Source organism: Mastomys coucha, unplaced genomic scaffold, assembly GCF_008632895.1.
Source record: "Mastomys coucha isolate ucsf_1 unplaced genomic scaffold, UCSF_Mcou_1 pScaffold8, whole genome shotgun sequence".
NCBI lineage: Eukaryota > Metazoa > Chordata > Mammalia > Rodentia > Muridae > Mastomys > Mastomys coucha.
Window position 1 is genome coordinate 41,995,477 of NW_022196914.1, and position 72,089 is coordinate 42,067,565.

Genomic DNA, 72,089 nt, shown 5'->3' on the forward strand with positions numbered 1-72,089 from the left:
AGCCTTGGTAGAATCACAGCTGTGTGCCACTGCAGCTGACTTTTTTGGTTTGTTTGCTTCTCTTTTCAACTCAGGTTTCATGGATCAAACTCACGTTGTCAGGCATGTGGAATTAGAGCTTTCGCCTGCAGAGCCATCTTTCCAGGCCATGTTGTTACTCTTGAGACGGATTCTTACTTACTGTGTAGCCCAGGCTTGGCTTGAGCTTGACCATCCTGCCTCAGCCTCAAGTGCTAACATTACAGGAATATACCACCATGCCCAGTCTTTTGAAGGTTTCATATTGTGGGGAGACAGGGTTACATGGAGCTTTCACGTTTCTGCATATTTTGTGAGTGCAAGGAACAGCAGTTTTGCTTGGACTATCAGTAATTACCATTCATACAGCAAGGAGACTTGGGAGGTAGAAATAGTGTCTCACTCCAAGTCAGTACAATACCTATAATGTGTCTCTCTGGGACAAAGGCCAGTTAGACTTGCTTACTTGGGACTCTCACTTATGATACAAACTGACTTTTGGGTTACCCCATGCCATCCCATTGGTCTTTGATGGCACAAGGGGTATTGACATGAATATGAAGTTCATGTTTCTTAATGCTGTGTCTTCTCAGATCATTGGCAGTTCTACACACACACACACACACACACACACACACACACACACGCACATACACACACACGTACACACATGCACATACGCACACAGAAAGAGAGAGAGAAGAGAGAGAGAGAAGAGAGAGGAAGAGAGAGAGACAGAGACAGAGATGGAGACGGAGATGGAGACAGAGACAGACGGAGAATTACAAGGCACAATAACAGTATGCAAGCATATAAACTCTGTTTAATAGAATTTATTAAAAGAATGTAAGTGAACTCCTGAAAATTAAGCACTGTTTATGTCATTTGCAGAGTAAAGGAGAAATATTTACGACCATGTCAAATGATGTATATACCTTTTAGCAATTTTAATATCCATTCATGATTTAAATGCATTTTTCCCAAATTAAAACATATAGGTGTTCTGAGTACATCAAGAAATACTCAGATATCTTGATTTTTCCTCAGTTCTGTTGTCATCATCATCACAGAAGATGCCAGGTGTGGGATGAGTCCTCACACACACCAAGGGAGTCCATTCTAGAGCAGTGGATCTGGACCAGATGGCTCCAACACAGGTTAGCTCAGGCCCTTTCTGGCTAGATGTCAGTCACACAGGTTGAGAACTCTTTCCCTGATAGTGCCCACATCAATTAGCAGCCCCAGGTTAATTTACCTGCATTCTGAACTGCCAGCTCTATGTCGTGGATTACCTAATTTACCACTTGGCCTTGATAGTGACTGACAGAACTTGGATGTTTATATTTACAGTTTATTATAAAGGGTAGTACAGAGGATACAGGTGACAAAATCCCCATATATTGAATGAGATATGGGAGAGGAACTGCTTTACCCCCATGACCTCTGTGTTTCCAACTGTCCAGAGGCTCTCAAAATCCTATCTTTTATTTTTGTTTGTTTGTTGATGATTGTTTTTGAGATAACATCTTAATGTGTAGTACTGGCTAGCTTGGAACTTTCTATGTAGACAATGTTACCCTCAAGCTCCCAGACACACGCCCACCTCTGCCTTCTGCATGCTGAGATTAAACACATGAACCACCATGCTTAAGTCCTTTGGGTTTTTATAGAGACTCCATTCCTTGTCCATGAATGAACCATGGACAACTGTGGAAACCAACTAGCCAAATGATGTAAGGCTAACATACGGGAGGGGGACATAGGGTAAGTGGAGTCTACAGCAGTATTAATCTGCACATGTCCTGCAAATGTCTGTGTAAGATACGGAGCAAATGATCTGGAATGAGGAAAGCCTTAAGGCCTACATCTAGACAAGGGCTCCAAGAAACCGCAGCAGAGGGGCTGGGTATTAGCATTTCTATGTCCTTGGGAAAATAACTTCTAGTTTTTAAAGTCTATACTGGGGAAGGGATTGTGGTTGAAAATCAGTACATATACATGTGCATGCACAAGTGAACGTATGCACACACACACACACACATACACACACACCTTCTCTAATATGATGAACACAAGCAACATGGGAACAGGTGAGAGGGCTCCCCAGGTGCAGACAGCTTGTATCCCAAGTTTGATCCTCAGCATTCACATGTGGAAGGAGAGAACAGACTCCTGCAAGTTATTTTCTGACCTCTGAGAAAATGCGATGGCATGCATAACTCCGTCCAAACACAAACATAAAGATGTAATTCAATTCTAAAAACCAAGTTTTGTACAACGATACATAGAAGACATGGTTGTACATCCTAGCACCTGAGAGGTTGAGGCAAGAGGATCACAAGTTTGAGGTTGATTGAATTACATAACAAATACTGTTCTTCTCTCTACCAAGTAAATTCCAGATCTGAATATCTCATATGTAATTTTCTCAGCTGTAAATTGCCAAAGTTCCTTTTAGAGTGTTTTGATCAGCTTGTGCAACTCCAGTGAAATTTCCAGCACATGCTACTGGGGAAGCAAAGCCAGCAGGTGGTTCTGGAAGTTTAAGTCCCAGTTGGGTTAGACTGTGGTGTGGTCCTAAGGTGGGTGTGACCAGTCATGTTGAGTGTGTCAGAGTGAATACTCACACCTGTCAGAAAGCAGAGGTGAGTGGGGAGCAGGTGGAGAATGCCAGGGTCCTACAATCCCTTTCCAAGCATCTCCTAAGATGAAGGACCCCACGCCCAATAAACCCCATCTCACAGAGGCCCAGAACACCCCTGATCTCACCACTCCACAGCCTCTAGTGTGAACCTTCAGACGATCCATCCAAGGCATGAAAAATAGCTACATTTTTCTCAGGTCAAATTAAGCCTTGCTGTGGGCTGCAGAGGTGTCACATATCAGTGGTATCTGATGAAGACTGATTTGTGAGAAATAATTACGCCCATCTGGCACCCTCACGTTGATAGCTTGTATTTGTTTTTCACTACAGATATGCCTCAGTGCTTTGTGCAAGCTAGGCAAGTACTGTATCATGGAGTATATTGAGTCATACCCAGCTCGATATTGATAATTTAAGATTAGTCATAGCAAGAGTAGTTATACCGCAGAAATGGGAAATTACTATATAACATATCTTTTTACCCTGAAGTAACAGACATGTGTTAAACATTTACCAAAAAATACTATTGTATCAGTGGTCGAGAAAAGAAAAGGAAGTTGAAACATGGTTTTATTCAGGGGAATGTTATGGAATTTGAAATGAAATTTAAGTCTAACTTACAACTGGAAAATGTTGTCCAAATTTTTATGTATTTATTTAAAGAGTTATTTTTATATTTTAGTGTGTTTGTGTGTGTGTGCATGTCTGTATTTGTATGTGTGTGCATATTTGTTTGAGTATGTGTGAACGCATGTGTATGTGTGTATAAGTGTGAGTGTGTATGTATGCATGAGTGTGTGTGTGTGTGTGTGTGTGTGTGTGTGTGTGTGTGTGTGTAATAACTTGTAAGTGTAGCCGGGCGGTGGTGGCGCATGCCTTTAATCCCAGCACTTGGGAGGCAGAGACAGGCGGATTTCTGAGTTCGAGGCCAACCTGGTCTACAGAGTGAGTTCCAGGACAGCCAGGGCTACACAGAGAAACCCTGTCTCGAAAAAAACCAAAAAAAAAAACCAAAAAAAAAAAAAAAAAACTTGTAAGTGTAGTTGCCTGTGGATTTCAGAATAAGGTGTCAGATCCCCTGGAGCTGGAGTTGTAGGTGGTTGTGAGTCACCCAGTGTAGGTGCCAAGAATTGAATTCAGGTTCTCTGTCTTACAGCAGTAGACACTCTGCTGAGCCATCTCTTCTGTTCCATTTTTTAAAAAATGCATTTAAAGGATAACTTACACTTTGCTGAGGGTACTTCATTTTGAAAGTGTGGATCCAGTTTATAAGAAACATTGAAGAATCTGTATCAATTGGACATTGGACTAGCTATCTAGGTTATTATCTGATTTAGATTTTTCTAATGGAAAAAAAACCGGTTTCTCTAGGTAATAAGAGAAGACAATGGGAAGGGCCAAAAGACGCCCCCAGCTGTAGGATGCAGGCTGATAAACACACAGGCAGAGACTACGTTGTTTGGTAGAGCCAGCTAAAAGTACATTTCTATGAGATACTTTGGCTTGATTTTAGAGTCCCACAATTTAACTTTACAAAGAAAAAACTCACTGTTGCCATTGCTTATCACCAATATGTAACCTAATTGATTACACACCAAGTATAGAACCACCTGCTTTGAAAATAGTACAAACTCATTGGGCCTGCTGTCTATTATAAATATCTACAAATACTAGATATATACTCAGGCTTTGAAACCACCATGGTATTCAGATAATAAACAGCCTGGTCCTATAATTGTTATATTGTTATTAGTCAAGATCCTATATCCTCCCTGAATTATTTTATCCTCTGTGTACATCTCACCATATGTCATACCTGGCTTATTGCAGATGTCTCCATCCGCTATGCTGTGCAGGCCTGGGTACGCAGGGCCATTTCTCATTGTTCCCTGTGGTTTCCCCACTGCTACATACTTAATGTACCCCAACTGACATGACATATGTGTTCAGTGAATATTTATGGAATAAATGAGTAATTAATTAGAATGGATAGACGGGAGCAGGTCAGTACTGAACATTTCAGGAACCTACGCTGCTTGAGATGTCATAATAGTCATATGAAAAAAAAAAGTCAAGATGTACAAACACTGTTCTAAGAAGTTCTTCAGGCCTGGAGAGACTTCAGAGGTTAAGAGAACTTGCTGTTCTTGCAGAGGACTGGGTTTGATTCTCAGAAACCACAAGTTGGCTCACAACTATCTGTGATTCAGGTTCCAGGGGGATCTAACAATCTCTTCTGACTTCTTTGGAATGTGGGGTCATGCATACAAGGCAAAATATTCACATATATATATGTAATTCATATATTCGTGTATATATATATATAAAACAAAATAAAAAGGTACAAGAAAAATTTCTCATTATTGCCACCTACTAATAGCATTACTTTTAAAACATCAAAGGGATGTTTCAAAAGTTGTTTCAATTTTGATTTTAGACTTAAGAAAATGTTTAGCCAATGTTGTTTACTAATTTTTGAAAAAGCAATTTCCACACAGATTGTGGTGGTTTTAATAGAAAATGCCCTTCCCCATATATTTAAGTGCTTGGTCCCAGGTTGGTGAAATGTTTGGGAAGGACAAGAGCACATGGCCTTGGTGAGGAGGTGGCCTTGGTAAGGAGGTGGCCTTGGTGAGGAGATGGCCTTGGTGAGGAGGTGGCCTTGGTGAGGAGGTGGCCTTGGTGAGGAGGTGGCCGTGTCGACGAGGCTGGGTTTGGCAGTTTCAAAAGCCCACCTTATTCCAGTTAGCTCTCTCTGCAAAACATCAACTCTGTTGCAGTTATCAGTAATAACTTTGATTCATACCTACAATGAAAGAGAGCAAGCATGGCAAAAAATAAATACAAGCTGAACAGTTTGAGGAAAAAGAGAGCACCAGAGAATTCAACGTCGGAGCCAAGGCTTGTGCTGAAAGAGGTAAGGCAGGGCCTCATGTGGAGACACTCATCACCTTCATTTTGATTTACCATAGGCCTTTTAAAAAAGCCTGCTTGAAAGATAGTGCATCGTTTCACATGGCTTTCATTATATAAAACTAGTAACACATAACATTTTATTTATATCTCTTTTGTATGATTACTTTAAGAGCTGAACGTTCTAATTCTGTGTGCACATGTGTGGGGGGGGGCACTCAGATTGCTAAATTATTAACAGAATCCTCCATCTAATGGTTTGATAAGTGGACTCCTTGGATGGCAATGGTTTTGTCGTCCATAAGGTCTAGCATGAAAACTAAGAGCAGTGTTAGGCCCCACTAAGAGCAGCATTAGGTCCCAATAAATATTTATGGGATGAACACTACATAACTGGTTTTAAACATAAGTGTCCCAGCAACTAGGCCTACAGCTTAGTTGAAAGCTATCGTTCTCAGCTGTTCTTCAAAGCTACTTTTTTTAGTAGTGAGTGATTTGATGCACAGTGAAGTTGATTAAAGTACTACTAACAATGAGTATTAATTTTAGCTTATATATTCCCTAACATCTTATAATCTTTCAAAACTACACACACACACACATGCTACACACACTACACATACATACGCACACTACACACAAACACTCCCATATACATATACACACATATATACATACACACACTACATACACACATACATATACTCCCATACACACACACACACACACACACACACACACACACACACACACACACACATTTCAGCCAGTAGATTGATCTACCCCATATTTGCTCGGTTACTTCAACTTTACCAAGCTCCCCTCTTCCTGGGAAGTAAGGAAATCAACACTTGGTTCATGGCTACACTAAGACATTAACAATCACTTAACCACTGGCCAAGCTACTACATTTCTAAAGGAACAAGTCAACTGTCTATAATTAAAATTATTTGTTAGGTCTAAATTTTTAAACTTTTGGTTTTGAACTATTTTCTATTTTAGTGTGGGTATATTAGCAGTGTAGATAAAACCCTTGGATATTTACTGTTTGAATTTCTACTTCCTTATACTCTGAGATACACTGATTGCATGGAAATGTTCTGTACATGGTTACTTATTTGTATCTTCTTGTATCTCATATAGATGTGTTTCTGCACCACAAACAAGCATTTTTAGTTTTTCTCACCCATGTGCAATTGATTCTGTGTTCCATGGGTTTGTCATCTGTAAATTCAGCCAACATCTGATCAAAAACACTTTTTAGACATATGTATACAGAAAATGAACAGACTTTTGATTCAAACAATTTCATAACAAAAGTGTTAAAATATATATTTGGATGATATTATGAGAATCTAATCTAGAGAGAATTTAAAGTACATGGGAAAGTGTGCATATGCAAATATGCACAAATAGGCTCATTTGTGCAGGGCACTTGAGCACCTATGAGTTTTGATGTCTGTGAAGAATTGGAAGGGGATGTCCTGGGACCAATAATTTCTGACATAAGGATGACAATTTCTCCACCACAAGGCTCATCCAGTACGGTTTCTAGTTTTCTGCTTCATTGATCTTCACTTCTCTTTGCTCTATGAGAAAAATGTAGTTTGGAGCCAATAAAGGAAATAGAAATGTACAAGAAGTGTTTCCAATACAAGGGCATGTGACCTTTAGGAAGAGTCCAACTTCAATTGGCTGAAAGGTTTTCTGTAGGCAAACCATCTCAAGGTCAAGAAAGTTCAAAGAACATAGCAAACTTTGTTGAGCATGCCAATGAATTTTGTAAAAGTTATTTGTGTGTGTGTGCATGAAAACATAGTGCTTGGCTGGTCATTCTGGCTTCCAGATGGTCACAGGATGCAGCCAGTAATGACTGTGGAACACCCTGAAACAGATTATTAATTTAATAAACCAAAGTTGTATGATTTCTTCCCTTGTAAGAAGAAATGTGTCAAAATGTTTTACTCTGTTGTCCCTCATGTATTCTTTCACCCTATGCCAAGTAACTATTTTTTTTGTTTTATTTTCTTTTTATCTACAAGAGCTCATTTTAAAGCCTAAGTAAGATTTTGTCACTAAACAAATATCTCTAGCTTGATAGTATAGTTAAGCACGTTGACACACATGCACGCATGCAAACACACACACACACACACACACACACACACACACACACACATTTCTTGCAAAGTCTTAATAAGTACCAGCAACAATTATTTAAACCTGGCCAATGATGCCTCATGAGATCTGTGATTGTCAGGCTGGATGATGTAAAGTTAACAGGAGACATATGACAAAAGTTTAATTTCAGCAGAGGGAACAGCACAGATACGAGTCATGTGGAAGGGTTGGGCATAGTAGTTCACATCTCTATTCCAGCATGCAATGGTGTGAGGCATGAAGAATCTTTTGAGATTAAGGCCAGGGTGGGCTACATAACAAGACCTCTCTCAAAAAACAAGCAAACAAAACCAAAGATGGAGATATAAAAATAAGAAAACATCTGATGATTTGATAAAAAAAAATGTTATTTGCTAGAAACAAGGAAAATAGACTGAGGAGAATCTTCTGAGTGAAAGATGAGCACCTTGTAGACAGGTTGGATTTGGTTTAACTCAGACTTCTATTTTTTTTTCTTCAATAATTTATTTAATTTTATTCATTTTACATCTTGATTGCAGCCACCCTCTGTCCTTTACTCCCAGTCTTGCCCTTATAAATCCTTCCCCTAACTACCACTTCCCCTTCTCCTCAGAGAATGGGAGCCTCCCTTGGGTACCCTCCTGCGCTAGGCCCTGGGCCATCCAGTCCAAGTAGGGCTAAGCATATCTTCTCCCACTCAGGCTCAACCAGGCAGTCCAGTTAGGGGAAGGGGATCCAATGACAGGCAACCGAGTCAGAGACAGCCTCTGCTCTAATTGTTAGGGGACCCACATGAAGAACAAACTACATGTTTGTTCCCACATGAAGAACAAACCCACATGAAGAACAAACTGTCTGTTACATGTGTGTAGAGAGGCTAGGTCTAACCGGTGTGCTCTTTGGTTGATGGTTCAGTGTATAGGAGCTCCCATGGGCCCAGGTTAGTTAATTCTGTGTATCTTCTTGTGGTGTCCTGACTCCTCCAACTCCCTCAAGTCTACACCCCACTCTTCCACAAGACTCCCCGAGCTCTGCCTGATGTTTGGCTGTGAGTCTCTGCATCTGCCTCTATCCACTGCTGGATGAAGCCTCTCAGGAGACAGTTATGCTAGGCTCCTCCTGTCTGCAAGCACAGCAGAGTATCATTAATAGTGTCAAGGTTGTCTCTCACATGGGATGGATCTCAAATTGGGGTAGTCATCGGTTTGCTGTTCCCTCAGTCTCTGCTCCATCTTTATCCCTGCACATCTTGTTGGCAGGATAAATTTTGGGTTGAAGGTTTTGTGGGTAGATTGATGTCCTCCTCTCTCCACTGGAAGTCCTGCCTGGCTACAGGAAGTGGCCACTTCAGTCTCTATATGCTCCGCTGGTAGAAATTTCAGCTAGGATTGTGCCCATAACTCCCTGTAGCCTCCCTGAGACTTCTTGATGGAAATTTAAAAAAAGACAAGTGAATGCAGGCTGGTTCTATAAAAGGAGACGAAGGCTACGTATATTGAAGAGTTATCAGAACAGCTTCTTAAAAGAAAAAACACCAACTCCCAAATTACATGAGGATCAATAGAGAAGCCAAGGAGTGCTCTGAGAAGCCTGTCTTTGGAATCAAGGCTGCGGATGGCTAGATTTCCAAGGAGGAAATGGCCCACATTGGAACCCCAGCAGGTGATGTAATTAAAGTGGGAAGGGAGTGGGTAGTAAGGGATTTGACAGCAGGAAAGCCACCTGTGAGTTTGCCAAGGAAACCTGAGGACTGAGAAGCAAGGAAAATAACTGGGGCTGGGGGAAAACCCCAGACACTAAGGACAGGTGCCAGAGACTGAAGACCATGCTTTGTGAAGCTTGGCTGTAATCCAGAGAGAGGTGGAGACCAAGGTGATGGGCTGTGAAGCGGAAGTGAAAGAGTAAAATGTCACGTAAGCCTGGACTTGACTATTTGCTTTTCTCCCTGGCTCCCCTCTAACACTTTGCTTTTGCCTGTGGTATCCTGCTGAGTTAACAGTATTCTGGGTCCAAAGAAAGCACTGCATAAATACCTGCTGATTGACTGACCCAAATCCCAAAGCAGGATACTCCAGTCACAAGGTCTAAGCAGGGGCATGACATTGCCAATTGAAACCTGCCTTCCTGGTTGCTTCAAGCTACCCATTCTTGGCCAGACTGTGAGCAGAAACAGTTGACCACAGCTGTGTCAACGGTGGCCATAAATCAGTGTGGGAGAGAATTCACTGGGGAAGAGACATTTCTAGCTGGGTTTTCTTTGTCTCCAGCTGCTAATCTTAGTTATACTGCAAACCCAGAGGGGCACAGGTATACTCTATTTTCCATAAAGCTAAAGTATTGTTTTATTGTCAGTAATAAAACTTGCTGGGCTGAGGGTGACGGTTAGAAGCTCCAATATCGTGAAAAAAAAAATTGTAAGTAACTGTATTTGAGCATCTCCTTTTGCCTATTTTATTTTAAAATTATTAACTCTTTCCAGCATAACAGACAACATAGTGGGTTTCATTGTGTTAGGTTAGTCTTAGATTCATGTCAATTTTCCTGCCTCAGCTTAGTGAGTTCTTTGAATACCACCACACCTGGCCTTTGTTGTTACATTTTCAAAAAGAAAGATTACATGTCATTATCAGTTGGCTTCCTTCCTTCTTTTCCTCCCCTTGCCTCCTCTACCCTGGTTGATCCACTCCCTTCCCTCACACAGCCCGGCCTCCAGATAGCATGACCATGTGTATTTTATAGGCCACTGAGCATTCTTCTGCAGGTGTTCCTGTTGCAAGAGGAGCTTAGCTGCCGGTTATTTTGTAGTTTATATGCTTAAACATCATTTGTCACCACGCTATTGATTCTTCCTAGAAAGTTTTTTTTTTATTATTCTTTTTAATATTCAATATGAAGATCTCATTTCCAATGCAGTCACAATGTGATTAAAATGTTAATGTATACATTTTTTGAGGACAACATTAATAATATGAACTGACTGAATTAGTTAAAGACCGTTGGCAAGGGTGGTGCTTGTCCTTTAACTCCAGCACTCAGGAGGCAGAGACAGTCAGACTCAGAGTGAGACCAGTCTGATCTATACGACGAGACTTTGTCTCAAAAACACCATAGCATACCCTTTTGATTACTGTATGACGAATAGGTCATTCAGGAGAAAGCATGAAAACAAGAAATTAGTTATAAGTCCAAAGTAATGGGCCAGCTAAGAGAGGGGAACAGCTCAGGGTAGAGCAAGAATTGTAGAAAAGGGATGTGGGTGGGCCTGGCTGCGGCACACTTTGAAAAGAGAACACAAACCCATCTGTAGCTAGGTAAAGGAATGTTAGCAAAAGAGAAAAGACCAGAGTTTGGGGTCTGAGCAACAAAATGCATGGTGATGTCATGACCTATGAGGAACAAAGGGGATTGGTGAGGGATCAAAAACCATGTTTCCCACGTGGTAGGAATGAAGCGCTTCTTACCCTGTCATGCAGGGATTTAGAAACGACAGATGAGGAATTCGTGGGATGCTTATTCACAACCAACTTTCATAAGGGCATCCAAGTGATGAAGATTTTCTATCACTTTGCTATTAGCTCCTAAAATTAGCTATGGCCCAGCTAAGCAGTCCAGTATCAAGTAGAGAGCTCTCAGTGTCAGAGGGAACCTGAGGAACCAGAACTCAGCCTAAACTAATTCTAAGAAGAAAGTCACTTCTTACATTTGGAGATAATATTGTCCTTCAGTAGGCTTGAATCATCTACATTTCACTTCTTATTTGGGCTCCTTCCATAATAGAACGCCCAGTTTGGGAGTACGTGATTGTTTTAGTCAAGCTGCCAGAGGTACAGAACAGAGAAGAAAATAGCTATATGTCTATGTATCATGTATGTATATATATATGTATGATCTATTTATCTATTCATGATCAATATATATCTGTTAGTTAGTCAGATAACTTGGTTATGGAGACTGAGAAGGACCCCCAAGTGAGTTGATGGGGAAGTTAGAGAACCAGGCAAGCTAGCGTCATGGTTCACTCCAAGTCTAAACATTTTATAACTAAGGAAAATAATAGTGTAATACTAACCCCAGTCAAAAAGCCCAAAGGGATTCTAGTATAGACCACAGAGTTCAAAGTTCAGAAACTCAGGGCATAAAACAAACAAACAATCTAACAAACAAACAAAAATAAAACAAAATACACAAGTTAAAGACATCTGGCTTGGGAACAACAAAGCCACATTCACACTTCACCGTGTATGGGCTTCTAGCTGGCTAGTTGGTGTCTGCCTACACCGAGGCCTGATCAGCCCTTCAGTACTTATCTATTAACACTAGAGATTATCATTAAATGCCAAACCACCTTAGTTTCTTTTTTTTTCTTTTCTTTTTTATCAGAATGAAGGGTTCAGTGAACACAGGGGCATTGGGAATAACCCTCAACATAATCAAGTCAACAACCCAAATCACTCCTCACAATAATTGGGTGATCATTAGCACTTATATTTGCTTTTCCTGTTCATTTCCTATGATGTACTATATAACATGGCACTTTGTAGCAGGACACATCATTTTATGCACGAATAAATAAGAAAATGGATTAGTAATCACATTATAGTTATTGGCTTTACCATGTATCTTATTATCCAGTTGCTATGTTCTCTATGGAATTCTGTAAATGTCACACCACATGTTGTGGTGGCAGCCAGGAGGCAGCAGTCTATAACTGTAGTGTAGCAATCTACAAGTCCATACAACATGTGCTCTGAGTGTCTTGTTTATAGCATTAATATTTCTATAATCCTTTTCCTTATGGAGTAGAACTAACTAAAGAATCACTTCGTATAGATTCTAAATGGCTCATTCACAAAGCTGCTTCATTCTACTTTAGTCTCTGCTGGTTTGAGATCAATAACTTCCTCGGTTGTGTTCCATTCCTGCTATGACAAAACCCCCAACAGAAACAACCCCAGGAGAAAAGTTTTATTTCTGCTCAGGCTCCAGAGGTTTCAGACTATTATAGCCAAGAGGGCTGGGTATCGCAGCCCAGGTTGGACCATGGCAAACCAAGGAGAAGAGAAAAACAACAGGTCCTTGGATTTATTTCCTTTTTATTCTCTCCAGGAGCCACTCTATTAAAGTTGTATTTTCCCTTCAGCCTTCCCCATTTATCAACCTCCTTTGGATTGCCCCTATGCACACTCCCAGAGCTGGCTTTTACTGTTCACAAGTATTTGTCAATTTAGTCAAGTTGGTAAGATTATCCATCACAATCACTAAGGCAAGGCTGCAAGGACTGAAGTAAACTGTCTTAACTGAGTTAAGAGCTGAGGGTGAGCAGTCAAAATGGAGGTTTATGACATAACAACAATAATCAGTTCTAGCTGTGGGGAAATTCTGTTGTTACACAGTGAGTTCTCCTCCTCCTCCTCCTCCTCCTCCTCCTCCTCCTCCTCCTCCTCCTCTTCCTCCTCTTCTTTCTTCTGAGACAGGATTTCTCTGTATAGCCCTGGGTGGTCTCGAACTTCCAGAGATCCACCTACCTCTGTCTCATGAGTGGTAGGGTTAAAGACATGTGCCACCACTGCCAGGCCCATGATGCTTCTTAATGCTGGTATATGCACCAACTAGCGGGAAAGGAAAAGTGCCACTGAACATTGAACAAGGAGGTGCTCCCCCAGGTTGAAGCTATGGGTGAATGTGGGGCTGAGGGTACAGGAACTCAATGAAAGTGCTTCTTAGGTTTGTACCTTGTCTCTTCAACCCTCTCAATAAGTCTGTACACTGTTCAACATTCGTAGAATCCTTTGAAATGGATAATAGAGATGACAAAGCATCAGTACCAATACATCACCAAGAGCCCTTGCCAAAATAAGCCTGTCCCATCCACCTGCCATATCTTCTGCGCTATGTACATTTCCACATGCAGCAGGCTCCTTGTACTCTCCTCTTTCTGTTATTTATGCAGTATACTTTAGCATGGTTTATTTAAATATTAGTCTGACCGTGGCATAATTCCAGGAGAGCTGAATTGCAGTCTAGGTGAGGATTCTGCTGTTCTCTTTATATGGAGAAAGAGAAAGACAGTCACTTTAGGTGAAGCAAGAGCTTTCCCCTCGCCACTCCCCAGAACTTAGTGTGGAGAGTTCATGAGCTGATGTTTGACTCTTAGAAGTTTGGCTTATAGGACATTATGATTCATTTTGGCTACATGGCAGTTAAGCCCCTCTCCATATTTGGAGAATTCCCCACTTATGGATCTTAGTGGGAGACAAAGAAAGGCTGAGTGTCAGACACCAACATCCCTTGAGGGCATAGCCTATGGTTCACAGTAGTGCTCTGTCCAGAATTACTGACGCCAGGAACCCAGCCCAGAAGGCTTGCTGCTTGGGACTGTGTCAGTGACAACAAAAAGCTGAGCTTTAGTTTATTTAATTTCTTAGCCCAACTGGAATAGGGCTCTCTAGCCCTTCCAGCGAGTCTGCACACTACTTAGTATCTTTTTAAGGAATTCTCATTTTGCATAATTATGAAACTGTAGTTGCTAGAAACTGTAAACCTATCAATACAGCATTTGTTGAGACAATTCCCCATATTTTACCACTATTATGAGTTCTTTTTAGCTCAAAAAAAGTCATCAATAGACTTCATGTTCTAAAGGAGTTTATTTAATACTCGTTAAAGTATATTTATTTATTTATTGTTTTATACATATTTATTAATATCACTGCTCCTAGGAGATCAACTTTGAGGGACACCAAAGTGAGAAGCAAAATATATTCTGTACTACAGAAAGTCATCAATTCAAATGAGGTGAGAGAAAGAAATGACTATGCCAATGCACAATACCAAATTTGAAAGTACTAAGGTTTCACTGTCTCCAAGTGTTGACAACAGTAACTGCACCCAAATAGCATAAAGGCAATACTAATAGTACTTGAAAATGATCAGGAGCCTGCCAAGCAAGATTTGTAAGTGACACAGCCATGTTATTAGGATTTCTTCTTGTGTCAGTTATTTTATTTATTTATTTATTTATTTATTTATTTAGTCAACTTGACACAATCTAGAGTCATCTCAGAAGAGGGAACCTCTATTGGTAAATGGCCTCCCATTATATTGGCCTCTAGGCAAGTCTGTGGGTGTTTTTTCTTGATTATTGATCGATATGGGCAGGCCCAAGCCATTGTGGGCAGCACCAAAGCCTAGGCTGGTGGTCCTGGGTGGCATATGAAAGCAAATTGAACACGTTATGGGAAGCAAACCAATAAGAAGCTTCCTCACTGGGGTCTGCTTCAGTTCCTGCCTCTAGGATCCTGCTTCGTTTGAGTTTCTGGTTTGACATCTCCTACCAACGGACTATGAAAAGAACACAGTCATTTCATTCGAAGGCCCTAAGTTCCTAGTACATTCGGTGTATTTAACCTCAGTACTGTTGCTGAAGCTTGTCTCACTTAGCTGTGTAGAAATGGTCTCCCTTCTATTTAATATCCAGCTCTGATCTCAGGTGGTCCCTACAACAGTTCAGCCACAGTGTGTGTTAGCATCCGGAGCCTGCGGTGATACATGGGTGGGTCCACAGACCTGTTGCCAGGGCAACAGCCACCATATTCCCAGAATCCGTTGGGCTCACGTCCCACCTTTACCTGCGACTACTACCTCACAACCCATATAAATGGGACAATTCCTCCCTCTTGCTCTCTCTCTCTCCCCTCTCTTTCCGCGCCACTACCCCCTTCTCCCTCTCAATTAAACCTCTTACACGTGGAACTGTTTAGGCCTAGTGTGATACTTCCAGATGCAACCAACGCCGTTCCAACACATCAGTGTGTCTCACAGGTTCCATTCCCAGTAGCTGGGTAGAAAGGTCTCTGGTAACTACCACCAGTCCACTTCTTATTGTGGGTTGCTTGACTGCCATTTGGCTTCACATCGTAGAAGAATCTTCTTTGTGATTGGTCCTCTCCAGCCTGGACCAGGAAGAAGGACAGGCCTCTCTTAAACACTCTTATTTTGTGGCCATTTTCATAAACAAGAAGCAATAAATCATTATCAAGATTAACATATAAAAATAATTCTATTAAATTACTTTCTTGCATTTTAAAAATATTGGCTACTGCTCTGCTTTCTGGAATATAGCATTTGTTTCTCTCCACTAAAATATGACATCCTTTAAAGTGTTTTAGGCCAGAATCACAAAACATGTATCATGTATCTAGCCTTACCAGTCATTTCTCAAGTAACACATTTTCCAGAACTTTTACTCTCTTATCTTGCACACTTGTCTCCAACATGTTTTCTTTTGTCTGTGTTGTTTTTTACTAGAGTTCAGTAAAATATATTTCTGTGAAAGAGTATGTTTGAGTGATAAAAAAATAAGCAAAATTACATCATGAAATAGGACTTCAATTTTGTAAATTTGTTAACTTGGACTTATTTTTCAAATATAACTAGAACAACAGTGTTTGGATTTGGAAGTAAATAAGACACAGTAGGCTGCCTTCCTCTATCCAACCACTCCTTCCCCTTTTTCTCTCCTCTCTTCCCTCCCCTTCCCTGTTGTTAAGAGAAAACAATGGAGCTACATTAGCATACACCATCATTTTGTGTCCAAAGGGACTCAGTTTTATCAGCACTTTTTCTCCAAAGCATCCAATTGATTTCTAATTCATCTAGAGTTGATGTGATCCTGACATGTTTTATGTCCATCATCTGACTGTTTGCTTTCTGTTTGAGTCATGCTCATTCTGTTACTTGTCTTTTCTTAGATTATTGGTTTTAAAGTTTTAATTCTTCCACTAGCTTGGTCAGTGTACATTTTGTTGCTTCTCTTATTCATTTCCCTAGTGATTATAACATATGTATCCTTGACTCCTCAGATGATAATGGATATTAGCACTGTCATTAGTCCCAGAAAACACAAAGAACTTAAAACTGTGGAATAGACTCAACCTGTTAAAAATTGTGATGTATTGTGAAATTCATATATATAAATAGCAAGGAGAAATTATTCTTAACATGTTACAGTCAACCAATGTTACGGATCAGTTTAGATTGATTCTCATGGCCTCTATGCCTTTCATTAAGCCTTCATCTGAGAGCAATGATCTCTAAGAGTGAGCTTTGGGGCTGAAGAGATGATGGCTCAGCTGCTAGTAGTACGTGCTGCTCTTACAGAGGACTCAAATTTTGTTTCCAACACTTACATCATGTGGCTCACAACTACCTCTAACTCCAGCTTCAGGGATCAAATGCTTCTGGCCTCTGTGGGTTCTTGCAATCATATGCACATACCCCATCCCTCCCACCCACGCATACATAAACTTAAAAATAAAGTAAAGTGTCTTTAAGAGGGTTTTAATTATCTGATGTGTCATTTTTGGAAACAAAGCCTTCTACACAATGCCTTCCCTTCATAGATTGGCTTGGCTGCTGTGTTTTGAATTTGAGTTCGCTCCTCCAAATGGAGAAATGTCCACACTGAACTGTGGTCACTTTCTGGACACAGCAATTAGCTTAAATGGAATTAAGTGTATCATATGAAATAGGGGCAGTGCTCAGCACTTCAGCAGAACTTAAGTGATTCCTAAGCATATCAATGTGCAAGTTATTTGTTTAATTGAAAACTTGGGGTGGAGCCCAGAACTTAGCACATTTCTTAGAGAAACTTTCTAGAACTCAGTTCGATATTTAAGAATTTTATCTTCATTTCTGAATACCCTTTTACTTTTTCTGCTATTAAAATTGTGCTTGGCCACTATCAGTCTCATAGTTAATTAGAATCCATAGGCATTTTTACACTGCTACTGATGTACCAGGTACAACAAAAGTATACAGTGTCCTAGGTTCTGACCTACTTGTGAAATATTTTGACTCTGAATTCCTAGAGATTTCTATACAACCCCAGGTAAATGCTGGGAATTTAAAACATAATTGTTGAAGAAGCCAGTGAATAAATCCAACAATTTTGTTTTGTGCTCAAACATCAAGTTGCATTTGTTTATAAGGATATATATAATTGTCAGATACATGCTTTAAAACTAGCAATATATTTTCACAGTTAAAAATAAGTGTATTTAAGTAACTCTAACGTTTCATAGACAATACTACTACTTATAACCAAAAAAATCAAAATGTAAGTGTAAAAAGTTATATAGCAGAATATCTTTGTGCTTAGTCAATATTTCAAAAAATAGTTGAGTCAGTGCTATCTTCTTCAATAATCTGTAAACACTATATGAATAGATTATGATCTTGAACTAGATGAATAAAATGAAAACAGATTTTGTTTTATCTGTTAAAAATGAGCTCAGTTTAAAACAAAAATTGCATATATGAAGAATAGACAAAATGTTGCTTAAATAAAGTACTTAGAATTAGTGATGATTCAGGTCACAGAATTATAACTAAAAAACAACAACTACCAGTTCAACTTCCTATTTTTGCAAAGAAGAAAGTTGGATCAGAAAATAAACTTTAAAAATAAAAGTATAAAAAAAAACCTAGGTGGTAGTGGCACATGCCTTTGATCCCAGAACTCAGGAAGCAGAGGCAGGTGGATCTCTGTGAATTTGAGGCCAGCCTGGTCTACAGAGTGAGTTCCAGGACAGCCAGTCCTAAACAGGGAAAACTTGTCTCAAAGAAAGGAAAACAAAAAAACAACATCAAAATAAACTTCTTGTTCAAGGTCATGTAGTTAGATTCCAGGCTATAAATAAAATTAGGTCTTTGCCTGTGGAGGAAGGGACTTACTTACTGTTAGCTAATGGGGTTTCCCATTCTTTGTTTTTTTGTTTGTCTGTTTTTTTCGAGACAGGGTTTCTCTATGTAGCCTTGGCTGTCGTGGAACTCACTCTGTAGACCAGGCTGGCCTCGAACTCAGAAATCCGCCTGCCTCTGCCTCCCAAGTGCTGGGATTAAAGGCGTGTGCCACCACCACCTGGCATTCTTTGTTTTTGTTTTTGAGAAATGGTTTCTCTGTGTTGGGATTAAAGGTGTATACCACCATACCCAGTTGTGTTTTCCTGTCTTAACAAGGGTGTTTAGAAGAAAATCTTTGTTATTTTGCCTTTAAAAAAGAAAGCTTGACCAGGTGGTAGTGGCGCATGCCTTTAATCCCAGCACTTGGGAGGCAGAGGCAGGTGGATTTCTGAGTTCGAGGCCAGCTTGGTCTACAGAGTAAGTTCTAGGACAGCCAGAGCCACACAGAGAAACCCTGTATCAAAAAAAAAAAAAAGAAAAGAAAAGAAAAGAAAAGAAAAGAAAGAAAGAAAGAAAAAAGAAAGAAAAAAAGAAAGAGAAAGAAAGCTTGATTCACTAGTTCATATTCCAATGGTCTTATTTTCCTAGTGTGTGTTCTGAATGGAAAAGGACCACATTTCAGTCCTGAGATTTACCTGAGCTGTCTGTAGAGGAAAAGCAGTTTGGGGAAGCTCTCTGGAGGATTTCTTACCTGAGCTGAGACATTTGGGGATTTAGATGTGGTACTAGCAATAATTATGCTGGAAAAACAGCCTTGAATTAGAAATCTCCCCAGTGAGGATGGATACCCACCCTAAATGAATGTGCACTTGTTTTGTAGTTAATTCGGCAAGAATTCTGACAGTGGGTGTTGAGACAGGGCCCTGCATTTCTATACTAAGTGTGTGTCTTAGGTAATAAGGAGGGGCTATAATTTGGACTTAGTTCAAGCAAATAAAACATTTAGAATGTGAGAAGCCAGAACTGTGCATTCACTATATCACTGAGTTCATTAAGGATTAGTCACTAGAACATGAATCAGGTCTCAGCTAGGTTGCGGAAAGTACATACTGTTTCAAGAACATCACCTCTCTAATTCCATTACTAATCTTAAAAGCCATGCGAATGTTTTTGTTTTCTTTTTAACTTAGGTCACATTCCATTGTGCGGTGATGTAAGAGCTTTAACGGAGCATGGGATACTAATGAGCAATTTGAGAGATCCAGGTCTAAAACCTCACCTTTGGTCACACTCAGTGAGAACTTGGGATCTAAGAACATGGAGGCATTTGATTTGTAAGGTTAATTGTTCACCTGTTTACTTTTGGCATATTTTCTAGGAGGTTAAACTGGGAAAGCCAAGCATAGGTTATGGTCCACTTGTTTGAGAGAAAAGAAAAATAAACCCGGAGTCCTCCAGTATTTTTCCTACCACATTTGAACATGCAAGTATGGCCAGCATTGCTCCCCTCTGCAGATAGCCAAGGTCTGCTATAGTTAGGAGTTTCCAGGTTATATAGATGTCAGGATCAGCTACGGGCAGTTTAAAACTCCAGATCTGTGGGCTATGCTTATGATCACTTACATTATAACTCCGATGGTGTTTGATAAACACCAAAGATCAGTCCAATGTGAAGGCAAGTTTGAGATTCGCCTGCACCACAGGAGCATCTCCATCTATGTCTAGCTCTGGAATTTTAACAATGATTTGAAGAGTTTGATTCCACTCCTCCAAGTTGTTTGAAGGCCTCAGCATCAAGTTACACACCTGATTTGCTTTACTCAGCTTTAGTAACTGAAATTTTAGAGTAAAACAAACCAAGATAAGGGAAGATTTTGCAATCAAGGAGGCTTAATTTTTATAATATGACCAGAAACACATTAACTAGACAGATGCAAGCGAGTTACTTATTCCCATCAAATCTCCATTCCTGTTTTGGAAAACGGACCAACGGGGCCTGCTATTGAACTGCTATTCTTGCAGGCTTTGTTAATCAAAGCAAGCCTTCTCTTTCACCAAGTCTGGTGTTGTAAAATTCCACTTCTGGACCAAGCTAGCTCTTTATGTGACTTTATATCCTACTACTTGGCCTCTGCTTTCTTCATGGGAATGTTTTCTCAGTGACTACACTCTCCCCCTAAGCCAAGACTGAGGTTTAGGACTATCCTACCTGCTGACAATTTTTTTTTTCTCTTAAATTTACAATTGTGTGCTTATTTCTTCTAGATTGCCTGTTTCTGGGTTCAAGTTCTCTGGTAAATAGCATGCTCTAGAACTTATAACGTTCCTTCATAATATAGAATATAATCATATACATTGCGTGAATTCAGTTTCCTTGGCTGTCCTTTTTCTTGTATCTCTAATTGGGCTAGCACCAAAATTCTCTTTCAGACCCAGGTACTGTGTTGGTTTTTTTTTTCATTCAACTGAATTTATTATGCACTTACATTCAAGTCTTTTGATCTACACAGAAGTATTTCAGTACAAAAAGGCTGTCAGTATAAGACAAATCTAGGCCTTGACTATCCCTGTATCATTTTTTGACTCATCAAATTATAACACTTTATCTAGGTGTGGTGATGTACACTTGTAAGCCTAGTACTTAGGGCACAAAGTAAAGAGGATGGCTTCAAGTTTGAGCCAGTCTGATCTACATAGTTTCAGGCCAGTAAGTGCTACATAGTAAGTGCCACAAAAAGTATATAAAAACATTTATATTTTACTCATGCCATAGAATAAGATCATCATTAAAGAAAAAACAATTTTAATGTAATTTTAAGGTGGAAACTGGAAGCAGAAATAGTAATTTGCTATATCAAGATATGGTGGACACTCATGTAGGCTCTAGGAGACCATTCATCATGAATTTTGATTTGGTAATTTTTCAAAATTCCATTCTTTCTCCTTCTAATATAGCAAGCCCTATGCTGGGATTATTATTGTATACTTGGGAGAAGTCCATGAATTTCCTTGGGAATTAGTATAATTTGTGAAGAAGGCATTCTACTTTCAAAACTAAAAGATCTGGCTCTGTTTGTCAATATCTATAAATATATCAAAGATATAAACAGGCAATATAAGTGGAAGAGCTGGCTGACCACTTTTTATGCCCTACATCATACAACAATCAGGAAGGTTTGGTCTGTGCAGCCTGTTTCTTCAGTGCACTGTGCTTCAGCCCTGAGTCCCTTCTGTGACTTTCTAAGTACTTTCTATGGTTGTAAGCTCCGTGATCTTGCATTTTTGGGGTGGGGATAGGAAGTAACCGATTCTACCAGAGGCAATTGAGTTATATATGACTACTAGGGGAGAAGAGGAAGAAGAAGAGAGGAGGGGGAAGAGGAGGGACAGAGGGGAAGGCATCATGAAGGTGTTGTTTGGCATCTTGTGGATTTCAGAAGTAATATACTGCCACCTGGGAATTCATAACTAGTAAACATTAAAATTTTTGAATTTCCTTAAGGTTGGCTTCATAAAACTTAAAAAGGAGGAAACAAAGCTAGATTTAGTAAACCTATGTCCATTAGTAAGCTTCTAGTCCCCATGTGCTGTTTCTCAGGGTGCCCTCTGCTGGGCCCCAACTAATTCTTCTGACATGGGGCAAAAAGCTATGAAACTCACATGCTGAACTCTCATATAGAAAGCAAAGGCCATTTATGTCATTTACAAAAGTAATACTAATATTAATACTATCAGAATCCTAGCATTTGCTTCTCAGACCAACAATCCAGATAAACTAATTGTTGTCTATATGTTTTGTTGTGTAAGTGGGCAAAAGGCAAATTCTCCTGCCAAATTGTCTATATATGTTCTCGCCATGACATTATGGAGATAATATCTCTACTTAGTGTCTAACTCACTGCTCATTAATGATGAAATGGAGGCCAGGAAAACAGGGGAGATATTCAGAAGAATCAAAAAAGAAAATACTTTCCAACAGGCAGGGCTGTGGAGCTTTCTTTAAAGCACATCGTGTGGGCAGCTGTCTTCTCTGGCTTTCTGTCTCTATTACTGACCCTTATCTGGGCACTTTCACCCTGCCCAGCCAGAAAAGAATGAGCATTAGTGTTTACGATTAAGTGTTTATGAAGAATGCCTTGAGCTCTTTGGATGGCATCATCTGGAATCTCAATAACAAGTAAGTATATGGCATTGTTTTGTGGATTCCTTTATCCATAAAGATATGCAAGGGGTGTATAAACATTGGTGCAACTACAGCAGCCCTGTGTACTTTCTCATCTCGTGAACTTAGTTGGGTAATCTCTGTCTGTCAGTACATTTCCCAAGGACTGGTTAGAGCCAGTCATCATAAGAGGAACTTATTATGAAACCAGGACATTTACTTTGTTGAAGATCTTCTTCTAAAAGAAACACTTAATTTAAAAATAAAATTGTTTTCTTTTGGCCCCACCTAGCTCCTTAGAAATCCTAGATCATTGGGATTCCTTGAGTTTAGAAGGAATTCCTTGCCTGATCCCTTTCTTTCCCCCATTCTCTACCCTTGCTGGGCTTTCTCAGTCCAGGATTGTAGGAAAAATTAGGAGGTTTCCAAAACACTGGCCCTTTCTATACTCTTTCTATTTTCAACTTATTCCTCTTGTCTCAAGGGAGAGCCCTTTCCACTTCTTGTACCTCTCAAAGTCCCACACACCTTTGTCATTGATAAAGTTGAGTAGTGATGATGGAGAAGAGAATACACAGCCAAGACTGAGTGTGAAACAACCCACTACTTAAATTGAAATATAAAAGGTAGAGAATATGTGTTTGATTGGTTCATTTGTTAAGTACGCTGAATTTTAAAAACAACTCTGGGCTGACACTACAGCATTTATATGTAACCTATGACAATATTTATTATTCCCTTTTAGATTTACCCTGAAGTAATGGTTTCCTTGATGAAACACTTGTCTGGTCTCATCAGCTTCACACATTCAGTGCTCACCACTAAACTCCGAGGTAAAGAATTGCAAATGAGGACTGGGAGTCCAGACCTGTAATTAACTTGAAAAATACACAGGTCAGACATAAGATTTACAGCTTTCTAAAACTGCTACTTGAGAGAGAAAGGAGTTACAAAATCTTCCAGTTGTGTTACAGTCACCTGCAGCGGCATATGATCGGGTCTTCTGGAAGAGGAGTAGGAGCCTAAAAGAATAAAGGGAACCGGACTGGCGAGAGGGAATAAAAAATGGGACCGTGGCATAGTGGTGCTTTTAGTCCGCCATGTATTATTCAACTGAGAAACAAGCAGGCAGGCAAAACCCCTCCCTCTTGTGGCCCAATCAGCATCTTCATCTTCGGTCTCTGGAGGCAGTAGTTTCAGCGGGAATTTGGAGAGAGGCGTGGCTATTAGCAGGAACTTGGAGGGAGGCATAGTTGTTTGTGGCAAGCCAAGGTCTGAGACAGCCAGCTCCTGGCTGGGGGAGGGTCACACAATTGGGCACAAGAGATCTTTAGGAATGCTTAGGCCCAGTCTGTGCAAACTTAATGTGATCAAGTTAGATGATGTATTTGTCTTCAAAAGTCCTTTGGTGGGTTTTCTACAAAAACTGGGAGAAATACAACATCATGTGAACTGATAGAAGAAAATGTGAATTATTGCTAGGCTCTATTGTTCAGTCAGTTTAAAACTTCTAATTTTTTGTAAATTGTGAAATTATTGTGTATCTTAATAGGGCTCATTGTTGTACACCATGTAAATAATATGTAATAATCTTAAATGATGACCACTTCCATATGCTGGCAACTCTCATGCATTCTTTTTATTTTGATTCAATAAAGTTTTATTTTCCCAAATGTACAGCTGATTGAACCTGTTCATGCATCTTCACTAGCAACTGGGCACCTCCATCCTTTGTGTTTCTGGTGTAAATGACTTGGGCTCTGTGCTTTGAAACCAGTTTGATCAGTCTGTTACTAAGTAGCTCCTGAAGGGCTGCCTGGCCAAGGAACCATGAATCTTCAGTCTCTCAGAGATCACGGCTGGAGTAACAAGCTTATAGTTGGGAACTTCCTTACAGAGCTTGTTGTATGGAGCTTTGTCAAACAGGCAGAGATTGTTCAGCATGTTCCAAACTTTGCCTTCGAATCACTTCTTCTTTTGGGCCTTGCCACCAGATTTATTTACTAGGTCTTTGTCTTTTTTTTGGCCAACTTTCTAGCATCTTTCTTCTTGTTGTCATCCTTGGGCAGCATGGTGAAGCTCAGAGAGTAGTGTGGACCACTGCAGTCTCACTAAGATGTTAGACTCATGCATTCCTTTTCAGATCATCATAGGCTGTTTTAACCAACAGCCTATGTGCTGTAGGAACCAGATCAAATCTCTCTAAGTTTTGGTATGTCTTCTCCCATCTCTTCCCATGCTCCCTTGCTTCTCCAGGTCTACAGTGACTACTGTTTTACTGCTTCTTCTATGAGTTCCCACTGCCCTGTAAGAACACATATGATTTGTCTTTCTTTTAAATTCTTCCTTCAAACAAAACGGCATTTGCATAGGTGAAAGCAAATTACCCTTTCTGGGCAGAGTGGTCAAGACCAGGATCCTTCTTCATTTTCCCATTGGCTCACTGCTTCACCTGCCCCATCATATTCCACAGCTTCTTCACCCATGTCCACAAACTCCCACGGCTTTGCCAAGAATACCAGAAATTTCTAAATTGAATGATCTCCACTCCTACTTGGAGCTCATTAATTCTTTCATTTTAGCAGGCTTTTAATAGAAATTCTATAGAAGAAGAGAAAATAGTTCATTTGCTTCAATTAGTGTTTATGAAGGCTCTTTGACCACTGTGACATTTATGATTAAAGAAGAGGAGGATTTTTGCTGAAATTGCCACTTTTTAATTGCTGAAAATAATTTTGTATGTTTGCTACAAAAACAAGACCTTCACATTATACATATCTATATTTGCATTTTGATGAAAATTAAGAGATGGGAAAAAAGAATATACATACAAGTAACATTATATAGACTGAGCATGTTATGTTTAGGAATATATATGTATATGTATGTGTATATGTATATGTATACACACACTTATATATAGACATGTAACAACAATTCATGAAAAGGCATGTAATCTGAGTGCAAGGAGAGATATGTGGGAGGGTTTAGAGAAATGAAATGGAAGAGGGAACATTCAAGAGATCTTAGACATCTCAGCACTTAGCAGACCGGTAGAACACACTGTAAGCTAGAAGCCCATGAAGAAGATGGAGGGCTTCTGAGAGTATATGACTGATTATACAGTTAGAAGTTAGGTGGTCTGCAAGGTTTAGAAGTTTTAAAGAGTTCTTCACAAGATAAAGTAGCAGGAGAGAAAATCATGTCCTTGAGTGTTATCAGGCTAAAAAAGCCACGTTGTAGATTTTATGTGCTCTACCAAACTTTTCCAGTTCACTGTTAAATATTTTTATTACTGTTGTTTAACTGGGACTTCTAACAAGAAATAATACCTAAGTTTAACTTTAATTTTTTAAATTGGACATACTAAAGATGATCATCATGAGTGAATCTCAACAAATCCTTCATGAACCAATCTTTGGTGACATCAGGTAGAATGAGATTTCTCATTTATATTGTCTATTGTAGAAAAGGAAATTAACTTTTCAGATAAAAATATTCACACCAGGAGCTGGAGAGAGAGAGCTCAATACTTAGGAGTACCGATGGATCTTCTAGAGAACACCAACAGCCATGACATATAATGCCTTTCTGTACTAGCTGGTTTTGTGTGTCACCTTGACACAAGGTAGTCACCACAGAAAAAGGAGCCTCAGTTGAGAAAATGCCTCCACAAAATTCAGCTATAGGACATTTTCTCAATTAGTGATCAATGTTGGAGGGCCCAGCCCATGATGGGAAGCCAGGGGAAGCAAGCCAGTAAGCAGCACACCTCCATGACCTCTGCATAAGCTCCTCCCTCCAGGTTCCAGGCCTGTATGAGTCCATGTCCTGATTTCTTCCAATGATGAATTGTGATCTGGAAGCATAAGCCCTTTTCTCCCCAACTTGCTTTTTTGGTCATGGTGTTTCATCACAGCAATAAAACCCCAAGACAGCTTCCTTTCTCTTTTTCATAATGAACACACATAGAACTGGCCCAGTCACAAGTTGGAATGTGGAAATCTGATTTATGCATGAAGGGGAGCCTGACAGCTTTGGGCTTCATGAAAGAAACTAAAAGAACTATTGTTTTCAACCATATGGATGTAAGAGTTTATCTGCTGCACTGCCTCAATTAATATTCTTCCACAAGGAAGACTGAATTGTATTGTCTTGTGTCTGTCTGTATGTAAGTCATTTCTCTCCTTCTGTCTTGTGAATCTTGGGGATCCAACTCAGGTTGTCAGCACCATTACCCACGGAACCATTTCATCTTGAAATAGATATTAAAACCCACTGTATAGTGCATTGGTGTGAGGGTGTTAAAACATACTTTGACCTAAGTTTAGAGGATAGCTTAGAGCATCAGGTACAGAATGAGTGGCATATGGGCAGAATTCCGGTGAGATGTAAGAAAAGATAAGAGGGAAGGAGTGGAGACTCCTGAGAAAATTGTGGGCACTTAAGACCCCAAGGGAAAACACTGATGCTATGCATGTTTCCTATGTAAATGGTAATGTGACTTAGAACAATTGAGCTCCTTGCTTTATTTTCATGTAGACTAAGAGAGCTGACTCAGTTACACCTGCTGCCTTAAGAGTTCACTTGAACTTTGATCTTTAAGCAATGTGTTAAGCACTTAACCTCATCTCTTTATTGCCTACCTGTTATCTATTTATTCTTCCACTCTCTATAGCCTTTGTCTCTGTTTCCTCAGAGAACAAGGTGACATCTGTATCAGGCAGTTTGCCACTTGTTAGAGAGCCTTAATACACACCTGTTGAGAAATTTTGTTTGCTTTGTCAGAAAAGTTCAGGATTACCGGTCAAACAATGATTCTGGTTGTTATCACAGTATGCAATACAATAGTGTGGAGAGCATCTCTGGAGGCTTATATGTTTAGGAATAATCTATTTCAAAACAAAATTAAAATAAGAATTTGCTCCTGGTTCTACAACTTCGGCTTGTTTACTTTTTATTTTTATATAAATATGTATACATACCTAAATTCTTGCTTTCATTTTCTAGAGAAGTGTTGGATTTTGTCTGGAGGACTGCATTTCACCTCTTCTGAGGGACTCTGCATATTAGAGCCACACTCACCTTTCTGAGCTGGCCGACTGGCTGTCTTTTCCAACAGCATGTCTCAGGTACTGTGTGTACTGCTTTGGACTACTACCATCTCTACCATTTGGAGATAAAAGTGAGAAAATGTTTACACACCATCATCTTCAAGAAGTTGTGTATATTCGGTTATGAAGTAAGGATGCTGAAGGTAGGCATTAACTTTGAAAGCTGTAAGCCACTCTAAGTCTTTAAGCTGATACAGGGCGACAAAGAAAGGGCTTGTTGGTTACTTTAGCTTTGTAGGAAGTTTGTGGCCAACACAAGTTGGTCCACGCAGAAGTGGCTCCTACAAAGTCTCTTAGCTATTTATTGTTTTCATTGGTTTTGTCTGGGAGCTATGGCTACAATTTCAGACTCTAACATAAATAGGCAATAATTTTTTTCCTGAATTTCTTTTCATTTTGCTCTCTCTGTGTGTCTTTCTGTCTCTCTGTCTCTGTCTCTCTGTCTCTTTGTCTCTCTCTCCTCTGTGTGTGTGTGTGTGTGTGTGTGTGTGTGTGTGTATGTGTGTTGGGATATGCATACTTGCGTGCCATTACTCATTGAGGCCAGAGATGGGTCTTCCTGGAACAGGAGTTACAGGAAGTTGTGACCTGCCCAATGTGGCTTCTGGACACTGAACCCAGGACCTCTGAATGAATAGGTAGCACTCTTAACTGATAACATTGAGGTTTTGTCCTTTTACTATTTACTGTAATGCTAAGTGCTGGCCTCCAAGATTTGGAGTCCTCACATAGCCTGAGGGACCCTGCCCCCAGTTAATTCTGATTGGTAAATAAAGATGTCAGCAGCCAATAGTTGCGGAGAGGAGACATAGATGGGGATAGGGTGAGGTGCTAGGTTTCCCAGGCTAGATACCATGAGGAAAGAGCAGGGAAAAGAAAGAGCAAACGTAGGAGAGAACAAGAAGAGCTGCTATAGGCTAGGGGCCAAGAGAACGTTGTGGTCCAGAGAGCTGCCTGGTTGGAGCTAAAAGCAGTCCAGATGAAACTTCGTAAGTAATAACTTGGGTTATAGATAGGAAGGTAGATTTTAACAGCAAGGAAGGTAGGAAGTTGCTCAGCTATTGTGCAGCTTAAGGCATATTAAGATATAAAGGCTGAGTGTGTCTTTCATCCAGGAACATAAATGGTCAAAGATGAGAAGGAAACCCATGTTCAGATTTTATTATTTTTACTATCTTCTCTGTCCCATTTCTTTCTGTGACTGATGTTTCTTCTTTTAGCGAGATTGTTTCATACACCAGCATTCTCTCCATTTTAAAGCCGGCAATACACCACTGTGTGTACACACCACAAGTCCATTCTCTGCCCATTTGTGGATACTGGGCTACTTATACTCAGGCTACTACGAAGGTTCTACAAAAGTTGCATCTTCCCGCATTTCCCAGGTTTATATACATTTCTTCTACATTCTTATCTCTAACATTAGGAACTTTCTAAGTAGAAAAATACAGTGTTAGCATCCAGAACCTGCGGTGATACATGGGCGGGTCCACAGACCTGTTGCCAGGGCAACAGCCACCATATTCCCAGAATCCATTGGGTACAACTCCCAGCTTTACCTGGGACTACTACGTCACAACCCATATATATATGAGACAATTCCTCCATTTCTCTCTCTCTCTCCCCCTCTCTTTCTGCGCTGCTATCTCCTACTCCCTCTCAATTAAACCTCTTACACGTGGAACTGTCTGGGCCTGGTGTGATACTTAGAGACGTGTCCTGCCGCCACTCAAACACATCATACAGTATTTTAAATAATTTGCATTATCTTTATCTGTAGACTTTTCTTATCTCATCTGTTCAAGCATGTGTTCTTATATGGGAGATTTTTGCTTTCAGTCTGTAGCCAGGAAATTAACTTTGATAATTTAACCCCTTGTTTCATTTCATTTAGTCCCCTCTGCCTCCAAAAGTGTTCAGGATTGGTGCTACTAGCCCTTTTCTGGATAGTTGATAGAATTCACCAGTAAAGTTATACTGGCATAGTCCTATGTTTTTATGAAAGTTTAATTATTGATCTGAGTAGAAGCAAAGTTGTATTTTTCTGTTTCTCCTTGAGCCAATTTTGGTAAATAGTGTTTAAGAAAGAAATCTTACTTGCACAGACATCTTTTAGCTTGCAGGCACAAAGTCTTGAGAGCATCTTCCCATTTTCTTCTCAATGGGTCGGTCATGATACCCCTCTTGTTGTTGATATTAATTACTAATTCCCTCTTTCTTATTTTTCCTTTTTTTTTTATTAGTTTCCTGAGAACTAATCAAGTTTATTAATTGTTTTGTAATGCTTAACTTGGTGTATGTTTAACTTTTTCTTTTCTTCTCTTCCTTTCTTTCCCCCCACCTTTTCCATGTTGGAAATTGAACCTAGGGCCTGCTCTTTGTAAGAGCTCAAATACTGAGCTATAGCACTCAGTGTTGATTTTTTGCAATGTTTACTGTTTCTGTAGTTCCACTCTAATCTTGCTTTTTCTCTAGTTTATAGGTCTTAAACGATAGCTTTCCTACCACCCTTCAATGTGCTACAAGGTCCTATTGTATTGTAATGCCAATGGTATTTAAGAATTGATGGAACAGTGCTGCTTTTACAACTACTTGTTTTATTGATACAGTCTTGAAATATTACAGCTGTGTTGCTTTAAAGACTTGGGAGAGTTTCTCTAAAATTCAATATAATCTTAGAAAATAATATTCTTAAATTAAACATAAAATAAGCATAGATGATTAGCAGACAAAGAAGGTCTGATGCAAATCATAAAACCTATAAAGAAAATGTATGTTCTTTCACTATTTAGATCAGTGAAGTGAAAAAATGATAAATAAAATCCCAATATTATGAGAAGCAATGCTCATTCCAATATTTGTGCATTTTAGATGTATTTGCTGATATATGTATCTGTACGTAAAATGGACAGCCCCTTAAGTTCAAGAACTCCCATTATTAATCATTTTAATGCTCACATATTTCAGATAATAGCTGCAGAAGAGTACATATATGTCATTGTAAAGATGTCTACTTTTTGAACAGCTTTATTGAGATATGGTTCACATACCATACAATTTATTCATTTAAAGTATACAAGGCTGTTAGTTTATTCACAGATATTTGTAACATCACAGTCAACTTCAACATATTTTTGCCATCCCAAAGAGAAACAGTGTAGAATTTATCTGTTACTCTCCTATCCTATCCCTGCTATTTCTATTCAGTGTTATTTTGATAAGCCAAAAACTGGGAATGTTTTATGTACCAATTTTCTAATACTTTTTATATACATTTAAAAATTTTGAAAAATGAATGCAGTTTTTATTAAGAATGCACATTAACTAAGAGGAGGTGAATTTTTATATCCCAGGATGCACTGAGTTTAACACTGGTTGCTTCTTTTCAAGTACCCCAGTTTCATCCTTCTGTTATTCTGGGCAGGATGATATCTAAGACAAAGCTGCTTGTCCATCCCCTAAAGGCAAATTCCCATGTTCTGTAGCTCTAAATGCTCAGAGTTCCGATCCCCAACCTTGCTCATTGTTGATTACAACTACCTAGAAGCTTGCTAAAATTATTAAAATCTGGATATTACCCTGGAGGTCCTTAAGCTGATATATAGTAAAATTCACAAATCACTGGCAGAGGAATATCAAAATTTCTCAGCAGAGAATTAACTCTCATGAACTTAACTATCCAATTATAATTCCTGGTATCTTCAGAGACAGCAATCTCAGACTTTATTCTAAACACGTGATGCTCATTTTCTATTTTTTTTCTTTTTGTTTGTTTTGTATTTAGTAGAGTTTAAAATCTTGGCTCTTACTGTGGTACAAGCCCAAAATAAGAACAATTTTTAGACATTGGGTTTCATTGTAATAGGCTGTATTTCAATGACCCTCACATCACCAAAGGATTTTACCTCCATTGTAGCTAAGCTGAGAGTTGATAGTTCTGCTGCACCAAGAAATGAATTGTAGGCTCGATTTTTGGATACAGACTTCCTGCTATGGTCAAAGCTATTTGACTTGAGTGAGTGACATCATTCTCAGTCCACAGAGAACAGGTTATATTCATTTAAGAAATGGTGTAGGTATTAATATGGTCTATCCATAAAGTCATTCGCCAACTGTTTCAATGAACAATGGTTCTGCTTGGAGGGTGGCACAGACATTAGGTGAGGGTAAGAATTTGGTTCATTAGCTGTGATAATTTGGAAAAGCATTCATCTCAGAGAAAGAGTAACTTATAAAGTCCTCTTCTTCAAACTTGATACAAGAGTTACAAACGTCAAGCAAAGCATTCAGTCTCATTCTTTGTTGTTCTCTTACAAGTAACCTCCCTAGTTAATCGTCTATTGCTACGCACACTCATCTACTCCAGTCACATCCAAAATATCGGGGATAAAATCCTGATAAACGATAAGAGGCAATAAGACCCCAAAAGGGGTTCTGTGCCTCCTGGATTTCAGACTAGTCGCTGGTATCCCCTAACTCAGATTAGTGTTCCAGATTAGTCTTTCCAATCGTCATCCCGGCCTCATAATTAGGCATAATGGTACCACAAGAAATGATTTGTAAATGGTTAAGATTGGGCATTGTCTCCTGGCAGACACAATGTTTCCAACTATCCTAGTTTAATATTTTACGTACTAGACAGTAATTGAAGGGTTTCCCTCACTCTAGGACTTTAGCTTAAAGTGTTAGGTTGAGACTCCTCTCTGCCTGCCTCCAGCAAGAACCAGAGAATTAGCATAAGAATACCTCAACAGGGAGGGCTCCACCCCTCTTCCTCCTGCTTCACACCTAGCTACCAAACCCTGCTGACCTTGGTGTGGGGGTTGCTTGCCTATGTGACTTCAGTCTAACACTAGGACTGGGAGAAGAAGAAGGGCTAGCACTAGAACTTAGATGGGCTAGGACTCAGATTCATGCATCCGCATTCCCCTGGGCCCAGAGTGCTTAGGCCCAGGGGATGCAGCACCAGTTCAGAGGAGATAGCTGCTGCTTTAGACCCAGTATGTTTTAGATAGCCTCAGATGTACCTCAACTATTGAGCTGCCAGATTTACCATCTCTCTTTTGCAATGACTGTAAAAGTCTGATGCCATTTCTAAGAAATACATTTAGATCTTATACTTCATGTGTCGTCTCTGCCGTCATTTCTTCGCCTACGCCTTGTCGACCTGACTAAGACCCCCGTTTCTCCCGCGGGTTGAGGGAGGCCCAGATCGGCCGGCCCGCGGAAGGTATCACCTGAACAGGGACTCCAGCAGGTAAAACTTTTTCCTTCTTTCTTTCCTCTCTCTTTCCTTATTTCTCAGACAAGGCTAGGATCTCGCAAAGAGTTCTGCAGACTCGCTGGTAAAGGATCACCAGTTATGGTGAGTAATCTTGATATCCATGGGGCAGTCAGAATTGTGGCTAGAAGCCTCACCAGTGGTGGCAAATTGCCCACGCTGTAGCATAGAAGGGACAGAAATTCAGCACATATGTTAAAAGTACCTATGAAAAGGGAAAAAGTCTTCGGGGGAGTGAAGTCACATGTTTTGGCTGCAGGGAGCCGGGACATCTGAGGAAAGACTGTAAAAGTCCCTCAGGAATCAGGAAATAAGAACACTCCTCAGGTCCTTGCCCGGGTTGTGGTAAAGGAAAAATGAATGCAAATCCAAGTTCCATAAAGATGGAACTCTGCTCATTCTAGAAGCAGGTGAAAATAGGTAAAAAACTGGCCAGGCAGTGGTGGCATACCACACCTTTAATCCCAACACTTGGGAGGCAGAGACAGACAGATTTTTGAGTTATATGTGAGAGATAGAATGATTATTGACTTATAAGTTATTGGGTATGATAAAAAGTTATAACATTAGTATCTGAAAGCTAGTTTAAAGCTGGTAACTCAGGTAACACGTGGCATTAAAGGCAAACATGTGGCGTGAATCAGCCAAGATGGCTGAAATCTCAACAGAAGACTCCAGTTAGAGTGTTACAGCCACTTAACTTAATCTAAAGGCAGTGACTTAAGCTACAGGTCATTTACCAAGCGGTAAAATTCAAAACAGCTGTTTAGTTTAGTAGCTGCTTAATAAATCATTTGATGGATTGTTGGATAACCCACCAAAAAATAATATCACCTGTTACTTTAGAAAGAATATGACAAAAGCACTGTGCCACGCAGCCTATCAGTCAACACCATGATTTTACTTTCCAGAGGCCTGGCATGCTCTGAGAAGTTAACTCAGAATGACTCAGGCTTGCTAACTACAATTCAAAAGTAGGAAGACACTTAAAAAACTTTGTAATGTGAATGTAATGTTTTTAGTATTGATCTCAAAGAGTATAGATTGTTTAAAATTGGGATTTACTTTCTAAAGTTATGGTTATGGCTTAATATTACATAAGAAATTAAGAAAGTATGGTTAAAATTGATAGTGTTCCATTGGCTACAATTTGCAGTCTGTTTGCAAGCTAAAGAATATTTACTCACCTTTATTTTATAATTAAGATTGTTACAAGAAAGTTAAAAGGCAGCTGTGGCCAGTATGGGCCTGCTGCCATCTTTAAGAACAAGCTTAATTAGATAAGATTGTTAAAAACAAAATTTTAGATTGGAAAAGAGTTTATGCCCTAAAAACAGTTCAGAGACACTTAAGTAGAATTTCCTTTTGTTAAAAACAGTGCTTTTACAGCACCAAGGTTACAAAATATGTTTTAAGTTTAAAGTCAGCTAAAAAAAAGAAACTGGGATAAAGAACAAAATTGCCCTTGGAATCTGACCTCACTACAGGAAGTGTAATCTTTGGGTGTAATTCAGGTGGTATGCTCAGTGAAAAGTTCACATTTGAGTTAATGCAAAAGCACCCAGATGCTTCAGTAAAGCCTGAGAGGCATTCCTTTTGTTTTACAAACCAGGGCTAGAGAAGTCTTCCTGGTTTTTGCCTCTCCCTTACTTCAGGGAAATAGTTTTAGGACAAAACCAACATTACAACAATCCTATCTAGGTGTGAATCAAAATAATTTTAAACTTGAGATTTATGTAGAGTCAATGAGGTCATAAAACTTACATCCTGGTAGTTTTCAAAATTTTATTTGTTTCTACTTTAGTATTAGAAGCTAAGACTTTGAATTTCTCAGTGTAAGTTAATTATTAGAGACTCAGCTACATCAAGAGAGTTGTTTCATTAAAGAAAAGATGAGTTGCTTATTTTTAGTTACTTTAGACTCATCTTAAGCTCACCACCGGACTTAAGCCTCTGATAAGAATTAACTGTTGAGACAAACAGCCTTTTACAGAAACTAGAGGAAGCTTCTGTCACTTGTCAATTATATAATTGTGATCATTTTCTCCACTGTGCTAGTTCAGTCTACTTACATAATAAAGACTGTTGTCTCACTCTGTGTAGAGAAATTCAGCCTGCATTAGTTGCTGACTGACTGGTATAATAAACCCCATTGGCCAAGTGGCTTAAACAATAGAAGTTATTTCTTGCTGTTTCTTTAGGCTAGAAGTTTGAGATCAAGGTATGTTGTGATTTGAATGTGAAATGTCTCCCATTGGCTCATACATTTGAACTCTTGATTTCAAATAGTGGGCTTGATTTGGAAGGTTATGGGACCTTTGGAAATGAGCCTCAGTGGAGGAAATGGGTAACTGGAGGTGGATCTCGAAGTTTTATAGCCTGGTCTCACTTCCTGTTCTCTCTGCTTCCTGACTGCAGAGTTGATACTACCAGTCCCTTATGCACTACAGCTTCTTTTTCCTCACCATGGTGGAGAGTGTCTGTTGTTGAAGTGAGTGGAAGTAATTTCTTCCTTTCTCTAGGTGCTTACTGTCAGGTGTCAGCAAGAAAAGTAACTAATATGGGATATAAGTAGGGTTGGGTTTTTTGAGGATGTGCTCACTGGTTTATTAATGGCTATCTTCTCTCCATGTTTTCTTCTGGACTTTCCTTCATCAATCCTGATTTCTGATGATATGATATGAACACTACTCACATTGGATTTTATTAACCTGATTACCCCAAAGGCACATCTTCCAAAACAGAAGCATTTTCTAGGACTAGAGTCTACTTGCATATGAATTTTGTAGAAAAAAGAGGCATCGTTCCATTTTCCATGTTGCTCAACCTTCAAGGAGTCACCTCCATACTTGAGATTCCCCAGGTAAGTGCAAAATTATGCAAACTTTGGTTTCCCCATAATTTGCATTTGTATATAAAAGCCAATTTTAACTACTTTCTCTGTAAATACTCCTGATATTATTCTTGAAAGTGTTTTGTATTGTTTTTCTTTCTCTCTTTCTCTCTTTCTTTCTTTCTTTCTTTCTTTCTTTCTTTCTTTCTTTCTTTCTTTCTTTCCTTCTTTTTTAATTTTTGAGACAGGGTTTCTCTGTGTAGATTTGGCAGTTTTGGAACTTGTTTTGTAAACCAGGCTGGCCTCAAACTCAGATCTGCCTGACTCTGCCTCCCACATATTGGAATTAAAGGTGTGTGCCACCACTACCTGACTCATTTGTACATTTTCTCCATATTTCAACTCACTACTTCACACTCACAGTCATTATACTTAATGTGTTTAACTGTAGGGATTTGTCTGTGTTTTCTGTCCATTAGTATATTCATGAAGACTGTTTGCATGTGTAAAGATGGTTTCTTCTGGAGCTTAGGGGCATTCTCTGAGCTGAAGGAATGGGAATCAGGAGAAGGCGGGGCATAAGAGTGTAGTTATGGGTTCAAGGCTGTGAAAATGGTACCTGGCTCTGCCTCTTGGGGCTCCTTCAGGTTTGATGGAGACTGTACTAGGACTACAAATGCTGAACAGAATCCTACTGTTGGAGGAACTTTGGGGATTGTCAGCAACCCCAGAACTATGACTAGCTGGCCAATGAATCTGGGCTGCAGCTTTGATAGTGTCTCTCTTTGATTCTTTGATTCAAGTTGGGAGGTTCTGGAAGTCAGTGTGATTCATTAATATGTCAGAGGAAGGTCATTTCAGTGCTATGGAATGAAAATCAAGGCTAAGTTGGTTTGAGATTCCAGGGGATCTTTTTAAGGTTTCTTTACAGCGCCAAAGACAAAATAGACACTGCCAAGTGCTCTACTGTGGGAAAAGTATACAAGAAGTAGTCTAGAATATTAATGAATCCATGCCTTGCTGCAGCCTCACTGAAGGATGCCCCATTCCCCCAAGTAGTCACAGAATAAAAGAAAGTTCAATGGCCTCTCTGCAATGCTGCCTGATTAGGAAATTTAAATAATTTAGAGTTAACTGATTTTGGTTTGGTTTTGACTTGGCCCATTCTGTTGCACAGCCCATCACTGGGAGAGCTGGCACATTATGCAGTCCCTTTCCTGGCAGCAATATCCATTGCAATATTACCCTTCACTCTCAGCAGGAACCTCTGGGGAGCTCAAGCACTGAAGTTCTGCCTGGCTGGTGGAACATAGCTCTTCCAAGAGCTTGGTACACTGAGTGGCAGCTGGAAGACAACTGGGATGATGGGTAGCCGTTTGATGCTGCTCCTGTCACAGGATCTCTCGTGTTATAATGGCACATTGCTGGCTACCACTCATCAGTTTGTGTTTTATAGCTCAGAGCAATCTAAGAGATAGCAGCAGATGGAGCTGGAGTCTCTTTGGAGAAATGACTAATCCCATAACCTGTAGGACGGTTCCCTGTACATTTTGCTTTGGCATCTTTCAGAGACGGTAATCCAGAGGAGGAAATCCCGCTGCCAGTGCTTCTAAACTGTTCTTTGGTGTGTACAGCTCAGGAGCTGAGCCTTGCTGGATGTATAGCAGTTGTTTTCCTGTGCAAACTTATCACTTTGGTTCTCTGTAAAAATAAGAACTCTGCAAAAATATTTAGGCTCATTGACATAAAAAGCGTTATTCACGGTCTTTGTCATCTTCTGCAGATAATTTCTTTGCTTTCCAATTATATTAGTCTGCTCATACTGCTGTACAGGTACAATAGGCAAGGCAGATCAAATAATGAAACACATATTCACACAGTGTGGGCAGCTAGGCCTTCAACATGAAGATATTTGTAAGGGCAGGTTCTGATTGGAACAGTTTTCTGTCACTGTCTCTTCATAGGACACAAGGAAAAGACGAAGTTTCTCTCTCTCTCTTTTTTTTTAAAGTTCCTCTTTTTTAAAGAACACTAATCCCATCCTGAGGTCCAAACTACCTGACCTAACCCAGGTTATCTCCCAAACTGTTCACTTCTCAAAGTCAATAGAAGGTGGGTTAAAACTTCAATGTATAAACTTGGGAAAACAACCCCAACCAAAGTGGCAATATAACTTTGAATATGAGTTCTTTTGGCATTTTTAAAATACTTTTTATTGATTCTTTGTGAGTTTCACTTCATGCACCCCAGTCTTGCTCATCTCCCTGACCTCTCATATTTGCACTTCATCCTTGCAACCTCTCCCACAAAATAAAACACACAAACAAACAAACAACAATAGTAGCAGATTCAGACACGGCCCTCGGTGGTAGCTCAGAGCAGGACCTCGACATGGCCCCAGGAGGCAAGACCACCTCATAAAAGCTTACTCCTCTCCAGAGTCTCCTGTTCCACCTTTCTTTATAATGGTCAAGCTGCTCCACTAATTTTGTCTCCATCTGACCACCATATACTTTCACATTGTTGTGGCTCCCAGTGCAGCTTGCCACATGGCTGTTGGGGACCTGGATGACCTCTTCCATCCATGCTGTGTGGCGTGGCATGATGGCAAGTGAATGTCTATGGCCCACCTCTGCCAGGTGCTGGAGGACAGGTCTGTGGGTGGTTTGGTGGCCCACAGGTCTCTGTCTGTCTTTTCCTCCTGCACTGCTGCCTGGACTTGATTTGATTTGATTTTCATGAAGCCTAGGCATAAGACAGTTTTGGTCACCAAGCCAAACATCAAACTAGGATGAACAAAGGAATCTGCTCTGCATGTGACTTATAAAAACACCACCACCAAGTGTCTCTTTGCCCATTGAAGTAAAGGGAGGGGAAGGGAAAGGGGTTGCAGCATTTCTCAAGGAATCTTCTACTTCTCATTAGATAGTATAGTCTTAGCGCATCACTTTGACTAGATTAAGAATGCTCTTGAGCATTGCTTACTCCTATCTTTGTGATCAGTCTCTGCTTCTTCCCTTCTTCCTAGTTCTCTATTTCTCTGCACACTGGGCACACGGGGGTGACTAACTCCCTTGTCTTCAAAGTGCTCCATAGGTGCACATGTGCCTACCACCTTCATTTATATATCTATTTATATTCAATACATTCCAACATATATTTCTCAATATTCTTTCTTGATTTTCAGGTTCTATATTCCTAACTGATATCTTTGCTGTCTCAATTCACTGCCTAATTAATACTTCAAATGACAAAGTTTTTCAAATCACTTAACTTATGCTATGAAACCCATGACTTCTTTACCTAATGGCTCAAGTAAAATCTGCTAATGACCTTAACTTCCCCCTCTTTCTCACTCCTTAATAGCTTTAGTTGGCTATCTTGCTAGTCCTGTCTTATATTTAGTCTGGATTCTCCACTGTCACGGTTTCGATATCAAATGGCCCATCAGCCTCACATGATTGAACACTGTATCCCCAACTGAATGTGCTGCTTGGTAGGGGTGGGGAGTGTGGCTAGTGAAGTTGAGTCACTTGGAGCAGACCTTTGAGGGTGATAGTTGGGCCTGCTTCTGAACTGGGTCTTCTCTACTTGCTGGTCAATACTTGGAAGAAGCCCCAGTTGACATCCTATACCAGACCACCCTAGCAGCCATGCCTTTTCTGCCTTTACCTTAAATTGAACAAAAACTCTAAAGCCACTTCTGTATGATGTACACCATCACAGCAATGAGACAAGTATTCTATAGCCAGTTTCCACCACAGCCACCCTCACTGGAGTCAGCAACCTTGCACACTCTTCTCATCTGCTTCCTAAGCAGTGACTAGAGTGATAATGTATAACTTATTTTTAATAAGTGCTATGTGCTGCCATTTGAAGAAGTAACTAGGTTTTCTTTTTTTCCTCCTCCTTGGATATTAAGGATAAAAACATGTAGTTTAGTTATTCTGTACAACTCTCTTTTCATTTCTTTCTTTTAAATAGAGTCTTACTATGCAGCCTTGTCTGGCCTGGAATTTAAATTGTAGGTCAGACGGGCTTCAAACTCACAGAGATCAGCCTGCCTTTGCCTCCTGAGTGCTGGGATTCAAGGCTTGACCAGCATGCCTGGTCCTATAAAAAGCTCTTGACAGGAATTTTCCACTATTCTTTTTATTTTTAAACTTTTATTGCATTATGATGAGAAAAGTTACAAGATTTCAATTTATCTGAATTTGTTAACATTTAAAAACATATTTCAATTAAATATAATTGAATCACATTCTTGTTTCCCTTTTGTACCACTGCTTCTCCCAGAGACCCCCTTCAATACCTACAATATCTTTTTTGTCATATTCCTTAAAATTTATTAAATACTATAACAATAAAAATAAGTATTATAAAAGTTGTTTGATATAAAACAACAATCAATTTAACAGTCTTATGTAGGTGCTCGTATACAGCAATAGTGAAAATACATTTTTCTCAATATAAATTTTAAATAACTCCAAACATATTAACCGTATACTTAAAAATAATACATCACTACTAGTATTTTCTTAAATGAACATGAATATATAAAGTCTTTTTGTTTGTTTTGTATTCAGTAGAGTTTAAAATCTTGGCTCTTACTGTGGTACAAGCCCAAAATAAGAACAGTTTTTAGACATTGGGTTTCATTGTAATAGGCTGTATTTCAATGACCCTCACATCACCAAAGGATTTTACCTCCATCATAGCTAAGCTGAGAGTTGATAGTTCTGCTACACCAAGAAATGACTTGTAGGCTCAATTTTTGGATACAGACTTCCTGCTATGGTCAAAGCTATTTGACTTGAGTGAGTGTCCACTATTCTTACAATGAAGGGTAGTGTCTGTCACACTGCTTCTGCTCCAGTGCACTGCGGTCCTGCCTTCAGCCATCCTAGCCTGTATTCATTTTCTTCTTTCTCTCTGAGTTCCCTTCAAAGGGGCCTCACAGCACTTAGCAACGTCTTCGCCCAAGACAGTCTTTCCTCCTTGCCTGTCTCGAATAGTCTCTGTTTATTTTAGGTCTCAGCTAGCATGGCCCTTCTCAACCACATCTGTGACATACCTTGTGACGATGCTTAGCTCCTATGACGCACTCTTAGCAGCATTCCGTTTGCTTTTCATCACAGTGGTGGTTACTTCTCTCCCACTGTGTAAGAATGGCCTCTGTCATTATCTGCTTAACGTTGCATGAGTTCCAAAAATTCTTAACTCACAGTTTATATTTTCAACTGCTGCATTTTAAGAGCTAAGTTTTCAAGTATGCAGCATATTTAATAAATATCTATCATTATATTGAAATAAGTAGACCCATCTCCCATAACAGCCCCAAATCACAGGCCACTTTTACCTCAGGCCCCTTGAACAACCTAAAATAGAAAAGAACTCCCTAAGGAGTTACCACAAAGTGAAGTATACCAAGTGACCAGGCAAAGGGAAGAGTTCTTTAACCATGGAGATTGATCAGTTTTCTGTTTAAGGAAGTTGCAAATAGAACAACTTATAAGAAACTTAGGGTTTCTTGTAAGGAGCATACTTGTAATTCAAAGTGCTTGTCCTCAACTGTTCATTTGAAAAATACACCTTTAAAAATCCCATACCTATGGCAGACTGCCAGTTTATTCATGGAAGGGCTGGGATTTCACTATTAAAGTAAAATTCTGCCACATAGAGAGATGTGGCATGCACCTACCCATGTGCTATCCAGTCATCCAGTTATCTGCCTGAATACTACCGTATTTAACACTACCGTATTTGGTAAGTTCAGAGGCCCCAAATAGCATTTTGTTTTAACAACAATAGTTATTGTTATTGCCAATAGACAGAAATGTTTTCATCCCTAAGTCCAGCTCTTTGAAATCAAAATATGAATGATTGAGCTGCTGGTTACAATCCGAACCAGTCCGGGAACCAAGCCTTTGGTTTTTGGTTACAACTAATCACATCAAATGGAAAGTCAAAAGGAAGAACAGCGTCTCAGCCCAGCTGAGGAGGCACAGAGCTGGTCAGGTTCAGTGCTGGGAGCCAAAGCTGCCTTTCTGGTTTCCTGGTCTGGTCTGGTCTGGTCTGGTCCGGTCCGGTCTGGTCCGGTCCTGTTCTGTCCTGTCCTGTCCCTGTCTGTCCTTTCTTTTCTTTTTTCCTTCTTTCTTTCCTTCCTTCATTCTCCTCTTCCTCCACCTTTTTTGAGATGGGGTCCCATTTTGCCAAGTTACCCTCAAGCTCACTGTGGCCAAGGGTAACCCTGAACATCAGATCTTCCTGTCTTCATGTCCAGAGAACTGGGGTCACAGGAGTGTGCCCTAAGTTTTCGTGCAGTGATAGAATAAATGGCTCTGTACATGCCCTGTAAGTGCTTTACCAGTGCATCTCCAGCTCTGGTTTTATATTTTTACTGGTTATAAACTACCATTAGAAACTATGTGGAGGTGTGCAAAAATTATATGAAATACAAATTACTTCCCATGATGAGCAGGTATTACTTATATTTAATTTTATATAATAGCAAAATGAAATAGTTACAACAGACACAACAGACTTCCAAAGATTTTTGCTATAATCCATATACCCATATGTATATGCATATATATATCCTCCTAATTTACAGTTTTACATGCATATTATTTACTTATTTAGACTAGATCTCACAGAGTAGCACTGGCTGAAACTCACAAAACAATCACCTACCTCTGCCTTTTTAGTGATGGAATTAAAGTCATGCACCCACATAGTTGAAAGAGTTTAGAAAACTAATACTTTTACATTAATCTTTCCTGTGTACAATTTCAGTTTCATTTAAACAAAACTTTAAATATCATTTCCAATTTTGAACACTAATGGTTATTACTGACAATCTGGAAAACATTAATCTGATTTGTTTTCTGGGTCTTAGTGGCTTAATATTTTTTAGGAATCTCAGAAAAAAAAATAGAACCTCTTACCAGCCAGTAACATAAAACCCTGGATTTTTTAAATCATAGAAGCAAACAAACATCCAGTTTCATAGATGGCTTTCCAAAGAAGTACCTAGAGTTGCAAATGAGCCCTGTGCTAAGTAAAGTCGCTCCCAGGGCAGCAGGGAGGGGCTTGTTGTTGCAATGTAGAGTCTCAGCCCCAAGATAGATACCAGGCTTATCAGCAGCTTTACCAGGTTACTTAAGCTGCAAGCTTTCATGTTCTAGTGTGAGACGCTCCCACCTAAACCAAGTCAACGGCTGACTGACCACCGCAGCATTAGATACTCCTCTTAGTGGAGAAAGAAAAATGATTTGCCTCTGCCTGGTGCTGGTTTCGGATTGGCACGTGCAGAGTGTGAACTGGCTGGGACACAGTGGTTCAGAGGAAAGAGCGTTTTCACTGATGGTGTGGTGGCTTCTACCTGGGGTGAGGGCGCCCTGTACTAAGTGGGTCAGATGAGTTTCTAGCTGCAGGGCAGGGGTGACTGGGGAAGTGCCAAGTCATACCAGACCTGTGAGCTGCTGGGGAGCTCCTGCCCTGCCCTCCTTCATGCCTGCTGTGCCAGCAGGAACTGTCGCAGAGCACTCACACTCTCTGCTTTCCACATGGATGAGAACCTGGCAGACTTCTAGGAACCAGAGTTCAGGCTCTGCAGGGATGTGCTCGGAACACCCGTGTTCTGGAAATCAAGGCACTTGCTCTTTGAAGCATTGGTCCCAGTGATTCATGGGTTTTTTCTGGTTGCTGAGTCCAGGGCTTCCCAGGGACACAGTGAGTCATAAAGGAGCTTGGAGGGGTGGGTCTCCAGCAACCTAAAACACCTCCTTGGCAACTTGAACCTTAGACAGTACATTCTCCCTCTGTAATTTGCTCAAGCCTCTTCTACAGTTGAAATTCTATGCATCCCAGCACAGGTTTACCTCCCCTAACCTGAGTGACTAGTCCTCCACTGATGGTAACTTTTTAGGTGTTGGTAAGAGACCACATCACCTAATAGAGACTTTTGGTTTGGTTTGGGGTAGAGGGAGAGGATGTGAAAATAGAGGAACTGGATTTAGAACTGAACAGACAGAAATGTAGCCAAGTAACAGCAGATCTAGGCAAGAGTCGGTGAGCCGGTGACCGTGTCTTTCTTCCTCACAGGCTAAGAAAGCAACCCAAACAGTTTAACCTGAAATGCCCGTGCTTTGAGCTGTCTGGAGAAGTCTCCACAACTGCTTTTAGATGTTACTGCTTGTTCAGGCCTTCTTGGGTGAGAGCACAGGCTAGAGCAGTGGTTCTCAGGGTGTGGTATCTAAAAGGCAATCCCCTGGAAACAAACTGAAAATGCATTCTTGGGTCCGTCCAGGTCCTCAGAGTCAGAAGCTTAAGTGACTCTGAATCATCACTAGACTTGAAACTGGTCTTCAAGACCTGTTAGCCCACTTCATTAAACAGCTAGCTCCTAGCTGGCACTTCCTGGGGGGTGGGGAAGTGAGGAAGGAAGGAGGGAAGGCGGGAGGGAGGGAGGGAGGGAGGGAGGGAGGGAAGGAGGGACACAGAGAAAGACAGAGACATAAGGGCAGATACTTAGCCAGAGCACAAAGATGTACTTTGGGTAGCCACAACAGCCTTTCCCCAATCACAGCTGAAAAACTATATAGCAACTGAGGAAACCTCTTTAATCCTCACATTTTCCTGGTGGCCTGGTCACCTGTGGTTGAAGGTGATGGACTCCAGTGGTTATGAATCTGTCAAAATGAGATCACACTGCTCTGCTTACACAGTTGCATTATAACTTATGCTCAATAAACTAGATGAGTTAATGCCTGTCTGGAAAAAAATTAAAGTTCTTTCAAGCAAAGTGAAATTCACCTTTCAAAATGTGCTTAAAAAGAAGAACCTTCCATTACCAACTAGTCCCTTAGAAAGCTAACTAATAAACCAATATTTATACAAAAGCAAGCAAACATGCAAAGGTATAGGATATATTGGCTAATAAGACATAAAAGGCAGCCTAATAAAAGCATCTAATGGGAGGACAGACTGATGTTTGCTGCCCAAGGGTCTAGCGCAGACCTAGTTCCTCAAGAGATCAACCCAATCCGTGCATTGACCTTTAGTAGAAATCTCTTCAGTATATCTTCTGTGTGTTTTAAGGATTGCTTGAAAAATAAAAGCCCCCTCCCTGCAATTACAGCAATTGCGTTAAGAAAAATGCTTCTGTTTATTTTTGTGCATGTATGTGTGCTTGCATGTATTTCTGTGTGTGTTGTATGTGGATGTGACAGTGATATAATATGCGTGTATAAGCAGGTGTGTGCCTGTGTGTATGAGCATAGAGACCACAGAACATCATGTGTCTTTATCACTCTCTGCTTCCTTTGAGACAGGGCATCTCACTGAGCTTGGAGCTAGGCTGGTAGCCAGCAAGTCGTAGTGATTCCCCTGTCTCCATCCCTCACAGTGTCAGACTTAGAGATGTGCTCAAGCCTTCACCCATTCTTAACTATATGAAAGAAAAAGTTTACAAAAGTACCATTGAGTTTGCTTTATGTGTGTGGGCCTTCTACTGCTGGCCATGGGGCCTACCCTGAAGTGTGGGTAGTATGCCCAGTGGGAATCCATTGGAGAAAACTAACTTTTTCCTTTTCAAGCGGGTGCCAATTGCAGATAGCTTCTGAGTTAGGGATGGGAGATGGAGCACACCTCCCCTGTCTCTCAGTGCTAGAACCCTGTCTGGCTTTAACCTGTGCAGGTCCTGTGCATGCTGCCAGTCTCGATGATTTTATATGTGAATCAGTTCTATTGTGCCAGGAGTCATCCATCCTCTCTGGCTCTTACAGATTTGGGTGTTTGTTTTGTTTCTCTACCTACTCTTATGCATAGTTCCCTGATCCCCGAGGGGAAGGGTTTGGTGAAGACATCCTCTTTAGGATTGAGTGCTCCCAAACTTCCTCCCTCTGCACATTGTCCAGTGGTGGGGTCTGTGTCGGTTCCCAGCTACTGCACGAAGCTACTCTGATGCTATCCGAGTGAGACACTGCTCTCTGAGTATAGCACTCTGTCATCAGGACTCATTTTACTGCTACATTCCTTTAGTAAGACAAGTGTTTTACTTTAAATGATATATCTTTCCCTTATGTCTTAGTGTGATTTCCTGTTGATGTGTTAAAATACCCCAGCAAGAGCAACCTAATAGAGAAAAGGGTTTATTTGGCTCCTAGCTACAGATTGCAGTCCATCTCTCTGAGAAAGTCAGGGTGGCAGAAACTTGAAGCAGCTCTTTAGTCATATTATATACACAGTCAAAAACAGAAGGCAGTGGGTTAATAATGTTGGGCTGCTATTCTCAGCTCCTTGTCTCCTTTTCATTAAGCCCAGTGCAACCCACAGAATGGCACTATGAATGTCCAGGGTCGGTCTCCTAACTTCCTTGATCACTTAGAAATCCCTACTAGCCATCATCCCCAATGTATGCAAAAATCATTTGAACATCATTTCATATGGTGATTGATTAAAACTGTCTGATTTCCCAAAGAGAAGCTCACATTCAAAAAACCTTCAGATGAAAACAATTTATTTTTCTAAATGGGTTAGAAATCTCTAGGAGTCATTATTCAGGCTTCTTAACCTCTTCACATATATAAAATAGAAATTCTGCCTGGAGGTTAAGGCCCAACAGTCATAAGAATTAACATTTTATTTCTTTTATTTGAGGAATCACCTGGGCAAGACTTCTGAGATGGGATAGGAGTTCTGCAGAACCACAATGTGCCTGAGATGTGCTTCTCAGGTGAGCTCTAAATAGGGCTGAGAAAAGCGTGCTAATCTTTTGACCTTTTCTCTGTCCTTTTCTTTCCCTTCATCCTTGCCTTCCTTCCCACTCATCTATCTTTTTACTTACTTATTTATTTATTTAATTTGCTTATTGGGGCTGGAGAGATGGCTCAGTGGTTAAGAGCTCTGGTTACTTGTCCAGATGACCCAAGTTCAGTTCCCAGCACCCACATGGCAACTCACAATGGTCTGTAACTCTAGTGCCAGGGGATCATCCAATGTTCTCTTCTACCCTTCTGAGACAGCAGGCATGCATGAGGTACTCAGACATGCATGTAGGCAGAGCACACATATACCTAAAATTATACAAAATTATGAAATACTTAGAGATTTGAAATGTGTTTATTATTGTTGTTTGTTATTATAGTGTGTGTGTGTGTGTGTGTGTGTGTATGTGTGTGATATACCCATGTGAGTGTAGGAGCCCACACATGAAAGTGGAGGCTAGAGGACGATGTCCTTTCTTGCTGCCTCTGCTGTACTAAGTTCTTCAGGATAGTTTTCTTCCAGCTTCAGAGCTTTCTCTGGTCTCTGCCCACTGTCCTGCTGTAGGAGTGCTGCGACCACTGCTTGCTTTCTTTGTGAGTTCCAGGATGCTGGCTTGTGTGACAGATGCTTTTATCCACTGAGGATTTTTTCTTTTTTCTTTTTTGTTTTGTTTTGTTTTTGTTTTGTTCTCTTCTGTTTTGGTTTCTTTCTTTCTTTCTTTTCTTTTTTTTTTTTTTTAAGATAGAGTTTGTCCATCCTAGCTGTCTTGGAACTCACTCTGTAGACCAAGCTGACCTTGAACCCAGAGACCCACCTGCCTCTGCCTCCCCAGTGCTGAGCACTTATAGATAGTTATGAACCACTGTGTGGTGCTGGGTACCAAGCTCATGTCCTCTGGAAGAAGTACTCTTAACCACTGAGTCATCTCTCCAAGCCTCATTGGGTTTTCTTGATGGCTCACATTCTGTTTTATGAGATAAGGTGTCATGGAGCTCAGGGTGTCCTTAAATGTACTAAGGTAGCCAAAAATGGTCTTGAATTCCGGATCCTTCTGTCTCTGCCTTCCAAGTACTGACATTACAGGCATAAGCCACATTATTCTTCTGAACATCGAATTGACTGGATGGTCCTTGTGCCCCATTATCCTCCTGTTATGCCTCCTTGTTCTGCCATTGTTAAGCCTTTGTGTGGGTGCTGGAGGTCCTGACTCAGTTCCTCCATCTGAGCAGCAAGCGCTTTGCCCACTGCACCACCTCCTCAGTCAGTCCCTGTCTCCTTGGCTTTTTTCTTGTTCTTTCTTTATGTTCCTAAAACTGAACTTCTTGTTGTTGTAAAGATCTAACCAAGCAGGGAAGAAACCTAAGGTGAGAAAAAAAGACAGACTAAAGGAGCACTAAGAAAGCCAGTAAAGGGGCAGGCAACTGTGCATAGCGGAGTTCAGATTTGTCTTGGCAAGAATCTGATGGTTTCTGGGACTCAGTGTCATAGTCATGAAAACATGCAACCAATCACAGTACTTAGCTGTTAGGGAAGTTAGTGCAAGTCTGTCATGCAAAGTACATAAAATACAGAAAGCAGGGCTTGGCATTTTATAGGTGACCAATAATTTTATGTTTAATGTTATCAGACTTGTGGGACACAACCTGCATGCCTCTCAATAAGCTAGTTAACAGAGCCAAATTAAGAGTAGGGAGAGAAAAAAAGGGAAAGGATTTCAGTGTAGCCATGTTGACTAAAGAGACCCAGTGAACTCCTTAATCCACCTTCAGACTCCTGAAGTACAATCAAAGTTTAAACAGAGCACCAAGGATGCACACATATAAGAAGTCCTGGACATGTACAGGCTGGACATGCACAGGCTAGATGTGGTCGCACCCATCACTATCCATCGTCCTCTGGGCTTCTGTTGTTTAAGAACTTGTTAGAGCTGTGTGATACCTCTTTCCAGGAGACAAGTTCCTCCTTTAACTGAGGTCTTTTATTTCTCTCAGCATGAGATTCTGGAGGAAATTCCCTTGTCTTTAGAATCCATGACATTAAGATTCTGATTGAGAGACACAATGGTGTCTGTAGAACTTCTTCACTAGTTAATTAATACGTTATACCAGAAGACAAAATGCAGAAATATAAAGATTCATTCTTAAAGCCATATTTGCAACAATACTCCTTTGGTAAAAGATAACTCCAATTTATTTTTTTAATGAGAGACAAAATCATAATCCCAGCCTTCTTAAAGCATATTATAGAAATAATTTGATTCTTTCCCTCTGATTACTATATTTTATGTCAATGCCCCAAATACATAAAGAGATTTGGGCTGTTGCACTTCAATAATTAGTCTTGAGTGTATGTGTGTGTGTGTCTGTGTGTGAATGATTATCCTTAGTTTGTTTTTCAATAAAAATGCCATGAGTAATCAAATAACTTAGGACCTTTTGCAATGGAAATAATTAGAAAGTAAGCAGGGATGGGTCTCTTGGTTTTGACTGATCCTCCTGAAGAGCCACACCCTCAATCCCAGGGGTTGTTTGATGCCAATCTGGAACAGATGCCATTCCAGTTTTGGATTCAGCTGACTTAGTTTTTGGATGGTATAAAAATGAAATAACCAGAAAAAGATCACAAGTGCCCAAAGAAATCATTTCAAATATAGGTGGTGCCCTGTCTTCAAAATTATATATATATATGTACATATATATATATATGTACATATATATATGTATATATATATATATGTACATATATATATATATGTGTGTGTGTGTGTGTGTGTGTGTGTGTGTGTGTGTGTATTCTTTTTTCAAATGATCTCAGCCTCACACAAAGTAAAGAGAAGTGTGTAGCCCAGTCATAGAGAAGTGACTTCAGTACACACATGAGGGGAGAAGGAAGTTGGTACCTCCATCTTTACTTTTTACACAGTTTAACAGGGAGCAAGCAACCATATGCTCTAAATGTCAAACACCAAGCAAAAGAGGCCTCCATCTTGGTGAGTCCCTGAGGAGACCTTCCTTATGTTTTTATTTCTCCATATAGTTACTGTACTGGCTGGTTTTGTGTGTCAACTTGACACACGCTGGAGTTATCACAGAGAAAGGAGCTTCGGTTGAGGAAATGCCTCCATGAGAACCAGCTGTGGGGCATTTTCTCAATTAATGATCAAGGGAGGAGGGCTCTTTGTGGGTGGCACCATCCCTGGGCTGGTGGTCTTGGATTCCATAAGAGAGCAGGCTGAGCAAGCCAGGGGAAGCAAGCCAGTAAGGAACATCCCTCCAAGGCCCCTGCATCAGCTCCTGCTTCCTGACCTGCTTGAGTTCCAGGCCTGACTTCCTTTGATGATGAACAGCAATGTGAAAGTATAAACTGAATAAACCCTTCCCTCCCCAACTTGTTTCTTGGTCATGATATACGTGCAGGAATACGAACCCTGACTAAGACAGTTACATTCTCAGTCTCAAGTAGCAAAACAAGCAGGTGCAAGTGACACCCAGGACACTCTCTCTGTCAGTCAAGGAAAAAAAACTAGCAGCTAGGGATATAGTTTATATACCATGTTTAATCTAAATATAATTGTTTAAGATAATGAATGCACAAAACATGTGTCAAGGGATCACAAAACCCATACTAGGTTTTCTCAAGCCATCTCCATTTTAAAATTTCCCCAGGATGCTTCTATGATACAATGACAGAGGCCATACCCACTTACTGATACTCTTTACCAGTTAGCAATGCTAAGATGAACCAAAGGTCACGAAATGGTTATACCAGGAAAAGGTGATTTCAGCAATTAATCAGTAACAAACTTTTTTTTTCTAGAAATGAAAACAAAAGCAAACATTTGAGGTGTGAATTTGAATACATGGCCCCTGTCATGTATCTGAATACCTGACATGAATACATGAATACATGAATGTCTGAATACATTGATACATGGCCTCTGTCATTGTATCATAGAAGCATTTTAAAATGCCTATTCAGCTGAGGACAATAAAACTAGGCTCTGAGCCGGGCAGTGGTGGCACACGCCTTTAATCCCAGCACTTGGGAGGCAGAGGCAGGCGGATCTCTGAGTTTGGGTCCAGCCTAGTTTACAGAGTGAGTTCCAGGACAGCCAGAGCTATACAGAGAAACCCTGTCTCAAAAAAAAGAAAAAAAAAACTAGGCTCTGGTGGAGTAGCACTTCATTTGTGTTCATATTTCATATTGGCAATTATTTTTACAGCATTTGTGGTGGTTTATATAGGAATGTGTTTGCCATGAGGAGTCGTGCACTATTAGGAGATATGGCTTTGTTGGAGTAGGTTTGGCCTTGTTGGAGGATAAGTTGGCAGAAGTTCATCACTAGGGGCTGAGATCTCAGATGTTTAAGTTAGGCCCAACATGTCCCATTCTTTTCCTGCTGCCTGCAGATAGTTGTAGAACTCTTAGCTACCTATCACCATGCCTCCCTGCATGCTGCCGTGCTTCCTACCATGGTGCTAATGGACTGAACTTCTGAAACTGTAAGCCAGTCCCAATTAAACACTTTCCTTTATAAGAGTTGCCTTGCTCATACTGTTTCTTCACGGCCATAGAAACCCTATTGAAGACAGCAATGTACCAGTTAAACCAAGAGACAATTGTGCTGGCTCTGAAGACACATCCACAGGTTTTTTGATATTCCTCCCTTCAAGGAAGGTAGCAGCTAGTTTCCCTTTCCATGAGTGTGTGTGTGGGTGGGGCTGGTCGTGGGGGTTGATAACTGAATTATCAACAGAACACAGAAGAAACTGTAGTCTGTCATTTTGAAGCCATGGCAGACATTGAGACAGATCTTCTGGGGAAAACAATAAACCCTGAGGACAATGAGGAGGGTTGCTGTGGGGCAGCCTGGGCTGTGATGGACTGAGGCTTCTTGGTGACAGAGATCTAGTTGAGCCATCTTGGAAGAGGATCCTGAGTCATCAGGTGGCTCTCCTAAGATTGGAGCATGACCACTCCTTCTCTCCAAGCTAAGCAACTCTCAAATCCCCAAGCTTGGGGAATTGTGTAAGATAATGAATGTTTCTGTCTTTAAGTTGATCATTTTAGTGGAATTTGTCATGCAATGATAGATAACTAATATAGTTATCCAAGATCTCTGACATAGACATTTTTCTAATTGAACTCAGATCATAATATACTAGGCAATCTCTAGTCTCCTCTGTAGCCTCCCCCCTCCCCCCCATTTTGCTTATTTTCATAATTTGAAACAAGGCGTCATTAAATTGCTCAAGTCAGATTCATACTTTCTATGACTGGCTTTGAACCTGTCATCCTCCTATCTTAATTTCTCAGATAGTTGTCAATAGAGGCCTATGGCACCAGGCCCGGCGTTGGCCTCCACAAATCCACAGTGTATGTGGAAAGCTAGTTTCATGTGCACACAAACATAAATCTAACTCTGAAAGGTTCTAAGTGTTCTATCAGATAAACAGGGCCGTTGTTGTGCAGCGGGATTCCTCAGGGTGACACCCATATCACAGCACTTGTGAAATCAGTGCTAAATCCTCCAAACTGAACTACGAAGCTGGGTAGTTCACATATTTGGAATATACAAAATACTTTTGCCCCTCAGGGTAGCCCTGTGACATAGTTTGACGGATAGAAAGAGCGAGAAGACGTCAATGCTGATGCTTGCTCAAGCATCTTCCTCCCTCCCAGTTGTGACGTTTTCTCTGGAAGCCTACGCTAGAGCTCACCCAGAACCTGGACCTTCAGTGGAGCATGGAGTCTGTGTATGACATGCCACCAAAGCATGCTCCTGATCAGTTAGATCAACCATGGCATAGCTCTCTCTTTTTTTTTCTGTGAATATATTTCTTGCCATTTATTTTTTATTTTTTATTTTTATTACATATTTTCTTTATTTACATTTCAAGTGATATCTCCTCTCCTGGTTACCCCTCCGAAAAAATATCAAAAACAAAGACAAAAAACTAACCCTATTTCCTCCCTCCTACCCCTGCTCACCAACCTACCTTCTCCCACTTCCTGGCCCTGGCATTCCCCTGCACTGGGGCATAAACCTTCACAGGACCAAGGGCCTCTCCTCCCATTGATGACAGACTTGGCCATCCTCTGGTATACATATGCTGCTGGAGCCATGAGTCCCAACATCTGTACTCTTTTGGTTGGTAGTTTAGTCCCTGGGAGTTCTGAGGGTACTAGTTAGTTCATATTGTTGTTTGTCCTAAGGGGCTGCAAACCCTTCAGCTCCTTGGGTCCTTTCTCTAGCTCCTTCATTGGGGACCCTGTGCTCAGTCCAATGGATGGTTGTGAGTCTCTACTTCTGTATTAATGGGGCACTGTCATAGCCTCTCAGGAGACAGCTATATCAGGCTCCTGTCAGCCAGCACTGTTGACATCCACAATAGCGTCTGGGTTTGATGATTGAATATGGGAAGGATTCCCAGGTAGATCAGTCTCTGGATCTTCCTTCTTTCAGTCTCTGCTCCATAGCGTTAATAGTCTCCCAACCAAAAAATGCCCAGGACCAGATTGGTTTAGTGCAGAGTTTTATCAGACCTTCAAAGAAGACAATACTGGTACTCCTCAAACTGTTCCCAAGATAGAAACAGAAGGTATTCTACCCAATTCATTCTTGCCATTTTTTAATAGATGTATTTTTTGTTTTCCTTCACTTGCACTAAAATTGTGCCTTAGATTCTCATCTGTTTGAAGTGACCCAGTGCTGTAAAAATTGATTGGATTAGAGGCTAAATGCCAATCCAAATAAAAAATGCAGCAATATGAGATTAATTAAAAAAATAATTAGAATTGAGACTTAGTTGGTGCTATAGTTTGGAACTGAAAAATCCCCCAAAATCTATATGCAAAATGAATTGTCCCTAGGTAGAGCTCTTAGGAAATGGGATCTAATACATGATCTTTGGGTCTTTGGTACAATGACCTCAAAGGGAGTTCTTCCTTTTGGGCTTCCTGGTGGGGTAACCATTTTGCTCTGATACACACTTCCCAGACCTGCTATTTGATATTTACCCTCTCAACTGTCTAGTGTAAACCTCCACTCCTTGGAAGATAATTAGCTCAGGTATTTTGTTGATAGAAAGCTGACAGTGGTTAAAATTGTACCTTTTTTTTTTTGTTTTGTTTTGTTTTGTTTTTTTTTTTTGTTTGTTTTTCGAGACAGGGTTTCTCTGTTTAGCCCTGGTTGTCCTGGAATTCAATCTGTAGACCAGGCTGGCCTCAAACTCAGAAATATGCCTGCCTCTGCCTCCCAAGTGCGCCACCACTGCCCAGCTAAACCAAAAATATGTCATTATGATATAACTTAAAAGTTTCGAGTTCATTATTAAAATTGATCTGAAATTTATCTATTGGATACAATAATAATGTCCTAATGGCAAAACATGGATTCTTTTTCAACTTAAATGATTTTCTTTTGCCTAAATTGAATAATTTTCCAGGGAAATGGCACAAGTAAAGGAGTTTATATACAACATCTGTCTAGCTTGTGTTATTGGTTATTTGTGTAAAATTTTGTCTTATTACTCACACAAGATTCTTTTTAACCTTTGGAAAAGAATAATCAACAATTTCCTATAAGTTAAAAAGCCAGAGGAAAATTTTACTACATGACTTCTTTAGTTTTAACTATGACACCTATTATTCCCTATCCAAACAGAAAAATCTCACCAGCAATAACTGTAAGGCAAGAAGGTGACTGGGCTAAAGAAGAGATTCCTTAAGCACAATTTGGTTTCAATTCATGGGTCAAAAAATTCCATGAGCTGTGTTGCTTTTGGTTTGTTCGTGTTTGTTGTTCTTGTTTTTTTTTTTTTTTTTATTTCAAAGATAATGCAAATCCTTTATAGAAAACTTGAAAAAAAAACTTGAAAAGCACAGAGAAGCCAAAAAATTGGAAAAATCTCCATAATTACGCCATTACTTGTTACATATGTATGTACTTTTGTAAGTGTAAAAGACAGTTGTGAAATCTGTCTACTCATTCATTAACACACCCAGCAAATACAGAAAAACTCTAATATATATTTACACTATAAATCTGTAAATGTATGTCATATTTATGTAACTATAACTTTTATGTTTGTATTGTGTGGAAGCATTTATATTTGTGTTAATTTCATTATACATTTTTTTTTTTTGTAGCTGCAAACCTTGGGTTGTATTATAGAGAGCTTCATACCTTAATCAGAAATTTTAAAATTTTTAATTAGAAATGTTTATTATCTGTATGTGTTGGTGTGGAGGGTGGGTGCATGTGAGTGCAGGTATTACAGACTATTGTGAGCTACCCAATATGAATGCTTGGAATGGAACTTGGGTCCTCTACAAGATCAGTTTGAGGTGTTCTGTGAGCCTAACTATGGAGCCATCCTGATTGGCGCTATTTTTAAGGACTTCTAAAAATATCCTCTTTCAAATGTCTTCATTAAAATGTTCCAAAATTATTTGTATTTTCCAAAATACACAGAAGAATGTGGTGTGTGTGTGTGTGTGTATGTGTGTGTGTGTGTGTGTGTGTGTGTGTAAAATCTGTCTATTTTACCACTATAGCTTCTGTTTCAGTGTTTCCTCCTCTGTAAAGGAAGCTTTAGAGTTATGAGGAAGCATTGTGCAGTATATGTAATTAGCATCACAGAAGGATAATATCTAACCTTATGCCTCTTTGCATGCCACCAGAGACCAAAGTAGAAGCCGCACTTTTAAAAGTTGACCTGGATTAGCAATGAATTTAATAATTTGGACACTAATTTTTTTTATGTCCATGATGAATCATTTATTGCCTGAGGTGACTTACTAGTGCCTCTGCCTCTCCTGTAATGAAATGATAATTATACGAATCTTTAGTGGTTTCCTATTTCTCTAGAAACGTTGGCACCTTCCACATCTCTATGTTAGGAATGCCACCTAAGTCGCTAGTAAGTGTGTAATGACATGCTGAGCTAAATTTTCACTCATGTTAGAAGCTTTAGAACTAAGAGGGAAAGTCACTATTCTTCATTCAAGGAACCATACAAAGCCTTGGGCTCTGCATGTATTACGGTGGCACCAAGAGCCAAGTTGACCAAGTATATGGAATGTATTCTATTACCATTGACATTTGTCTGCTCTGAAAGTGTGTTATTCAGCAAGCATACCTGGGAGGAGCACAGACAGTAAGCACAAAACACTGAAGAGAAAAGGCTTGACGTCTTCAGAGATTTCTGAATTGTGCTTGAGGTTTGGTTAATTACATTCAGAATCATGTGATGGTTGTTCTCTAAGCATAAGAAACCTGGTGAAATAGTATAATTTCTGCAAAATGACATCTTAATGCTCTGAATGGATGCCCTTATATTCTAGAGATCGTTTTTAAACAGAGTAGAAAACTCACTAAACTTTGGATAGGACCATATGATCACAGTGTAGTGCCCAGAAAGGAAGAAAAGTATGCAATGTGGACTTTGTTAGCAGAAGATTTGAACTTGCATGTAGACATTCATGGCCTGCTATGATTTGGAAGCAGTAGATGCTGGCAAAGGAGTTTTCTAGAGTATTCTCTCAGTGACTAGTTAAACTTCTTCATAAATTGTTTCAGTGAACTTGGTAGATCCTGTTCTCCAGTTATACCCCTAATATTCCAGTTGCTTAGTAACTATTTCATGTTCCAATTTTTGATATTTTAATTTAATATCAAGTTAAATTTTTAATTTTTTAATTTTTTTTGTGTCCATGCTTCTTGTCTCCCTGACCTAAATATTTATAGTAGTGAAGAAGTCCCATTTTATTTATTTATTATGATTGTATTACCTTTTTTTCCCATTGATTAATTAATTCACTTTACATCCTGATTGCAGCCTCCCGTCTCATCTCAGTCCTCCCTCACATGGCCCTGGCCCCTGTATGCCTTCCTCTTCACCTCTGAGAAAGGGGACATCCCTCCCAGAGAACCAACTTACCATGGCACCTCAAGTAGATGATGGACCAGTTACATTCTTTCCCAATGAAGCCAGACAAGATGGCCCAGTTAGGGGAGGAGGATCCACAGGCAGGCAAAAGAGTCAAGGTAAGTTCCCAGGGACATACACAAAGACCAAACTGCACATCTGCTTTATATGTGCCGGGGGCCTAGCTCTAGCCTTTATAAGCTCTTTGATTGGTGGTTCAGTTTGTGAGAGCCTCCAAGGGTCCAGGTTTGTTGACTTCGTTGGTCTTTTTATGGAGTCCCTATCCCCTCTGGGTTCCTCAATCCTTCCCCCAACTCTTCCACAAGACTTCCTGAGCTCTGTTTAAAGATTGGCTGTGGGTCTTTGTATCTGTTTCTGTCAGCTGCTGGGTGGAGCCTCTCAGAGGACAGTTATGATTGTGAATGCAGGCTGACAGACACAAACATAGCCTGAGGCTCCAAGGTAACTGAAGTTGGAAGGCAGGCCGGCAATGTGTCCCCCACCCTGCCCCCCAGATTTGGCAGAGGTTGCTACTGCATTTATTCATGTCCCCTGTATATCCAGGCCAGCAGTGACCAGCATACCTGTCAACAGTGTCTTCACATGTTGTGACATGTGAAGCCTTATTGTGACATGGCTTTGATCAATAAGGAAGATCAAGGTCTCACAGTGTGTCCCTGTGAATCCACTCCCCATGCAGACACAGTGGGAGTTGTTTCTTCCATCCACACATAGACCTTCATGGAGATATGACTGACTGGCACATTCATCAAAGTTGAATTCACAATGGTCTCCACGGAATCCAGGTGCACAGTCATAGAAGTAAGCCCAAAGAGCATCCTGACATGTGGCACCATGTAGCCATGGCTGGGATCCACATTCATCAATTTCCAACTCACAGTTCACACCAGAATACTCTTAAGGATGGACACACACGTATCTGCCTATCTCATTGGGGCATATAGCCTCATCCACTCAGGGATCAGAAACACATTCATCCACTTCCAAGTCACAATGCCAGCCTTGGTGTCAGGCACACAGAAACAGGACTAGCCATTGATTCTATCCTGGCACATAGACCCATTGTGGTAAGGGCTGGAAGCAGACTTGTTGTGATCTGTCTCATAGAACTTTCCAACATATCCAGTAGGGCAGATATAGGCAGGGTGCTCAGGGTCTTTATGGCAGTTACCTCTATGTTGGGTAGGCATTCCCTCCATAGGAATTCCTGGCAGTTTCATAGGTCAGCTCTCTGTACCCAGGAGGACATTGGCACAAGAAGTTCCTTTCTCCTGGTTATTCACACAAGTGGCAATTCCTTGGCAGGGACTGAAGAAGCAACTTTGTCCAAATTATTGGCTAATGCCTAAGCAACAATTATTGTTTTGTGAAAAACCCTTGCTCATAGAATTCTTTTGGCAAGAATTTAAGAGACACCTGGTATTGTTTTTATTGCAAAATAAACCCTGGCACCTCAAGTCACTACAGGACTAGGTACATCTTTTCCCACTGAGGTCAGACAGCCCAGTTAGGAGATCAGGATCCACAGGAAGGCAACAAAGAAATTTGTTCAAATCTTTCCCCTTTCCTTTCTCCTTCCTCCTCTCCTTCCTCCCTTTTTCCTCTTCCCTCTCTTCCTCTCCCTCTCCTTCCCTCTCCTTCTTCTCCCCATCTTTCTTAAAACAGGCTCACCATGTAATCCAGGCTGGCCTTGAACTTGGAATAATATTCCAGATCCAGCCTTCTGGGTTCTAGTATCTCATGTGGGAACCACCATGCCTGATTCTCAGCTCCTGCTTTTTAGTCCTTGTATATACCTCTAACTCTTCCCAATAAAATTTTCACAGAATAAGACTTAATCTTTTGTGGATATTAGGTGTATAAAGATCTATTTTACAATCTACATCTTTCTGTAGATTGTAGAGTTCATGAGTGGTCATATTTATTTGTATAAGCTCCTTTGTTTTATATCCAGGGAAGTAATTTCCTCCATAGGACTTACTAATTTTCAGCAGCAGGCATTGCCTACTGGTCTGAATTTCAAAGGAAACTGAACGGTTGTTTGGCCATTAATTCCTAGCAACATTTTTATTTTTTATTTTAAGATAGAATGTCATGTATTCCTGGATGTCCTCTAACTCACTATATAGACAAAAGTGACCTTGAATTTCTGATTCTCCTGCCTCTACCTCACATGTGCCATGGTGACTGAGAAGTCATTGCTAAGAACCAAACCCAGGGCTTTCTTCATGCTTAGCAAGTACTCTACCAACTGAGCTACATTCCTAGCCCACTACTTACTATTTTTGAGAAAGAGAGGAAAAGGAAAATGGGGGAAGGAACAAGAGGGGTAGTAGGGAAGAGAGAGAAAATGAGGAAGAGGTGGAAGGGGGGCGATTATGAGGATAAATGAATATTTCTCCTCTCTTCACCTCCCCACTTGTTGCCTGGGAATCAGGATGTAAAGTTCACAGCTATGTCTCTCCTGCCTTGCCTGTCTGCTTTCCTTCACGATGATCATGGACTCATCCTCTGAAACTATACAGCAAACCCCCCAGTTAAATGCTTACTTTTGTAAGCTCCCATGGTCATGGTATCTCTTCACAGCAGTAGCAGTAACTAAGGCAGTAGTAGTCTCTGTGGTGTACACATGAGTAAACACCAGTTCCACAGCTAGACAGTGATCAGTGGGTGATTTGGGCTGTGGCAAATTGCTATTTCTTTCTCCTAATACCCAGACGGAGGCACTTCACCTTAGTAGAATAAAGCTTATAGCATAATCAGTATTTATAATGTTAAGAATGACAAAAGACCTTTGCTTTGGACTGAATTCTTCACCTGAGACCAACCCCAAACAGAGTGACTCAGAACATTCTGAAACAAGCCAGGTTTGTGAAAGTACTGGAGATTTACAGCTGTCGATCAAAAAGGGCCTTGCAATACGTCCTGACCCCATGAGGACCATTTCTGCTTTGACCTTTCAAGGACAGAACCTGGGGTAAGTCCTGTTCAGGAATCACTTTTGTCAATCACGTCCTTCCTTCTTCCTGCTCGAGTCACCTACAAAGACCGACTGTCTTGTCATGATAACACAGCTCCCTCTGTTCTGTACACAGGAGGGTGCTTCATGCAGGATTATTAATCTTTGTATTTGTTGAAAATACTTCAAACTAGTGTCTGAACTTTCCACACAATATGAAGGATATTTGTAAAACTATGATTTGAAAGGTGGAGGGATGGCTTGCTGCTCTTGCAGAGGGCCAGTGTTTGGTGCCCAACCCTCACTTCGAGTTGCTCAGTACTGCCTGTAACTCCAGCTCCAAGGGATTCGACTCCCCTTCTAGTATTCACCAGCACCCACACTCAGGTACACACACAAGCACAAGCACAGGAACACGTACAAATTCATATACAAATCTTAAAAGCAATATGACTTTTCAAAAATCTTTATTAAGATAATATATAAAAAAGAGCAAGTGTGGAAAAGGAAGTGGCCGATGAGAAATAGACCCAATGTTTTACCTTTTGCTTTTACTATATGAATAGTCTTTTAGGGGAAGTTTTCAAGGATTAAAAGTACTGACAAATTGGAAAGAGGACTACGGGGCTGGAGTTGATGGCTCAGCTCTTGTTCTTGCACCTGAGTTTGGTTCCCAGCATACAAATGGTAGCTAAAAGCTGCCTGTAACAACAGTTCCAGGATCCAAAGCCAGCTCCTGACCGCATGAGCACTGCATGCACATGGCACACAAACACAAATGCAGGCAAAATACCCATGCACATAAAATTAAATGAACAAGCTAATCTTTTTAAAGAGAATCTACAAAAGATGAATGATGTTTGTTTATTAAATCAGTCTTTAGTTCAAATAGCAAACAAGCTACAGAGCGTGCTGCAGTCTATTATAAGTGTTCTTAAAACTGTCATGGGTGATGTTTTGGGTACAGGTAGCATGGATCATTCATGTTATGACAAATGCACATCACTGGAGCCCCTCACTGTGGGACATGATACATAGGAAGGCTGTGTGTGTGTGTGTGTGTGTGTGTGTGTGTGTGTGTGTGTGATTTTCCATATTGGTAACTAGCTGTGATTAGGTGTGAAGAGCAAATGAATTTGCTATCTATTTGCTCTCAGCTTGGTGTTCTCTCTCCAAGAGATCCTTAAGAAACAACGTTGGTTTAAAGCCTGCATTTGCATTTGGTTTGCCCCCTATAGGAGCATGTGTTGGAGGTACAGTTCTCAATGTGGTGACATCTTTAAGAGGTGGAACTTAGTAGAAGGCAGGTAAGTCATTGGAGTGCTGTCCCAGAAGGGATTAATGCTCTGTCTGATTAAGTGCTCTTAAAAAGCAAGCTGTTATAGAACATCAAGCCTGGCCAACAAATGGTGCACTGACTTCCTATCTCATTGTGTAATCACTTGTTCACACCCATTTCCATCTTGGTGGAATCTATCAAGCCATGCTGCCAGTGGCAACTAGGAAGAGACTAGATGGAGATGCTGCTCCATCATCTATTTTCAGAGTCTACAACTGCAATCTAAATAAATCTCCTTACTTCATAAAATACCCTATGGGTATTTTGTTATAACAGAAAATGAATTCATCTACTACTAGGCCACTGTCAAAATGAATGTTACATTTGTTATAGGTCTTGAACAGTTTTCAAGACTCTTGGAAGGAAAAAGCAGTGTGAATTACAGATATAATTTAATAAATGACAGCATTGGATATGAGAGGAGGAATGAGTTTGGTAACACAATGATGGCATAGCATTTACTATATACTTGGAGTTTTAGGTGCCAAGCATCTGTAGCAACATATAAAAGATGAATAAAAGCAATGTTCTAACTTAGATACTACAGCGTATGGGCTAGGCTTTGTTTTAGCAATGATTCACTAGGCACTGGTTTTGATCTTGGAAGTACATGGAATACTTGGGACACTAGAAAAAATAAGACATATTTTCCACTTTTAAGGTTCTAAGAGGCACAGTTAGGGTTCCATAGGGATTGGAAATTAGAGGAAGACTTAGATTTTCTTCTCTGTGCAGTGCCAGCACTGAGAGTGTATAGTAGACAGACAACCTACCAGCTTCAAAAATGTATTTTACTGTAGCTGCTAACATATTAATAAATTTTAGGCATAAAATATATTATGGCTTATTATAAACATAAGCTGAAAATTGCTGAAGGTTATTTACCTCCTTTATTGAATCCTTACTCTTACTGACTCCTTATCTCCCTCTGAGCCTCTACAAGTACCTTCTCTGTCCTTTACTGTATCGACTATTTTAGATGCTTCACATACATGGACTCATGCAGTGTTTATCCTTTAGTGGTGTTTTAGCTCATTTATTAAACAAGTAAAAAAGGCAACCTTGAGAATGAAAGAATACTTGGCAACCACGTATCAAATAAGTTTGTCGTCTAAGTTATAAAAGAACTCTACAACTCAAGAGAAATAAATAAATAGATACTCAAGTGGGGAGGTGATGGTGTATATCTTTAATATCAGCACTCAGGAGGCAAAAGCTGGTGGATCTCTCTCTGTGAATTTGAGGCTAGCCTGTTCTACAGAATGAGTTCCAGAACAGGCAGGACTACACAAAAAACCTGTCACAAAACAAAACAAAAGAAAATGGCACACGCCTTTAATCCCAGCACTTGGGAGGCAGAGGCAGGCAGATTTCTGAGTTTGAGGCCAGCCTGGTCTACAGAGTGATTTCCAGGACAGCCAGGGCTGTCACGAAAATCCAAAAACAAACACACAAACCCAAAAAACAAAAAAGGAAGTAAAAGATGCATCATAAATAACATAATTAAAATGATGAGCTAAAAGCTGTAAGAGATTCAAGGTAAGGAAGTGTCCTAGCTTCTGTGTATGCCTGTTTTTGTTTGTTGGTTTGTATGTTTGTTTCCCTAGGGAAGCTTGGCAAAATGGGATCCACACCCACAACTATTACAAAAGAAGACATGAAGTGTCCTTCAGTGTTCTCTGTTCCAGGTCAGGCAGTGTAGGGGAGGGGGACTACTCTAGCAGCCAACCACTAGGAAGGTCAACAACACTTTATCTGACTGAAATCTATCCTCACACAGAAGTACCCAGAGGCCTTAGTGCTAAACACAAAGAGGCTCTCAAGAACTGTAAACACACAGTGGAACACTTTGGGAGCCACATTTCTCAAGTTGTATCCGTGGTGTATTTAAGCAAATGTGACCAGAAGTGAGAGAGAAGAAAGATGCTGTTTATTCTTAAACCCACCTCGATAGCACACTCAAAGCAGGAGCATCTTTCTGTGCAGTTTACGGGAGGTTTAAATCACGGTCTCCTACTGTGCAAAGACCTGTCTCACTACCCCATGCTACATGTTACCCTCGTCTTCACTTGCATCCAAATGGTCACTTTAAATATTCTAAAGTACAGATTCTCAAAAGACCCTTAAGATATGGGAGTGGGGGCGGGATCTTAATCTCAGCAGCAGAAGCACACTGCTTCAGGAATTCTAGCTGTCTTTGGCAGAGAAGAGAAACTGAGAGATGGGCAGCCCTTCTGGCTCAGAGTGATGCAGGTATTTGGGAAAAGTAGTGATGGTTGCTCAATATTAAAATTATATACCACGCTTGTTGTCAGTGCTACTGAGTTCTATACTTTGGACAGGTCATGAGGTGACTTCAATGCTATGATGCATTAGCATATTTTATTAAAACAATAATAAAATATAACAAGTAGCATTAAATCACACCTCTCCAATGACTGTGCTTTTGCAGGATGTCTCTGCCCCACATTGTTCACTTTCACTTTTGGTTTGATTGGCTCCTTCCAACACGTGCTTGTCTCACAGGGGTCTCATTTCGGTCTGTGCTGAGACATTGTGAATGGCAAAGGGTCTCTGCTGTCTGCACCTGAGGCTTATCTAGTCTGGCCTGGCACCTGGTTTCTAAAAGCTTTGTTTCTGTACTTTTAGTATATAAAAGAATCACATTCAACCATGGACAGTGATCCAAAAGAATCATTTATTCATCACAATGGGCCCACTCTCTCTCTCTCTTCACTTCTCCTCCTTCTTACCCCGCTTCCTCTCTCTCCCTCTTCCTGTGTGCTTATAGTATCAAATTACCATATAATCCATTAAGGGGAATTCAGCAGCATTGCTGACATTCACAGTATAATTTGTAATGTTTCTTCAACCATTACTTTATTTGTTTGTTTGTTTGTTTGTGTGTTGATTTGCCATACAGGGTTTCTCCTTGTAGCCCTGGCTGTCCTGGAACATGCTTTGTAGACCAGACTGGCTTCAAACTCAGAGATGTGCCTGCCTCTGCCACCTGAACCTCTCAGATTAAAGATGTGTGCTCCCACTGCCAGGCCAACTATCTTCATCACTCCATCATTACACACACACACACACCCTAATTTTCCCAAATACTGAAAGCATAAAGAAGTAATAATAGTAACTGATACTTACCTCTGGAGAGAGTGTGAGTTTTAGGAATCTGAGAGAAAACGTTGCCATTGAGATGCCTGGTGCATGAAACGTGTAGGACCCTCTTCACCCAACACCAGGGTCAATGAAGTGCAGTGACATCAAGTGCTCATTAGTTTACAGCGCCCCACCTTCCTCTTTATGGATTTAAACCGCATTTGGCAGTTGCATCCATCCTATGATGAGACAGAGCTGGGCAATGTTCCAGTTGAAGGATGATAAACTTGTCACTTCCAGGGAAATTTAGTTTTAGTAACCATATTTTCTAAAGTTCCTAAAAGAGACTGTAGTCCACCAGAGATGGTGTCTCTGCTTTATATACTCTGATTTTGTTGTGGAGTTTTTACCTTCTACTTATAAAAATTAATCTGCTCATCAGAGCTCAATGTAAGAAGGATGTGGGGAGCATTGAGATGAAAACAAAGTCAATTATGATCAATAACACAAGGCAGGTTTCATATAACATAGAACCGTATTTGACACCCAGATGGAGCACTGTGGTGCTTTAATTGCAACTTCAAGGGAAATCATGAGGAGAGCAAAGGTTCTGAAATTTTTAAATAATGTCATATTTTTTTCTTTGGGATGAAGCTTAGTTTGTTAAAAAATATGTACGAGCTCCACCAGGAAAGGTCACAGAGCATTCCTCAGGGCAACTTTGTTCTCCTTCCAGCACATCTTCTGGAAACACAGGAAACGAAGTCATCTTGACTACAGCACTGCTCTGGGAGAGATTTCCTCATCTCTCATTCCAACACAAAGAAAGACTGAAAATCACAAACGGAGAAAATTTTCTCCAAAACAAACTGTCCTGTTTCAATGGACCTCCTCTCTGTTTCGTGAGTGAGTGCGGCAGAGTTATTTTTAACTGAGGACAGAACATTCATTTTGGAAAGTATTCAGAGCCTTAAGTTTGTTGAGAGCAGAAACCTATCTAGCTGTGAAAAGACCATCACAATCTCAGGGCCCCATCCACCCTCAGGTACAGCATCATTCATCAGGCCACACACGAGAGCTTTCAGGACTCAAAATCATCTAGATGGAGAGAAGTGTGGATGTTTGGATCCCTTCAAACACTACTGGAGGAGACAGGTGCATGACATCTTCTAGATATGCACTTTGACTTTTTGCCCACATTTATTCATAAATAATGAAGCTGGATGATACCACCTGGATTTTAATACTTTTATTGATGATTATTTTCATTAAACAAGGTTAGCCAAGTTCAGATGCTTAGAAAACAACTAATATTTTTGGACGATGTGCATCCTTGTGACTTACAGGAATGATCAGATCTTTTATTAAGTTGCACAAACACTAAGCAATGTATATTCCAAACATAACAATCACTTCTGCATTACTCACTCAGTACAAAGTACAGGCCTCTACTACATGGCTGTAAATGCCTACAGAGTTTAGTCCAAAAGCCAAGGCAATGAGGAAACTTGTCCTCTTTCTACTGGAGAGTGTTAATGGGATCCTCAGAGGTGGGTGTCAGCGATTGGTATCCGTCTGAGCTCTACAATCTGGGAGTCAGTCAAGGTGCCTCCCTCCTGGCTTCCTTGACCAGATTCATTGTCGCTGACACTGAGACCAGCACCTGGAATCAAAAAGAACAAACACATAAACCAAGACTGTTAGTGTAATAAATTCTTAATGATAAAGCTATATTAAACCAAAACATCTTTTTAAAAAAGATTTATTATTATATGTAAGTACACTGTAGCTGTCTTCAGACACACCAGAAGAGAGCATCAGATGGATGGTTGTGAGCCACCATGTGGTTGCTGGGATATTGAACTTAGGACCTCTGAAAGAGCAATAAGTGCTCTTAACTGCTGAGCCATTTCTCCAGCCCCTAAACCAAAACATCTTATTTCTATACTAGTGAAATTCCAGGCTATTTATTTGGGATAAACAACAAATAACTTAAAATCATGGACTACTCTAAATTGACACAACTTTGATAGCTTTTAAAAGTAGAAGTTGGTTTCATTCTTTCTGTTGTTGTTGTTTTATTTTTGTTTTTCCTGAGATAGGGTTTCTCTGGCTATCCTGGACTCGATTTGTAGACCAGGCTGGCTTCGTATTCTGCCTGCCTCTGCTTCCTGAATATTAGGATTAAAAGCATGTGTCACCATGCCCAGTGTAGAAATTGATTTCTAGAGATATAACTTCTGGTTCCTCATGTTTTTGTTTTGTTCTGAGACATTGTCTAATTTTGTAGCCCAGGCTGGCTTTAAATTCCTGGCAACCTTCCTGCCTCAGGCTGAGTGCTGAGATTCCAAGAGTGAGCCACCACACTTGGCTTTCTCTCTCTTTTCCTTGTTGACATGTGATGGACAGGTAAAATTTATGACAGAGAATGTGATTTCTCAACTAGGGACTTACCACAATAGAGAGCTAGGCAAGCTAGTAGACTTTTACATCAATGGGGTAGAAAGCATAACCACCAACCCATTGACTTCCATAAAACTATACTAGGTCAATACTTGTTTTTTATTAACTGTATTAACTCTTGTTCATTTTCTTTTTCTACATATACATGCATACGTGCACACACGCATACACTCAGTGAGAAAGAAAGAGAATACAGATGTGGTCACAGAGTGTGCTGGTACCAATTACCAGGGCTTCCACCGATGATGGCTATTCAGCTTGCCAGAATGGAAATCAAATAAGAAGCCTGTGGCTGCAGTAGCTACTAAGTCCTTCTCTGTGAGGGGGAGAAAGTAGTTCTGCTGGTAGCTATGGGTTTTTCTTAGCTTCGGAATAACCTATGTGAAGAAAGAATCAGGAGTCTCTGTCAACTCCTTCTAACTAAGCCTTACTTCACCTGATCTTGTCTGTTACATCCTATGCCTCATTCCTTCCTATGTTTCTATATCATATAAGGTGCCTACCCCTGCTCAGATCCTTTGGCTCTTCCCAGTTCTTTCTTTCTTTTTCTGTTTTCTCTCATGTCTGTTTTTCCTACTGTCTGGGTCTCAATGTTATTCCCTTTGTCCTACCTATGGTAGGATGCACTTGTAATTCTCTGTTCCCTTCACAGGGCCAGGCCACTTGTGCTCTTCCTGTGAAGATCAGTTCACAGGTGCTGCCTCTAATTCCTGCCCTGTATCACATCCATCCCATTGTTCTGGCTCATGCTCACACAAAGTACTTGGTGCACTATGGGTATATCTTTATGATGTGTATTCTGAAGCCAGGCTTTGAGTCCACCTGTATCACCTTGGGACTGGGCCTCTCAGTGCGGATCCAGTGGTCTTCACTGACATCCTTTTCACAGATTTCTCAAAAGATGGAACACAAATGACTGAGAAACATTTAAAGATGGATAAATATCCCTATTCTTCAGGGAAACACAAGCAAAAGTTCTTTGATATTTCATCTTATCCCAGAAACTGTTGCCAGGATCAATAAATCAAATGACAGCAAATGTTGGTAATAATGCAGGGAAGGGGGACACTTACTCATTTGTGGCAGGAGTAAAAATTGGTACAGTCACTGTGGAAATCAGTGTTGAGGTTTCTTAGGAAGCTAGGAATAGATCTACTTCAAGACCCAACTCTTGGGCATATAACCAAACAGCCTATACATCTTATGACAGGGTTACTTGCTCAATCCGTGTTCACTGTTGCTCTATTCATAATAACCAGAAATTGGAAAGAGCCTAGATGGCCATTAACTGTTGGGTGGCTAATGAAAATATGGTACATTTATATAATAGAATATTATTCTACTGTTAAGAAAAATGAGCTATGAAATTTGAATGTAAATGAAATTAGCAGTGATGGCACTAGAATTTATCATTATGAGTAAGGTAACCCAGACTCCAAAAAGACAAATATTGAATGTTTTCTCTTATATGTGGACGTTAGCTTCTAAGCTTTTAATATTTGTTTCAGTCTGAATGATCACAGAGGTTAGGGAGTTAGCAAGTGATCAGTGGGGAGGACAGGATCTTCTAAGAAAGGGTGTATGGGCTGGTTTTGTGTGTCAACTTAAAACAAGCTGGAGTTATCACAGAGAAAAGAGCCTCCCTTAAGGAAATGCCTCCATGTGATACAGCTGTAAGGCATTTTCTCAATTAGTGATCAAGGGTGGGAGGGCAGGTGGTGCCATCCCTGGGCTTGTGGTCCTGGGTTCTATAAGAAAGCAAGCTGAGCAAGCCAGGGGAAGCAATCCAGTAAGCAGTACCCTTCCTCGGCCTCTGCATCAGCTCCTGCCTCCAAGTTCCTGCCCTATGTGAGTTCCACTCCTGACTTTCTTTGGTGATGAACAGCAATGTGGAAATGTAAGCTGAATAAACCCTTTCCTCCCCAACTTGCTTCTTGGTCATGATGTTTTATGCAGGAATACAAACCCCAACTAAGACAAACTGGTACCAGGAGTTGGGTATTCCTGTGACAGCCTGACCATGTTTTTGGGAGGACTGTGGAAGGACTTTGGAACTTTGGGCTAGAAGAGCCATTGGGATGTTAAGAACTCTGTGGGATGTTCTGTAGGAGCTTGGAAGATCATGTTGAGAACAGTGAAAACAATGGAAGCCTGGCTTGTGAAATTTCCGAGGAAGATTAAAGACTCTTATTAGGGCCTTTGCTATTTTGATTGTGAAGATTCTGTGGTTTTGGTTAGCTGGGGCTGAAGCTGTGATTAACAAGATACCAGAACTACTAAAGCAAAACATCTGCATTACTGGGACGTTTGATGCTGTTTAGCTGGAACTAAGAAATTAGCAGTGATCTAATCTCAGTGAGACCAACATCACTAAGGTGAAATCTTCTGGGAAGTGTTTCCTGACAGCACAGAGAAGCTGTGTTCCAGAGGCAGCCACAGTTATACCTCATATTGGCAGCCAGACTTGGTAATGTATGAGTCACCCAGATGGTACTGGTTTTGAAACACGAAGGGGTAGCCCCTGATGCTTGGCTCTGGGAAAGGCCAGGAGGGGCTATTGGTAAAGTTGCAGCTTCAGTGGCAGTTGAAGGCCCAGGAATGAAGGGGTCATACAGAGAAACTGAGGCTTAGCACCATGAAAAGAGCCTATGAGAGGCGATTTGTGAAAGTGCACTCCAATTGCAGCAGAAGACAGCAATGTTTTTGAGATGTCAGTATCATGAAATGACCACCAAGAACAGCAGCAGTAGTGGAGTACAGGCAGCTGAAGCCTAGAAGACAAAGTGTGTGCTACAAAGGGCAGAGCTGGAGAACTGACCAAAGCTCTTGGAGGAACCCAGAAGATCATGAGGCACAAGTGTTATGGGTATAACCAATCACTTTTTAAAAAGTAGATTTAAGGCCCACTCCATGAGATGGAACCCATACCTAACACTATGAAAGTGACCAAAACCCAGATACTAGATGGGTTACAGTGCCTATGGGAAAACCTCCTACTGTTTATTCTGCTAAAGAAATTCCCATCTTCTTGCAGTAGATGGGAATTAACATATACCCACACCTGGACAATGTGCAAAGCATGGAAGACTCTGAAACACTCAGCCCTAAGTGGGTTGTCTTTATCAAGCCCTTCCCTTCAAAGCTCAGGAACTTATGTGAACAAGAAAGTAGAAAGGCTGCAAGAAGCAGAGGTGTTAGATGACTCCAAAGAAACTGCATTGTTCAGATACAACAGGGCTAAGACACATGAACTTCTAGAAAGACTGTGACAGTTTGCACAGGACCCAACAAGTTCCAACCAAACAAAATTGCATCACAGAGAAGGGGAAGTGGCCATAGAGTGCTACTCCTAAGTAAGAACTACTCTCAATTTTCTGGGAAAAAGGAAAGTAGAAAAAAGAGGGAGAGGGGGAAGAGGAAGAAAGAGAGAAAGAGGAAGAGAGAAGGAGAATGTCTTCTTTCATTTTAATGCTTGCTCCAGCCCCCTGGATTGTAGTGCCCTCTCAATCTCTTTAAAAAACAGCTTTCTGCTTTAATCCCCTCCAATTGCTGTGATTTGGATGTCAAATTTATAGTCTTCTAAGACAATGTATATTAGTCATAAAAGAAAAAGATGTCTAACAAAAACCTGTAATACCTTTTCTTAAACTAAGGACTAGACCCTTTCCACAGACAATATACTTAAAAGTTTTAGTAATATAATAATATTGAAATATTTATTATTCAACAATAACAATTTTATCTCTTTTTCTCTTAACAAAACAAAAATCAAGATAAGACAACTTGGAGCATATATTTCTGCATAAAAACAAAACAAAATAAGGCAAAAATATAGTTCAGAGACTCCAGAAGCCAACATTGAGAGTTACCTCCAGGCTTTCAGAGGACGGACAAAGGGTAGAGACTTCTTTGTTTATATGACAGAAAACTGAGGGATCCATTCAAGAAGAATCCCAGATAGTGGCCATTCTATACAATAAAGGTGATTGCAGCAGGTTAATCTGGGTGAGAAGATGAATGACTAAGAGAACTTCTCATCATGGGACCAACTAGAGAGAAATGTCAAGAACCCTACAATTAGCATCAAGGAAACACAGGCAGAATGGTGCAACTAACAAGTACCAACCCTCAGTGATTTTAAGTCTGCCTGCTGTAAATACTATGAGGAATTTGATGTCCACCAGGATAAGGTACTCTAGAAGGTACTGTCTGTACTGAAACTGGTTTAGTATCCAAGACCCTAAAAGGTGGAAGGAATAAAGATCTGGTTCTAGTCACTTACAGAGTTAACTACATCTAAAGTGACCCACAACCTCCTTTTTCCAACATCTTTACAAGATGTAGACTCTAATCCCTTACTGGTGGGTGGAAAGGACATATGTTACACATACACATAGCACAGAATGATGGGGTAGAAACCATCTCTTTGCCATTCATTGAATGTGACTTTACTCACTATTTATGTCACAGTGACCAAATGAATAAGAAATAACTCAAGATGCACAATTAGTTTGGTTCATGGCTTCAGGGATTTCAGTCTATAGTTGTTTGGCCTCATGTTCTTTAGTAAAACATCCCTGTGGTCGAGGAGTTCTTCATAGAGAACAGTCAGTAAGTAGATCAAGGGACAAGGTTAGATGCAGCCCTAAGACATGCCCCATTTCCTGACCTCTATCAAGGCTCTACCTACCTCCTGCCTTCACTATCTTTCAGTGGTACTATTGTACTAGGAATCAGGTAGAAACCTCATTCATGATGGAACCACCTCTGGAAACATCATCCTAGACACATTCTGTGGTGTGCTTGACTAATCTAGACATTTCTTAATCAATCAAAATCAGCTATTACAGACGAAGATGTGATCTGCCTTGTGATTTTTCTGAAAGATATTTTAGTCCTAATACTTCAAGCCAAGAATTCAGGAAAAACTCAGTGACTGTGGTAGCAGCAGCTTTTTGGTAGAGAGAATGGGCAGCCACAAAAAACTACAAGCAACAATTTCCATGGATCTTATGCATGCCATCTTCTCAGTAAATTACTGTGCATAGTTAAGAAGAGGGTGATGGTTACTCTGTTTTATAGATGCAGTGTTAGGTAAAGATTTGACTTGCACTAAGGGGCCACATGACACTACAGAAAAGTCACAGAATGGAGATACCACTCAGTCTTGTGATCCTGTCTCATGTACTGTCAAATTTAAATGGTTCTTTCTTGGTCTTGAGTTATCAAACTTGGTCTTAAAGGGTTCAACACTGTCTACAAAATAAATATGAAACTTGGCACAAATTTAAAACATCCAAAGTTCTATATCATGTGATAGTCATGGTGTAGTCAACAATCAGGTGGTACCAAACTAAAGTATGAACATCCCCATATTCCCTTCCTCCCAACTCCTACCAGTCTCCCACCCAAGTTCATGTACTCTTTTTTAACCCACTGAATTAATGCCAGTATGTGCATGGGAATGGGACAATGGGACTTTAAAAAAGGGTATAATTGTTCACATAAAGAAGATAGGATGAAAGAGAATGAAGAGGTATACAAGAAGGGGAAAACACAGGGATATGGAATATACATGCCATGAAGGCAGATGAGAGGAAGGAACTGGGAGGAAAGAGGTTTAGCAAGAGAAGAAGTGGAGATGCAGATAACAACAATGTATAATGGCATATATGTATGAAATATAACAAGCCTATTTCTTTATACTCTA

General features: G+C 40.3%; 1 protein-coding gene, 1 long non-coding RNA gene and 1 pseudogene across 4 annotated transcripts in view; 1 reads left to right on the forward strand and 2 right to left on the reverse strand.

Moving 5' to 3' along the window:
• Positions 1-24,222: 24,222 nt before the first annotated feature.
• Positions 24,223-24,634, reverse strand: LOC116083907 (annotated as a pseudogene).
• Positions 24,635-35,702: 11,068 nt separating this feature from the next.
• LOC116083796 lies at positions 35,703-59,462 on the forward strand. The gene is made up of 4 exons (XR_004115917.1): positions 35,703-35,820; positions 46,453-46,528; positions 56,403-56,611; positions 59,351-59,462. It is a non-coding gene; the product is annotated as an uncharacterized LOC116083796 (long non-coding RNA).
• A 5,688-nt stretch (positions 59,463-65,150) lies between these two features.
• Adgrv1 (adhesion G protein-coupled receptor V1) overlaps positions 65,151-72,089 on the reverse strand; it is a 543,529-nt gene continuing 536,590 nt past the window's right edge. For all 3 annotated transcript variants that reach the window (XM_031360570.1, XM_031360571.1, XM_031360569.1), the window contains one exon: positions 65,151-65,579. In XM_031360570.1, coding sequence (XP_031216430.1) covers positions 65,461-65,579 — 119 coding nt within the window. In that variant the 3' untranslated portion in view covers positions 65,151-65,460. The remainder of the gene's footprint in view (positions 65,580-72,089) is intronic.